Here is a 60948-nt window from a genome sequence, read left to right on the forward strand (position 1 = left end):
TCTAGTCTACGATTTAAAGAATCGGGGATGCCTGGGTGGCTCAGTCGGTTGAACGTCAGCCTTCAGCTCAGGTCAGGGTCCCAGGGTCCTGGGATCGAGCCCCGCATCGGGCTCCTTGCTCACCGGGGAACCTACTTCTCCCTCTGCTTGTGCTCTCTGTCGTGAGCACACTCTCTCTCTCTCTCTCTGAAAAATAAATAAATAAAATCATAAAAAAAAAAAAAAGACTTCACAGCCACTCAACAAAGGGGGCTGGTTGGTGCTTTACCACAGCACCGCATCCTTCCCATTATTCCTTGTGAAATTTGCCGCTGACTTGGTCTGTCCTCCTAGACTGACACAGAGCAGGGCGTGTTTTTACTTTGTCAGTTCCAGCCAATTTATTATTTTCTCAAGTTCAAAGCCAGCAGAAACAGTGATGCTCTTTCTAGCACTGTTCAGGAGAGAAAAAAAATAATAAGATTGAGATATTATAAGTCACTTCTTCCTGGCTTGATACACTGAAGGCATATAGACTGGCATATAGATGATCTTGATAAACTTTTCCATGAAGATCCAAGCTAGGACAAGCACCTCTGCAGTGTCGCCCGTGTGAAAGGGTACAGGTTTCTACACATTCGTGTTCGAGATCCTTCCTATGATGGAATGAGGCACTGGGCGAATTAGTTGTCCTTGCTGAAATGTGGGTCAGCTCGCACTGAGCACGTTACTTTGCACGACCTAAGCCGCATTTCTCTCATTCGGGTTAGTGCGAGACTTAAAGGCATTAACAGGTACCTATATTTACCATTGTTCCTGTCCCCCAAAATATGTTGCCCAAGAGCTTTGAAAAGCAAAAGAAAGTCTGGGGGAGGGGACCGTGGAGTCATTGATGTGTTCCTCCTCGCAGTTGGAGGACGAAGAAGTAACTGCAGTTTGCAAAGGGGAGCGGCTGCCTAAAAAGATAGTCTCTAAGAACCAGAGATACATGAGATGTTGTCTTTTCTAGCACATTATAATATTTGTAAAGTTAGGCTACAGCTTACATCTGTATGTACATTTAATATTTATTTCCTTCCTTCCTTTTAAACAGGTTCCACACCCAGCATGAAGCCCAAAGTAGCGCTTGAACTCATGACCTGAAACCAAGACGTGAGCTGAGATCAAAAGTCGGACGCTTCACTGATTGGACAATTCAGGCACCCCAATACAGTACTTCGTTTTTTTAAAAAGATTTTTGTTTATTTATTTATTTGGCAGAGCGCACAAGGAGGCAGAGAGACAGGCAGAGGCAGAGAGGGGGGAAGCAGGCGCCCCGCGGAGCAGAGAGCCCGAGGCGGGGCTCGATCCCGGGACGCTGAGACCGTGACCCGAGCCGAAGGCAGAGGCCTAACCACGGAGCCCCGGGCGCCCCTTGGATCTGTTTATGGCTGTTATTTTCTTTTCATTGCGTGGCCATCCGTGACCCGGCCTTGACTTCTGTCTTGAGTTTGCGCGTGTGTCCGTTGGCTCCCAAGCGCTCAGAGCCGGCGCGTCCTCCCGGCGTGTCCGGCCGCTGCTGTGGACGGTCCCGCGCCGCCTCCCGCGGCTCCGCCGCCCCGTCACCGGACGGTTAGCATCGTGACGCGGGACTTCCCGACGGCCGCGGCGGTGGCGTCGGGGTCTGTCCGTCCGCACCGCGCGTCCGGCCTCCGTCGCCCTGTGCCCCCCGCGCCGCCCGCCCGCGCCGGGGCCTCCGCGGTCGCGCGTCCCCAGCCCCGCGTCCGCATCTCAGATTCACCCTTGTTGCTCCCGGGGGCACCGTCCTTCCCTCCCGCCAAGGCCGGCGACTCCTGAGCTGCGGCCGCGTCACCCCTCGCCGCGCTCTCCCTTCGCGTCGTCGTGCGCGCGGCTGCGGGACGGCCCCGTCGCTCCCGAGCGGCCCGACGCGGCGGAGCGGGTGACGCGCGACCCCGGGCCCCCGGCCCCGCACGTCGGACCGCTCGGTGCGGGCCTCGCTCGCCGCAGACGCTCCCCGCCGGCTCGTGACCGCCCGTGGATCCTTCAGACGAAGCCCACGCGGGACGGGATATTTAAGAGTTTTCTCCGCCAGTAAACAAGACGGAGGCCAGAATAATTTTAGGCTAAAAAAAAAAGCGCGTCGGGGCCCTGGGCCGGCGCAGGCAGCGGAGCCCGGGCTCCACCTCCGGGTTGACGGTGCGCGCTGCGGGGTGCGCGCGGGGACCGCTCGAAAATAATATCTTCGGGGCGCCGGGCGGCTCCGTGGGTCAGAGCCGCTGCCTCGGGCTCGGGTCACGGTCCCGGGGTCCTGGGATCGAGCCCCGCCTCGCCTCTCTGCTCCGCGGGGGGCCTGCTTCCCCCTCTCCCGCGTCCCCGGCTTGTGTTCCCTCTCTCCCCGTCTCTCTCTGTCAAATAAATAAATAAATAAATAGAATCTTAAGAAAATGTATCTTAAACAAACACACACTGGGTTGTAGCATGTAGTGTTATTTTATTGGTGGGAAATTGGCCAGACAGAAGTATACATCAATGGCGTAACAAATGTGCTATGGCACAGCCTTATGATGATTTATTTATTTATCTGAGAGAGAGAAAGAGAGGCAGAGGGGGAGGGAGAGCGAGTTCCAGGCTGACTCCGAGCTGAGCGCAGAGCCTGAAGCAAGGGCTCGATCTCACCACCCCGAGACCTTGACCTGAGCCGAATCCAAGAGTCATTCGCTGAACCGCCGAAGCCACCCAGGCGCCCCTGAGATGTGCTTTTTTAAAAAATAAAATGCATATCATTAATTTGACCATATGCGGTTTTAGATGAAATATTTTTATTTTATGTCATTCATGCCAGTAATATTCATATTGACTTTGGTAAAAGACTGATAATTTGTATTCCTTCTCAGAAAACCTGTGAGACAGTTATGAACTTCTTGATCATTCGGGATTCTTCCATTCTACTGACCGTCTAATACTTGGCCAGTCTAATTTCTGCACATACGTAGGTCAGTTTCTGTCTGACACAACAACTCAACAACGGTCCGCACTATGGCTAGCACAAAGACAAAGAGCGGTGTATGAAAATACCCAGAATGTCCAAAATGACAGAGTCAAGGTGTCCTGCTTCAGTAACAAGATTATGAGGTAAATAATAAAATTTCCTCTGCAATTTAGGAACTAAATACCAAAAGCAGACTAAAAGAGCTTAAGTGTTACATCTCTCTAAAACTAGAAAAAAAAAAAAAAGTAAAGACCACTGTTGGCACACAAAACAAAATCGAATGAATTAGCACAAAAATGTTATAAATATCACTGCAGAGTATTCAGTCTTCTTGGAGAGCACAATAGGTATACAATTATATACTTTGAGAAATGTACAAGAAAGAATTACTCCAAAGGAATGAAAAATCTGGTGCGGAGCTATTTACAGCCTTCTTCACAAAAACAAAATTCTGCAAACTCCAAATGGTAACCATGACCTTCTAAAAACGGTGGAATGTTTACAAGAACATATACTTTTTATGAAGATTTATTTTTTCACAGTCAGCATTCATTTACATTTCCCCACATTTACACTTTCTTTCACTCCTTTTTGTAACATGGGTTTTTTCTCCGGGATCACTTATTTTTACATTTAGTTTAAGCTTTAAAATTTCCTTTAGTGAAAACTTCCTCATGTGTTAGTTCTTTCTTCAGAAACTATCTTAATTTCATCTCAATCTTGAAAAATTTTTGGCTGACAGAATTCTTGGGCACAGTTATTCCCATTTGACATATTGAACGTATCCTCTACTGTTGACTGGCCGCCATTTTTTCCCACTATGAAGTCATCTCTATGCCTCACTGTCGCTCCTGTGGAAACAGTACTCTCTCCCCCGTTGCTTGTTATTTTACTCTCTCATTCATTATTTTTCATATTTTTAAAGGGAAATTTCAAAACATACACTAGACTAGAAATTATCATAAAATGGACTCATGTACCCATCACCCACTTAAAAAAATTATCAGTGTTATTCCTATCTTGTTTTTTTCTGTAGTTTTCTTTTTGTGATAATACCATATACCATATCACTTTAGCATAAATATTTTTTGTATGTATCTCTAACAGGTAAAAACTTTCTTAAAAGGTAACTACATACTATTGTGATGTCCATATTTTAATTTTCCTTAATGTGTGTGTGTGTGTTGTGGTGGTGGTGGTTGTTGTTCCTTTTGTTTTAGGGACGGGAGGGACAGAGGGAGAGGGAAAGAGAACATCTCAAGAACATCTCAGGCTCCATGCCCAGTGTGTGAGCACAAAGTGGGGCTCCCTCTCACAACCCCCAGATCATGACCTGAGCCAAAATTAGGAGTCAGACGCTTAACCGACTGAGCCACCCAGACTCCCCCTTAAGGTGTTTTAAAACTGTCTTGTCATAGTGATAGTTCAAGTCTGTTTCAAATAGAGCTATATCATTTGTATTGGATGGATTTGTCTTTTTTTAGTAACAACTTTAGAGAGATAAAATTCGTATAGTTTATCATTCATATAGTTTAAAAACTCATCTCTTAAAATGTATAATTTAATAGTTTGTAATCTGTTCACAGAGTTGTGCAATCATCACCACTTTAGAACTTTTTCTTCACTCAAAAAAGGAGTCCCGTGCACGATAGCGGGCATTCCCTACATCTTCTCCTGGCCCCTGAACAACTATTAACCTATTTTTGGTCTCCATGGATTTGCATCTTTTGGACATTTCATATAAATGGAATCATATAATATGTGACCTTGTGTGTCTAGCGACTTTCACTTATCATGATGTTGTCAAGTTTCATCATGTTCAAGTTTCATCATACATCCTACGTGTCAGTGCCTCATTACGTTTTATGGCCAAATAATATTCCATCATAGAGATATGCCACATTTTGTTCATCCATTCATCATTTGATGAACATTGGGATTGTTTCCACTTTTGGGCTCTTATGAATAATGTTACTATGAATATTTAAGTACAAGTTTTTATACTTACAAATTTGGGTATAAATACAATTTGGGGTATAAATTTAAGAATGAAATTGGTGGTGGGGCACCTGGGTAGCGCAGTCGGGTAAGCATCCGACTCTTGGTTTAAGCTCAGGTCGTGATCTCGGGGCTGTGACGTTGAGGCCTGGGTCGGGCTCCACGCTCAGCCTGGAGTCTGTTGGAGATTCTCTTTCTCCCTCTGCCTCTGCCCCTCCCCCTGCTTGGTCATTCTCTCTCTCTCTCTCAATGAATAAATGAAATCTTTTAAAAAATAAAGAAATTGCTGGGTCATGTAGTAACTCTACATTTAACTTTTTGAGGAAATGACACATTGTTTTCCAAAGTTGCTGCTGTTTTTATTCCAACCAAGAATATATAAGGTTCTAATTTCTCCATATTCTCATGGAAACTTGTTACTGTCTTTTTGATTTGGTTATCCCAGTGTGTGTGAAGCAGTATCTCATTGTGGTTTTGATATTTGCATTTCCTTGATGACTGATGATGTTCAGTATCTTTTCATGTCTTTTTTGACCATTTGTACATCTTCTCTGGAGAAATGTCTGTTTGGATTTTTTGCACATTTAAGAACTGAGTTATTTGTCTTTATTCTGAGTTGCAAATGTTCTTTATATATTCTAGATATGTGTTTTATCACCTATATGTTTTGTAATATTTCTTTCCTTTCTGTGGGTTGCCTTCTCACTTAGGTGGTATTGTCCTTTGAAGCACAGAAGTTTTTAATTTAATATAAAAAGAACTATACACTATAACTAAATAAAATTCATCCTGGAAATATAAGCTTTATGTTAATTTTGTACCCTTCAACCTTGCTGAGCTCCTTTATTACCCAATATTTTGTGGAATATTTAAGATTTTGTATATACAAGATTATCTCATCTGCAAATAGAGATCATTTTACTTCTTTTTCAATCTGGATTGCTTTTGTTTTTCAATCTTGCCTAACTGGCTTGGCTCGAACCTTCAGTACAATGTTGAATGGAAGCAACAGAGTTGACATCCTTGTGTAGTTCCTCATTTTAGGGAGGAAACATTCAGTCCTTTTTTTTTAAAGACTTTATTTATTTATTTGACAGAGAGAGAGATCACAAGTAGGCAGAGAGGCAGGCAGAGAGAGAGTGGGAAGCAGGCTCCCCACCAAGCAGAGAGCCCCATGCAGGGCTCGATCTCAGGACCCCGAGATCATGACCCAAACTGAAGGCAAAGGCCCAACTCACTGAGCCACCCAGGAGTCCCACATTCAGTCCTTCTTAAGTGTGATGTTAGCTGTGGGGTTTTCTAGACAGTATCAGGTGGAGGAAGTTCCTTTCTACATGTCTGCTCAGGCTGCTGTGACAAAATACTGCCAACGTAGGTTTCAACTATGGGCATTTGTTATCTCACAGTTGTGGAGGCTAGAAGTCCAAAATCAAGGTGTCAGTAGAGTGGATTATGGTGAGGCTTTTTTTTTTTTTTAAAGATGTTATTTATTTATTTAACAGAGAGAGACACAGTGAGAGAGGGAACACAAGCAGGGAGAGTGGGAGAGGGAGAAGCAGGCTTCCTGCCGAGCCGGGAGCCGAAGGGAGACACTTAAGAACTGAGCCACCCAGGCACCCCAGGCATCTTTTTAAAAAGATTTATTTATTTATTAGAGAGAGAGAAAGAGAGAGCATGCAAATGGGGAGAGGGGTGGAGGGAAGGAGAGAGAGAGAAAGAATCCTCAAACAGACTCCCTGAGTTCAGAGTCTGATGTGGGGCCCCATTCCAGGGCCCTGAGATCATGACCTGAGCCAAAATCAAGAGCCAGCCACCCAACCGACTGAGCCACCCACGTGCCCCACGGCGAGGCATTTTTTTCCTGGCTTACAGATGTGTTCCTTTCTGCTATGTTCTGGCGTAGCCTTTTCTGTGTGTGTGTTTGTGTGTGTATAGGAAGAGATTGACCTCAGGTGTCTCTTCCTTTTCTTTCTTTTTTAAGATTTTATTTATCTATTTATTTGAGACAGAGACAGAGACAGAGAGAGAGAACACAAGCAGGGATGAGAGAAGGGCAGAGTGAAAAGCAGAAGTGTAGTCCCCACTGAGCAGGGAGCCTGATGCGGGACTCGATTCCAGGGCCCTGGGGTCCTGACCGGAGCCAAAGGCAGACGCTCAACCAACGGAGCCACCCGGGGGCCCTGTCTCTTCCTTTTCTCATAGGAAGCAGGTCTACCAGATTAAGGCCCTATCCTTATGACTTCATTTAACCCTAATTGCCTCCTTAAAGGTCCTGTTTCCAAATACAGTTAGGGGTTAGGGCCTCAATATACGAATTTTGGTGAGGGAATGCAATTTAGTCCCTAGCACCTTGTCTTCCTAGTTTGTTGAGTATTTTGGTATTGTTGTTGTTGTTTGCAGGTTTTTTTTTTTTTAATCATGGAAGGGCATTGGATTTCGTCAGTTGCTTTACTGCAACTATTGAAGTTATCATGTAGTTTTTGTTCTTTAGTATATTAAAAAACAGTATGTTTTAAAAAATGGTACGTTATACTGACATTGGTTTTTAGATGTTAAACCAACCTTGCATTCCTGGGGAAAATTCCACTTGGCCATAGTGTATAATCCTTTTTTACATTGCTAGATTCTCTTTCCTAGAATTTTTTTTTTTTTGAGAGTTTGTGTGTGCCTATCCATAAGGGATATTGATCTATAGTGTTTTTGTTATATCTTTTTCAAGTTTTGATATCAGGGTAATACTGGCCTCAGAATAAGTCAGAAAGTGTTCTTTCCTCTTTTGTTTCTTGGAAGAGTTTATGAAGGATTGGTGTTAATTCATTTTGGGGGGGTTGTTAATTCTTTAAACATTTTTATAAAATACATCAATGAAGTATGTGGTCCTGGGTTTTTCTTCATAGAAAGTTTTTTTTTTTTTAAGATTTTATTTATTTATTTGACACAGAAAGAGAGATCACAAGGAGGCAGAGAGGGAGGCAGAGAGTGAGAGGGAAGCAGGCTCCCTGCTGAGCAGAGAGCCTGATGCAGGGCTCGATCCTAGGACCCTGAGATCATGACCTAAGCCGAAGGCTGAGGCTTTAACCCACTGAGCCCTTCAGGTGCCCCCAATTTTTTTTTAATTTAAAATTTTTATTTTAAAGTAATCTCTACCCCCAATATGGGGTTTGAACTCATGACCCCAAGATCAAGAGTTGCATGCTCCAGCAACGGAGCCAGCCAAGCTCCCCTCTTCATAGAAAGTTTTAAAAAATTATTAATTCAATCCATTGTTCAATTTGTGTATTTCTTCTTCTGTAGTTTCAGTAGTTCTTATCTTTCTAGGAATTTGTTCATCTCACCTAGATATCTAATTTGTTGGCATACAATTGTCCTTTGTATCCCCTTAAAGGGAAGTTACAACATCATAAAGCCCTCTTTTCTGAGATTCAGTCACTTAAAAAAAATACACCTTGTTTGTTGCAAAACATTATTTTCAGAGTTCTAGAAAAGTGGACTTTGATGGGTTTTTGTCACTGTTCTCATTGTTTTAACGGTGAAGTGAAATTTTGGATGCCCTCCCTCCGCTGTTCTGGAAGTGCTTCTGACGAATGAGTCTGTTGAATATCTACTCATATATGTGTTTAGCTAAAAGTGAATTTAATAATGTCTATTTTAGTACCTTACACCTTCCAGGAGAGCTGGAAAGCCACATTTGGGAACTCTCATCCAGCAGTGATTTCCAAATCACACCCCAGAACTGGCTCCAGAAAGATGCTTCCGTTTCTGCTGCTGCCCCTGCTGTACACCGACGCTGCTGCCTCCAACATGGCCTTACCCATGCTAGAAACTGGACGGTGCTGCTAGAACCTTAGTAGCTCCATTAAGGAAGCAGCTGCCACCATGGCTGCGGCCGGTCTTGACAGCGACTCCACTAAATCAATTTGATGCACTAGTTCCTGTCTCCGACTCTAGGGTAGGAGAATTCTGATGGACAGGTCACATGTCGATGCTCTGGCTCCAACAGAGCCCGGGATGAGTGTTAGCGCTTGCTTCTCACCAAGACTCACAGGAGAATTCTCCAGACGCGGGAGGGCTGTCTCCATTCGCCATAGAACACATACAGTGTCATAATTAAGGCAAAATGATTTCCACCTTAAATGCTTGCTTGCCATGATAAATCTTGCTTTCCGTAAGTCCTCTTTACTCTTAGAACCACCTCACGCCACACTTTTTTTCATGTCATTTATTTGTTGAAGAAATGGAACATTCTAACTGTCGAGTTCCCCATAGTCTAGATTTGAATGGTTGCAATATTTTTTTAAAGATTTATTTATTTATTTGAGAGAGAGAGAGAGAGAGCACGAATTGGGGAAGGGACACAGGGAGAGGCAGAGAATCTCAAGTAGACGCCTCAATGAGCACAGAGCCTGACGTGGGGCTCGATCCCGTGACCCCGAGATCATGACCTGAGCCAAAATCAAGAGTCGGCGCTCAGCCACCCGAGCCACCCAGGCGCCCCTGGACGGTTGCCTTCTCCTGGTAGTTTAACATGTGCCTCTGCTTCTTGTATTTCCTGCTTCCTGGAAGTTGGATCTAGATTCAGCTACTTTGAAGGTTTTCCCTTTTTTTAAGATCGATGCATTTTATTGTATGTGGATGACATCTAAAACGCACCTCCGTTTAAAAGAGCAAAAACAAGACAAAGAAACAAAAAAGCCAAGGGAAAAGGAGAACAAAACAGGCAGATGGCGGGTCCGGTCCATAGAAAACTAGGTTGAGCCTCGTGCCGGTGACGGCTGGAAGAGAAACGCTCCCAGGGCTGCCTCGGCGCAGGCTTTCCATCCGGACTCGCGTCCCTAAGGTGCCGTCGGGGGGGGGGGGGGGGGCGCCCTGGGGTCGGCTCCGCCGCGTGCCCGGTAACGCGCCGCCGAAGACCGTCCGGACCGCACAGCCCGCCGTGGGCCCTGCGGAGCGCCGGGGCGGGCCGGGCCGGGCCGGGGCAGGTCAAGCGAGCGGCCCGGAGGCTCCGAGGAGGTGCGGACGGAGCTCGGGAAACCGCGAACCCTTAGGCCGGGGTTGCGGCCTGGACGGCCCCGTGCGACTCCGCGGGCGGAACCCACAAGCGGCCCGGCCCGGCCCCGGCCCCGGCCCCGGCCCGGCCCCGGCCCGCCCCGCCCGCGGGGTCAGGTGGCCACAGGCGCGCCCTGCAGAGAGCCCGGGGGGGGGGGGGGGGGCTCCCGGGCACGTCCGTGCGGCCCCGCGGCGCAGAGGCTCCCGACCGGGCCCCGCAGCCTCTTCCTCCGTCGTCTTTTCGCTGCAGAGGCCTCCGGGTTCCGCCTGGGCGCGGCCGCGGGGAAGAGGCCCCGCGACCCCGCTCGTCCCCGCGTCCCTGTCCGCGGTGCGGCCGCTCCGACCCGACGGGCTCCAGGTCGTGTCCTTTGAAAAGAAACCGCTTTGGTTGCTTTCCCCGCTGTCTTGGAGACCCGGAGCTGACCTTGTGGGCAAGGTCAACGCCCCAGGGTTGGCCGGACGACAGGATAGAAGGGAGCCGAGGTCCTGGTGACCCTGAACAGGTAAACCTGCCCCAGCGCGTGCGACCCCCGGACGCAGTCGCGGCGGGGCCCGGAGGACGGAAGCGCCCGCGTCGAAGGGTCCCGGCGCCTGAGGCCGTCTCCGTGTTGGCAAAGAGCCTCGCTCCCGGCCGAGCGGGAAGACGCGGGAGGCAGGCTCCGCAGGACCCCGCAGCCCGTCCACAGGTCAGCGCACGGGTCACTTGGGCGAGGAGGTCGGGAGACGGCGGGCATCACGCCCGGTCAGGCCGCCGGCTCCTCCCCCGGGAGAGGCCCGGCTGCGTTCCCGGGGCGGAGGAAGGGGCCGTGGGCACAGCCCAGCGCGGGGCCTCCGCGCGGACCTCGGCCGGGTCCGCGGGAACTGGACACGCAGACGGCTCCCCGCAGCGCTAGGCCGGCGCGGGCCTGTCCTGCCTCCTCCCCCAGGAAGGCTCCGCGCTTCGCACGCGTCGTCGTTGCCTCCGAGGACGGGCCGGGCCGGCAGGCGCGGGGTGGGGCAGCTGCGGGGGGCCGTGCGCGGGCCGGCGGAGGGCGGTTCGCAGCCCCGGAACGAAGGCCACAGCCGGGAAGACGGACAGGAAGCCTCCACGCCCGTCGCGCTTCTCTGGGGTCCGGAGGCCTCAGCGCGCGGCCCCTGCTGCTCCTGTGCCGCCCCCGTGGCCGAGCTCGGGCGGGCAGCGGCCGCCGCCCAGGAATCCCAGCCACCGGCCCGGCCGCGGCTTGCGGACCGCGTCGAGGGGCCCCCAGGGCCGGGCCGTGGTGTCCGCTGCGCCGCAGTTGGCCCCGCTGGGCCGGACACCGTTCCCCGGCGCGGCTTCGAGAACTCGGTGGGACCCGGAGCAGCCGATCAAGGCCGCCACGGACCGCGCGAGGGCCGGGCTCCGCCGCTGCGGAGACGCCCTGGGCCCCACGGGGACGGTCCTCCTCCACTAGAAGGTCACAGGGCTGGTGACGGGTGCTCTGGCCGTCCATCGTGCTGGCCTTGGCGGTCTGGAAAAAGCCCTTGAGCTCCGCCATGAGCCCCTCGAAGCTGGTGCTGGCGGTGGGGCAAGGGCCCTTCTCAGAGGGCTCCCTGGGTCGTGCGACGCGAGCTCGGCTTCCTGGCGCGACCTTGGGTGCCGAGAGGAGAGGCAGCCGCGTGGCGGGTCTCACAATCCACAAAAGATGTTCCCGCTTTGCTGCCGCAAGCATCACCTCCCAGTTTCCGGCGAGGAGCTCCACGGGCTGCTGGACACGCCTGCCCTCAGCCACAGGTGTCTGGGACACACAGGTCACTCCCTGGTCTGAGCCGGAGGGTGGCAGGTGGGAGCGCTGAATCACGGGGTTCTCCGGCTGCCCACCCTAAGCGAAGCCCCCGAATGCAAGGTTCTGTCGAGAAGGTTTTTCTTTGTTGTGAAACATTTTAGTTTCACCAAGATGTATCTCTGTACAGATTTCTCGATATTCTTCAAACTCACAGTTTGTTGGTATATCGAATCTGTAGATTGCGTTTCATCACTTCGAGAAAAATTCCAGCCATTTTCTCTTCATGTATTGCCTCATTCTGTTTCTTTTACTTTTTGGGGGGGTGCCCAAAAGGAAGGGCCGAAGGCGTCTCTGCCATCCCTCCCCGGCGTGCGGTACTCACCTTCCCAGTGGGCTCTGCTCCGGGAAACTCGTGATTCTTCATCTAAAACTCCATTCGAACCATGTACTGGAATTTTTATGTCACTGGTTCTCCATGACAGTTCTCATGTTTTTGTCTTTCCATGCTGAATTTTGGAAAGTATCTTCTCATCTATCCTTCCGTTTACTAATTCTTAACCAGCTATCTACTTTGTTCTTAGACCCATCCATCTTTAGTTTTTAATTTCATTTATTGTTTTATTTGTATAAGTTTTGTCTGATTCTTTATCAGATCTATTGTGTTGCTTTAAGTTTCCTCTTCCCTGAGACATTTTCAAGCTTGTATTTTATTTCAACGCAGTAAGCGAGGAGACCTGATATCTTCTGGATTCGTTCATTGCGTTCTCACTCAGGGTGGATTTTATTATGTATTGGTCATTATGTTTGAAAAAACCTTCGTGGAAACCATCAGAAGTCTAGGACGAAGAAATGATTTTCATTTCCTTTTCCCAGGCATTTGAGGCCCCTTACCTTACTAGAACTATCTTAATCTAAACTCTGGGATTAAGGTCCTCTTAACTACGCGGGTGAGGGAACTGGGTTCTCAGGTCTTTTGGAAGCTCTTAGTTTAATGGAGTAATTGGGATATCAGAGTCGACACTTGGGGGTGGTCTACGCTTTTGACGTTTTTTCCTTTGTCTGGTAAGGCCATCAAACCCAACTTTAAATGCAGGCGTACTTCTCTAGGTTTTGACTTTCTCTAGATTTTAGCCAGGTGAATTTTTCATTATATTTTTAGCTTGTTTAGTGCTTTCAAGAAGACTTAAAAATCTTTTTCATCCTGCTTATGTTCAGAAGCATTAATTTGAATTACTTAGGCCATAGTTGCTGAAAACGGAAGTATTACTTTTTGAACAAATGTCTAATGAAAATTTTATCTCATGTAGATGTGTACCTGAGTACATGTTCTTACCCTATTATGAAGAATGTGCTAATGCATGGAAATGTGAATTATGTACTGCTAAATAAAAAAACAGTATCATCTTAGCATGTTATGGATAATTTAAGAACTGACATCTTTACCTAAGACATTCTCTTTTCTCATGGCAACAAATGGAGTTAATAAACTGTGACCATTGTTCTTAACCAAGTTATACTAAGAATTTGCATACCTTTCCCAGAATTATCAAGAGAACAGTAATTAATGCCTGTGTATTTCCTGGCTAAGTGTCTGCTTGATTGTTTCTGCTAAAGGCAGAGGAGTGAAATTTGCCCCCCTGGTGTCCTTAACAAAGTAAGAGGATGATTTCATCAAGGGGCAAATATTTATAAGCAGGAGAATTGAAAAACATTCAGATTAAACAACACTTGCCTGGTAGTACTGTGGATCTTGGTTACGGGTCAGTGGCAAATCTCTGTACCTGCCATTAATACCAAGACCCTCCTCTCTTGGGGGGTCAAGATGAAAGAAAAGAAAGAAAACAAAGGAAGAAAGAAAGAGAGAGGGGGGAGGGAGGGAGGGAGGGAGGAAGGAAGAAAAAGACAAAAAAGGATGGAGGAAGGAAGGGAGGGAGGGAGGGAAAGACAGATGGAGGAAGTAAGTAAGAAAAAGGAAAGAGAGAGGAAGGATGGAAGGATGGATGGATGGGTGGATGGATGGGTGGATCCCACTGTCAGCAGAGAACTGGCAGTGAGATGATGATCCTGAATTTGTCATTGTGTTAGATGGGGAATGGAAGAAAATTAAAAATCCTTCCGATGTCTACATCTTAGCGTCCTAAAACATCATGCTAATAGCAATTAAAATAACTTTAAAAGAATAAGGGAAGACCTAGGCCAGGGTGAAGTTTTTCTTAGTTTTGACAGTCTCTAAGTCCTGGTTTATTTACATGGAATGTAACTAAAGAACAAATGTATGAAAAACAGAAGTATATGTTTAAAATGAGATCAAAGGTATAATTTGGAGGCCTTTTTGTTCTGAAGTCATTCAAAGCATGATTTTTAAAACTTTGAACTGGGGTGCCTGGGGGCTCAGTCATTCAAGTGTCTGTCTGCCTTCAGCTCAGGGGCCAGGATTGAGCCCCATATTGAACCACTTCGGACTCCCTGCTCACTCGGGGAGCCTGCTTCTCCCTCCCTCTGCCACTCTTCCCGCTTGTGCTCTCTTGCTGTCAAATAAGTAAATCTTTAAAAAATTTAAAAAAACGTGAATTGTATCCATACTACATTTTAAGTAGTATGGATAACTAATTTACACTTATAATTTAGTACGGGTAACTGTCACTATGGTTACAGTTATTTAAAGTATTTTAAAATAACTTTTCCCCAGAATATGAAATGTACTTAAAAATGCATTTTGTTTCTCCTTATTTTCAATAATGTAGTCGGTATAGTGCTAAAGTCCTAGAAAGTAGTAATGAAAAAAAAATTCTTTTTAAGATTTTATTTATTTGAGAAAGAATGAGAGAGAATGAGAGGGGAGAAGTTCAGAGGGAGAAGCAGACTCCCCATGGAGCTGGGAGCCCGACGTGGGACTCGATCCTGGGACTCCAGGATCATGACCTGAGCCCAAGGCAGTTGCCTAACCAACTGAGCCACTCAGGCACCCCAGTAATGAAAATTCTTAAGACCTATTTTCAATATTTTAAGTCTGATAGAAATATTTTTAAAAACCTGGACAAGCTAATGAAGATTCTTTGGTTTTAGCTGGCATTGTAGTTGGTGATATGATGCCAATTATCATACTGTGGGAAATTCTGATTGACAGCTGTTATGGTTTTTTTTTTTTTTAAAGATTTTAAATAATCTCTACACCCAACGTGGGGCTCAAACTTAGAATCCTGAGATCAAGGGTTGCATGTTCTACCGACCAAGCCAGCCAGATGCCCTATGTGGATTTTTAATAGAAGCATCATTACATAGTGAGCAATGTAGTTGATGCATATACAGCCATTCAAAACACATTCCGGGGGAGCCTGCGTGGCGCCATCAGTTAGGCATCCAACTCTTGATTTTGGCTCAGGTCATGATCTCAGGATTGTGAGATTGAGTCCCGCACTGGGCTCTGGGCTGGGCGTGGTGCCTGCTTGAGATTCTATCTCCCCAACCTTCCCCTGTGCTCTCTCAACAAAACAAACCCCAATAATAAACAAAATGAAAACAACAAAAAAACCCCGAGTCTGTGAAGGAATGTATTTAAAGGGTGTCCTGGTAATGGAAAGTTGGAACTACCCTAAAATACCATTTAGCCCCCCACTGTCACCTTTGTGCAACCTCATCAAGGGTAGCAAATTCAATAAACTTTAGTTCATTACCATTAAAGCCAACAACCTCAAGAGCCTTTTAAACTAGAAGGCTTTCAAAGATAATTTCTCTGAAAACTATACTTAAAATACATATAGACATGCATCTTTTTGGGGGTATAAATTCATTTTTTGTTAGATTCTCAAGGTATAACCACTAGAGTAGCATAAGGAAACTTGTCTACAGTGTTTCTCATGTATTTCTCATTTGTATTGGTCTTTGATAAACTCAGACCCTAAAACATTGTTATTTGAAATTTCTACATTTTAAATAAATCAGAGTATACCGAATATCCTTTTTCAAACTACAACTCAGTCCCAACACCCTCTGATGGATGGATATACCTCCCCCAAAATGGGGGTACTTTTTAAAAAGATTTTTCAGAAGTAATCTCTATACCCAATATGGGGCTCAAACGTAAAACACACCAAGATCAAAGACACATGCTCCACTAAGCCAACCAGGTGCCTGAGGGGTAAACCTTTTGAATATTTGAGTACTCAAATAAAACCAGATTAAGCTACCACTTAAACATAGATCGAATTTTCAGAATGTACCTTACGTGTAATCCCAGGAAAGCACTATGCTCTACCCTAGTTTATAAAAAGCAGTGGTTGAGAAGTCAAAGGTGAATTTTTATTTCTTGCCATTCAACCAAAATTCATTGAAATTCCACATCAAATTAAACTATTTCAAGACAAAAATACAAAATCCCAACTAACCCTAAAACAACCCATATTTTTATGACAGTACTTTTGAATGACTTCATAGAAAAGGTAACAGAAAAATTGCACTACACCTGCAGTGTCCTTGAATCACTTTTAATCACTGAAACTTAGCATCCTGTGGTTGATATCCTATCAGAAAGTCTTCATAAAGGGTAGTGATGAAATTTTCAGATACTAAAAATTAAGTACTAAAATTTACAATTAGCAAGAAACCAGTCCCTGTCACCATTCTGAAAGCTGCATCAGGGAATGGAATAAAAGCTCTGCTTATCCATGTTAGTATCCCAACAGACATCTTAATAATCTTATATAAACATAACTATGAGACCATAGAATACTGGTGAAATTAATAAAAAGTTTCTATTAGGATGAGGACCACCACACAGAACTTGGTCAAAACCATTCAGGAAGCACATTTAACAAGAACACAGGCTACTTACGTTTGTGTCTTAAGGACCTCAGAATTTCCACCCTCACGCCTTTGTTAAATTACTTAGTTTTAAATACTTGGATGACATCCTGATAACTTTATTGTTCAACCAAATGAAGTCCTACGGCTTAGCCTTGCTATATTTAAAATTTACATCAGTTGGCATCCATTGAGCCTAAAATCTGAATTTAGAGTCCAAAGCCCCTTGGGGGAAAAAAACCCAAACGCATTCTTACTTTCAGTTCTTTGTAATTCTCAATCATCTATAGATGTAGTGTATTTCTTCAGTCATATATATATATATATATATATATATCAAGACTTGATTGAAAAGTTTGGATTTTGTTTAAAAAGCCTTTATTCATTTTTGATCAGGGAAAGGACAATCTCAATGTCAACTTCTCACCTAACCATAAATTTGAACTTAACAGGATTCACTGCCCTAGAGACACTGCACCCACAGACTTTGACAACATAACTTAAAATCAAAATCTTCCTCCTTCCCTAAGGCTGCATGTCAATATAATGAACAGTCCCTTGCAATAACCAACATTGGTACTTGGCCTAGGTTTAAGGTCAAATAGCAAAACAGGATGCAAAAGGAGGCCAAGTGCATTGTAACTTGATAGCCAGCAAGTACAAACATCATTGAACAGAGAAAAGTTGCAGGCACCAAATGAAACAAAAGGCAGGTTCATCAGCATAAAAAAATTAACATTTGGTTGAAGGTGAGGTCAACTACTACGCATTTGAATATGTATGCCAATCCTAGAGCTTAATGTGGAACCACAGAAAACAGAACTTAAAAAAACCTTAAATCCAACTACACTGAATGTTGAAGTTCAAAACTTGGGTTTACCCAGGAAATTATCCCAAATCTAGGGCTAAAACTGCTTTTTGATGCACCAGGAAGATGTTTTAATGACTCAGTCACTTAGATTTGCTTTGACATACATAAAACTTAAAGTGTACTTTCCCCTATTACGCCTTCCTATGTCTGAATTTGGGTATGCTTAACTACTCGGCTCATGCACTAATGCATTAAAAATGATGAGATCTACTACCATGACTTTTTCTAAGAACTCACACCACATTAACAGTTAACACCCAACATAGCTTCCTAAAAATGCCCCAATAGAAAACATTTTGTTCAGTTTGGTGCTTGCTGTGACAATACCACAATACAACTAGATTTCCTCAGCCACTACTACTTCAAATACCTCAATCTAACTTTTGCTCAAATTTTAACCACCTATCTGCCAAAATGCTTGTTAAAATTTGTTTTTGATACTCTTAAACTGTAGCTTCTACATAGAGTTTAACAGGGCCTTTTGCCTGGGCACATCTGGACATTTTAATAGAGAAAACAATTAAAGTCAGGGTATTATGATTAGCCAAAGCTCTAACAGACCACACTGATCCTGATTTAGCATATCTCTAATGGCTTCCCAGAGACAGGAACAAAGCACAACCTTTTCTATTCGTGAAAGGAGCTACCAACATCCTTTGTGCCAAAAACGTGCACTTTACCAAGACACAGTCCAGAAAGATTCATGGTCTGCTAGAAAACCTCCACTACTGACAACCTTATGACAAGGCCTCCAGATACACAAAGAACATTAAAGGTGTGGTAGAAATCTCTTTTAGCAGGGAACTGAAGCCTTAGAGGATAGCATACATCTAACAAAAATGGGGAACGGGGGGACACTGTAGCTGGCTATTCATAAAGGACCACAGTTTCTCCCTATGGACCAATACTCCCTACAAAATAAACTGTGCCTTAATTATTGCTTATTTTAAATTACACTTTTACATAGCTATTTAGTACCTGACGCAGAAAAACAATCACATAAGGAAGCATTTATTTGAGGTTTAACATGAAATCATACAAATAAAATTTGTATAAACACAAATCCACATCGAGTCATAACACAGATAGCAAAAGACAAAGTAAAAACAAAGAAAACTAATTGGCGGCTATATACAGTTGGACACAGTTGTGTCTTGTACACTAGAAAGTCTTTTACAAAATAATCATCTTAGATCAACAGAAGACCAATCTTCAATGTCGTCCTGCAAGATGGGTTAACTTTAGCAATTTCCTCCTAAAAACAAAAACAAAATAGCAATTAGATTTGTGCAACTCTGAAAGCTTTCAAAGGTCCACTTTCATGAATTGTTTTAAGTCCTCAATTTATTCTTTTCTTCAATAATTAAAGATCACATGCATATTCAATGGAAAAATGTAATTTGGATCATTAATAAATTCACCCTGGAGTTCCCAAATGTTAGTTAACTTAGTTAAGGAATTGGGGAATGCAATCTTCCCATTTCACAGGTTACACTGTGCTAGATGATTAAGGTCTACTAGAAGTATCTCTAGTAAGCCAAAAAACACTTACAAAAGTGAATTTCGAATAGGCTTTTATATTTTAAAAAAACAAATTGCTTTGTGCATATGATCTTTAATTTATATCCCAGATTTTAAAGTTCTTGTTTTGGTTTGTAGATTTCACTATTAGCTATAAAAAGAAAAAGCAAGCATTAAATCTTAAAGAATGAACACTTAAAATGAGGCTCCACAATTGAAATACAACACTAAACAGAAGACCAAAATGATTAAGCTGTAAAAAGGCATTTATGTACTTTAACTCCTGTAAAAAACCATTTAAGTTAAGTTTAGACACTTAATCTTCAAAAAGATTAAAAAAGAAGCCAAAGTCTGAAGTTTTCCACTTTAATCTTTACGCTGGTACATGAAGTTGGAAGAGACCATACCACAGGACAGCGTTTTCTGGTGTATGCCTTGCGCTCTGCCCGCAACGTGCGACCCCCAGAGATAGACGTGGTCAGGGTGACACACGGCCTGCAATGAAGTTCCCGCTGGCGGGTACAAACAAGGTATAATGTCAGAGTTAGAAGACAACATTCTTGTTTTCCTTAAGTTGTACCCATTTCAGTACTTTACCTGTTAATAGTTCTAAAAAAGTTTAATTATTCCTCTAGACCACCTGGTACACAAAGCAAACAGAAAAACTCTTAAGTTTTTCTGTAATACTAAAGAAAGTGAGATAAGACTTTAAAGTTAAAGATCTATAGACACTTTAGGCAAAACAGGCTCATAAAGCAATTAAAAAGTTAACAATTTAGTAAAAACAGACTACATAATATTTTGTTTTTACTTATTTTTCATTTGTCTATTGATCTTTAAATTAAATTAGACATTTCTACTGGTTTCTTGTACTCTTACACACACCTGTTTTCTCCAACGTCCTCCTTTAGTATGGCTGGTAATTGTTTTGGTGATTGCCACCCCCTCGAGATGCCTTGCCGTAAGTGCTCTGTTGGCCTATTTTGAAAACACAAAAAAATTCTATTAAGATACAGTTTCCTACAAAATGGTTTTGTTATAAATACTTTAGAAACATGTACAACTCTGCATGCCAAACGTTAAAATACCAGGTATCTTAAATAGCCATTATAAGTTAGTCATATATCATATATTGTACATTTACAACCAAAGTTTTTACATTAATATAATTACCCGGTGACTATCAAATGCCTAAAAACTTAACTCCAAACACTTCAAGAATGGAAAACTCACACATAAACAATTTCAGAACAAGACTGTACTTTAACATGGAATTTTAATACCACTGGTTTATGAAATTAAGTTAAATATTCTTACCACTGTAGTCTGCATATCCCTGTCCATATCCATAGTTCCCATAGTTATACCCAGTATAATCATAGCCGCCATAGCCACTATAGTTTTGATCACCACCATAGGCACTATTGTAATTTCCATATCCTTGATCATAATAGTTATTAAATCCTTGGTTCCAGTTTTGGCCCTGACCTGAAACAATGCACAATGATTGTTAGATAACAACTTCTGACCCCCAATCCTACCACAAAATGTTGTATTCCTGTCCCTCACTCTGAAAATCTGAAACAGGTGAACGGACATCTATATAATTATCTGACTGAGAAAATTACTCCAGTTGTCATAAAAGGGGACAGAAGGTCCAACTGTGCCAATTACCAAGCATTCCTAAATGTAACGGAAAAATCAGAACAAACGTGAAGACAGGTAGGCTGTTTAGTTTTAAAACAAGGACTCCCGCCCCCAAAACCTAGCATGCCATGGTGTTATCACGTAATCCTAACTACATTAAATCGGTATTATTTTCCCATTAAAAGTGGCCATTCTTGGAAGTCGCGAAACCAGAGAACTAACAAAAACCCACTCACTAACTTGAGCATTTTATGTTGAAAATCTGCTTTATTTTCTCCTGGGCTTATTCCTATTGAGCAGTTTACAGCTTAAACCTCGGAATCATCTTCAAAGAATTAAGCCTCACCTCGTCCACGACCCCTCGTGCCACCTCGCCCACCAGCTGCAGCACCTCTTCCTCCTTTTTGTTGCTGCTGTTGCTGCCTGTATACCTCTTTGGGTTGTGCAACTTTGATTTCACACTGTAAACACATGAGAAATTTCTTTTACTGTAATGTCAAGCCATTTTATTCTTCTCAAAACAAATTAAGAAATCTCACCAAACAAAACAAGAAACCACCTTCACAATTGTCATTAATTTTCATTTCGGGTGCCTGGGTGGCTCAGTGGGTTAAGCCTCAGCCTTCGGGGCTGAGGTCATGATCTCAGGGTCCTGGGATTGAGCCCCACATTCACGGAGCCCGCCTCCCTCTCTGCCTACTTGTGATCTAATAAATTAAATAAAATCTTAAAAAAAAAACAAAACCCAAAAACCTCATTTAATTGAAGCAAAATGGTTTTACCTTCCCAGAACCGATTTGATGATATCTGCTTTCTAACAATTTCTTTACTGGCTCTTCATCTGTATATGTGATAAAACAAAATCCTCTTCTTTCATTTGTTTTTGTATCCATGGGAAGTTCAATATTTTCAATCTGAAATCCAGAAGCACACTCCAGATCATCCACCAATGATAAAAGCTACCGAAAGGTATTACAACGTCAAAGGTCTTCACGCTTCAACAGAACAAGCTGCAAGTTACTCTGGTCAGGATACTTCTGTATAGAAACTTGTATTTTATTACCAACATCACACCACAAAAATTCATCTGTGAAGCGTTCAGAAGAGAGCAAAACTTATTCAGGATCATTTTGTACCCAACAGATGCCACTGGTTAGTAAGTCCAAACACTGACCACCCCAAAGCACCTCTCTTTTGACCAAAATAAATTAAGATGCTTGTTTCCATCCCAGCACAGAAAAAACAGCGATTAAGGTACAGTGACCAGAAGGGACCTGAGCAGTTAATTTAACCTCTTCCCCACCTGACCAATCAGTTTGTTCTGTAAAAAGCTGGGGATTCCCATTACACGAACACACCGAGTAGGAAACATACAGACTGTAATCACACTGCGCACCTCTCCAAAGGCTCCAAAATATTCTTTAATTTGTTCTTCAGAAGTATCTGGGCTCAATCCACCCACAAAAACCTTTTTGGGCGGTTCTTTCCCTTTTAAAGCTTTGGCCCTTTTGGGGTCTATCAATTTGCCGTCCAGTTTGTGTTCTTTCAGTTCCAAAACCTAGAAGACAAGTGTTTTTAATCCACAATATACAGCCGAACGCCCGAAGATATGCAAGAAAGCACACGGACGCCGCACAGCGCAGAGCACCCGCTCCTACCTTGTCAACACTAGCAGCGTCTTTGAAAAGCACAAATCCAAATCCTCTCGATCTTCCGGTCACCGGGTCTGTTTTAATTGTACAGTCCACCACTTCCCCAAATCGAGACAAGTACTCAGTCAGATCTTTCTTGCTTGTATCCCAGCTCAAACCTCCAATAAACATTTTACTGGAAATAAAATTAAAAAAGAGAAACATCAGCAGCGCCCCAAGGGTTGCTTCCGTTCGCACGACAGAGCGGGGGTCGTTTAACCGTGTGCTCAACTCAGTCCGTGCCTACAGCCCACGGACCCCCCGCCCCACCACGGTCAGGAACCGGACACCGCGCGGCCCGCTCATCGGCTGCAGGACACGAAATTCAAACGAGGCGAACGGCTACGTGCCGCTCGCGTTTTAAGCAGCCTCTGACCGGTCCCTCACCACGCGGCCCACCCCCTTCCACGGCTGTCACGGCACCGTTCCAACCCGAAGAACCCGCACCGCGTTCCGCGGGCCCGGGTACCCGCCACACACCGACTCCCGGACGCGGAATCCCCCAAACCCTCCCCACGCAGAGCGCGCGGGGGCCCCGGCACAGACACAATGAGAAGGCGGCGGCAGCTGCAGCGTGCGGCGCCGCCGGGCGGCCCCTCCCCCTCGGGCCCCACGCGGCGCCTGCGCACTCGGGACACAGACGCCGCCGCCGCCGCCGCCGCCCTCCTTCACCAGTTCCCCCGCCCTTCCCCCACCTTCCGCGGGTCTCTCGAGTCACCCCCTCCGTTTCCTACTTTCCTCTTCCCTTCAGGCCAGCGGGGCTCGGCGGGCACGCGGGGAATCGACTCGGGGCAAGAGCCGGGGCAGCGCGCGGCTCTCGAGGGACGGAGGGCGCGTGCGGCGCGCTGGGGGAGGGGGACGAGAGGAGAAGCGTGTGGTACCCGTCATCCTGCTGGTTCTTGCTCGCGTTGATCTTGGATCCCTCTGCGAACTCCTCTATGTTGCTGTACTCGTTCATGTCCTCCATGGCGGCGGAGCTGTCGGCCGGGGGGTGCTGGCGCGCAGTCCGGGTCGCGGCGGCAGCGGCGGCGGAGCGTTGTATGGAGCTGGATTTAAAATGGCGGCGGAAGAGATCCGGGCGCCGCCTGCGCCCTCCCTTTATAGCCGCCCCGCCCGCCAATCGCGAGGGCTGCTGCGCGGTGACGTGGCGCTGGGCCCGGCGCGCCCCCTGCCGGGCGGAGCTGGGAGCGAGCGAAGGGAGGAGCGGGGCGAGCTGCCGCGGCGCCCGCGGCCGCCAATGGGAAAGGCTGCGGGAGGCTAAAGTAGCGGGAGCGGAGGGGAACAATGGCGGCGGCACATGGGAGAGCCGGGGCGGGACCTCCATCGCGGCCCTCCCGCTGAGGAGCGAGGTCGTGGGTGAGGGCACGCGGGCTTAAGGCGAGAGAAGCGTCGGCAGAGGAACAGACGGCGGGGCGACGAGTCCTGGGGCCGAGAGTCCGAGCGGCGCCGTCGCAGGGCCACAGTCCGCTGGTCCGGGGAGCCTTTGTCTCCGGCGTCCGGTCCGGCCGCTCCCGCAAACAGCCGTCCGCCCCGCCTTTTTCCAGAGCCCTCGGCGCCCGCGTGCGGACTGCTGCGGGGCGGCCGCCGCTGTCGGTTAGCACCGCGGCCGGGAAGCTCCCGGAAAAAGGCGGACTGCGCCCGGCGCCGGCGGCCGAGACCGCGAGCGCGCCCCCCGCCCCCCGCCCGCCGCGCGCACGCGTGTTTTGTCCTCGAGCCGGCTGGAACCGGCCCGGCGGGAGCGGGCGCGCGGGGCCCCTCCGGACCGCGGCGCGGCGGCCTCTTCCGCTACCGCCGCAGGCGCGCGGGCCGGGGAGGCGCGGCGGGGCCCCCTCCGAGCGGCCGGAGCCGGGGCCGACGCAGTCCGGCGGGCCGGTCCCCGCACGGCCTCCGCTGCGGGCGCGGCCGGGGGGAGGGGCGCGGCCCGCCCGGGCTACTGTGAAGCTGCGAAAGCGGAGGCAGTGGGCGGGGAGGGGACCAGCTGCCGCAGAGGGCAAGGGGCACTCACATCCCCGGCGCGCCACTCGCGGGGCTCCCGTCTGCACGTGCCCCGGGCCGCTCCCGCTCGCTCAACCAGTCTGCGGCGGGCGCGCGCAGTCGCGCGCCCGGCTCCCGCGCTCGCTTCTTTGTTCCCGCCCACGCGGGGCCCATGTTGACGGATCGCGTTCGCGGTTCCCCGGTGGCCAATCGGCGTTGACGCCCCCGCCCCGCCCCCCCCGCTCTCCGCGAGGACCGCCCCCTCCGGGCCCACGTGGTCTCGGCCTCGGCCGCGGCGGCTGGGCGGTGCGGGCGCCTGGGCTGCGGGCTGTGCCACCGGCGCGGGGGCGGCCGTGTTCCTGGGCCTCGGCCGCACGCGGCTGCGGGTGGACGTTCTCGCGGGGCCGTGGGAAGCCCGGGACGCTGCCGGGGGCGCAGTCGGCGCCGCCCTCCGCGCTCCCTCGCGGCGGGCCGAGGCGGGAGGGCGCGTGCGGGGGGGAGATGGTGGTGCTGCCCGTGCCCGCCGAGGTCAGCGTGATCCTGCTGGACGTCGAAGGTACCACAACCCCGATTGCTTTCGTGAAGGTGAGGGGCGGAAGGGAGCGCGGACGTGCTTCGCCTGGAAGCCAACGAAGGCGTCTCTGAGTCTCGCAGACCTCGGGCCGGAGGCGGGAGGCGGGAGGCGGGAGGCGCGGTGCGGCCGGGCCCCGCGGCGCGGGCGGCAGGAGGGCGGCGGCGGGGTGCGGGGACGCTCCGTTGCCGCCCCCGGTGCGTCCTCCCGCGCCCCTCCCCGGCTTCGTGCGAGGGGTGGGGAGGGGCGGAGGCGAACCGGCGCGCGTGCGGAGAGGGGACGCGGGGGGCCCCGCCGGTGGCGCCTGGTGGATCCGCGTTGGGCCCGGCCCGGCGGGCGCCGCGACCGAGCCGTCCTGGGGGCTTCCGGTCCCGCAGAACGTGGACCGGACTGTCACGACGGCTTTTCAGGCAGCGCCGGCGTCTCGGGTCGTGGTGGCTCCTCCCGCCGCTTCCCGCCGCCGCTGTTCGTGGCCGAGCCGCGCTTCCCGTGTCGCCGGCCGCGGCGCCGCGTTCATCGCTCCGCCACCGAGCGAACATGCCTGGACTCGGTCCGGTTTCCCTGAAAACCGTGGACGCTTGACCCTCTTTCTGATCCAAAGCCGGCACCCTAGGACGTCGCTGCTGACCAGACAGTTGTCTGCTCCTCATTCGTGAGCTTAGAGCTCTGCATTGCAGCAGGGCCTCAAAAAACCCTGTGTTTTGTTTGTCAATAAATACTAAATATAACTTTTAAAGGAATTTCTTGGGCCTAGTCTACGCTTTATTCGACTTCTAGAGGTTGAAGATGAAAGCATTAACTAGAAGGGTTTGCGTACAATAATAGAGATAATTGTCTACAAGGTAGGAAAAACCCATCTTCGAACAAATTGAGCAGTCTGAGTTTTTAATTTTTTAAGATTGTATTTATTTATTTGACGGAGCAATAGAGCACAAGCAGGCAGAGCAGGAGAGGGAGAGGGAGAAGCAGGCTCCCCACCGAGCAGGGAGCCCGATGTGGGGCTCGATCCCAGGACCTTGGGATCATGACCTGAGCCGAAGGCAGTCACTTAACCAACTGAGCCACCCAGGCACCCCTAAAAGTTTTATTTATTTATTTGACAGAGATCACAAGTAGGTAGAGAAGCAGGCAGAGAGAGAGGAGAAAGCAGGCTCTCCACGGAGCGGAGAGCCCGATGCGGGGCTCGATCCCAGGACCCTGGGATCACGACCTGAGCCGAAGGCAGAGGCTTTAACCCTCTGAGCCACCCAGGTGCCCTGCAAATCAGTTCTGTGACAAAACATGGGTGCCGTACCCACCACCTCTCCACTCCCCACTCCCCACCCAATCCTGTCTTTTGCCAGATGACATGAGCTACTTCTTGAAATCTTTGTTTATGGGAGACTTATTTTGACATCTCTCTGAAAGTTAAAATGCCTTCATGGCCTAAATAGACTTTTTTTTTTTTTAAAGTTTGACACTGGGTAAAGTCAAGGCAGGCTGCAAAAAATGATTTCAGGGGGGTTTGTTTATTTTTAAAAATTTATTATTTTTTTAAATTTAAATTCAAGTTAGTGTATTGTTACTTTCAGGGTAGAGTTTAGTGATTCATCAGTTGCCTATAACACCCAGTGCTCATTTCAGGGATTTCGTTTAAAGGATATTTTCTTATGCTTTGTCCTCTAATCTATTGTTACTTTATTCACATTACTTTTCAGTCTGTTATAATCTAGTAAGTTATAATTTATTTGATACACATTAGTATATCAAAACTTGTATTTCCAAAAGTATATTCAGAAGAATGTTAAGTCTGGTGGATATTTATAGTAATTCTGCAAAAAGGATTCCATTATTAAATGCACTTTTGGAAAATATTAGGCTATACATATTTACCTGGTTTCTTTATTACACAATTCTCAGAGCCTTTATATCATACACATAGACACACTCACATATGTGCTTAATGAGTCTTCAAGAGAGTGACATTTCACACATTTTACTTGAACAAAACACTTTGTAGCAGAGTATGTCAAGGACTGATCTTTTAAACTTTTTAAAAGAGATGCTAAATCATACCCTTCTTAAATCTCTGAGCATGGAGGTGGAAATTGGACATGTTTGTTCTACTTTGACTTTATTAGCTACATTAGGTGTGTGGAACATACAGCTCTACTTCCTGTGGAAACAGACATCAAGTACCACACACGTGCCACTTGTATACTTGACTCATCCTCAAAACCTCTGTGAGGTGTGTGCACTGTCCACCTTTTACTCATAGGAAACTAAGATTCTTAAAAATTGAATGGTACATCTGGATTTGAACCCAAATTTTCTGGCTCCAAAACTCCTATTCTTTACATTATTGCACTTGACCTCTAAGGTGGTAACCACAGTGCTTGTTCCGTGTCTTTGCTTGGCTTCTGTGTATGTTAAATGAGAGTTGATATGAGAGCACTTTAATCAACACGAAGTACCTTAAAAGTATATGGTAACAAATTTCAGTTTATACCACCTCTTGGTGATAGTTTTAGGAGTGAACCCTTGAACCACAATAACCATAGTTGAGTCTTTATTTGGAGATTTGGTTCTGTAGTCAGCATATACTGTGAAAATTGAAATTGTGAAATTTGTCAAAAATTGTCCTTGAAAGACCCTTAGGAAGTCATTCTTTGGAGACTGATTTCCGTTTTTCAGTGAGTCGTGCATTCATTTTTCCTTTAGGGTGGAAACATGATCCCTGCTTCTTCCCTGGAGCATCAGAGGAAGTAGTTGGCTTGGAATTTGGTGATACAGATGAAAAATATGTTGTGTCAGGCATTAGCCTCATCCTGAGCCGCTCACAATGTAAGAGACACTGGAGAACAGAGACTGTTCCACTGGGGAACAGAATGCCCATTGAGTGGAATAACACACAGATTGCCAGCACTGACTATGGTTATTTCTTTCCTTTCCTCCTTTTTTTTTTGGTCCGATCACTTACAGTTAAATGTGTGTATGATGCACCTTAACTATATAACACGAACAGTCTGGGATGTCTCGTGGGACTCCCTAGAATCCTCTCAGTCTGGGAAGTGGTGTTCTCTGGACAGTCTGCAGCTCTGTTGCGGCATGTCTCAGCCCTTCTGTGTCAGACAAGAACAACAACAACAAAAAACAATGGTTTTTATTACCGGCTGTTATATCTTATTTTCTTTGAGTCAAAGAATTGCCAAATTTCTGGAACAGGAGGGCCTCCTAGCTAGGATCGTGCAGTGAGTGTTGCAACCAGCTAATTAATTTCTCATGAATTGATGCCTGGGGGGAGGTCCTGTGTGAGGCCATCACAACTGTTGGGAGCAGAGCCGTCCAGCTTTCCTTAGATGTTCCCCCTGCATCTGAATCCTCAGCCTCCAGCCCTGCCCCTCACTGCAGGGCACATGCTTCTGGTGTTGATTTTCTTTTCAGGCACTGAGTCTGATCCTTCACGGTGCTGGTCTCCCAACATTTTTTGGTTGTGTACACCACCAGCAGAATTGGAGCCGGCACTGCCAATAGAATTTATAAATTGTGGGGCCGCCTGGGTGGTTCAGTCAGTTCTGTGTGACTCTTGATTTTGACTCAGGTCATGATCTCAGGGTTGTGGGATCAATCCCCGTGTAAGGCTCTGAGCTCAGGAGGAAGCTGGCTTGGGATTCCCTCCCTCTGCCCCTCCTCTCTCTCTCTCTTCCCCTCCTCTCTCTCTCTCTCTTTTTCTCTTGTAAATAAATAAATCTTTTTAAAATAAGAATTTATGGGGTACCTGGTTGGCTCAGTCATTAAGTGTGTCTTCCACTCAGGTCATGATCCAGAGTCCTGGCATCAGCGGGAAGCCTGCTTCTCCCTCTTCCACTCCCCTGCTTGTATTCCCTCTCTTGCTGTCACTCTCTCTCTGTCAAATAAATAAATAAAGTCTTTAAAAAATAAAAAAATATATAAGTTGTGTATATATACTATTATTATTGTTATGTTAAAATTTGCAGATGAAATTAAAATAATAAATGTGAACAAATGTTTTATTTGTTTTATTCTTTTTTTTAAGATTTTATTTATTTATTTGACAGAGATCACAAGTAGGCAGAGAGGCAGGCAGAGAGATGGAGGAAGCAGGCTCCCTGCTGAGCAGAGAGACCGATGCGGGGCTTGATCTCAGGACCCTGAGATCATGACCCAAGCCAGCCGAAGGCAGAGGCCTAACCCACTGAGCCACCCAGGTGCCCCGAACAAATGTTTTATGCTCTCTTGCCTTACCCATTGAATCCTCTTGCATGCCCCCATGGGGCCACCACTTGAATTTTTTCTTTTTTTTTTAAAGATTTTATTTATTTACTTGAGAGAGAGAGAGAATGAGAGGGGGGAGAAGTTCAGGGGGAGAAGCAGACTCCCTGTGGAGCTGGGAGCCTGATGCGGGACTCGATCCTGGGACTCCAGGATCATGACCTGAGCCGAAGGCAGTCGCTTAACCAACTGAGCCACCCAGGTGCCCCCCACCACTTGAATTTTATCTGTGGTGTTGTAGTATTTATTTTCTGACTTTGTACATTGTATTATTGCGGTGTTTTTAGTCTGTTAGCCTTTGTAATAACACCGTCACTGGTCTCTGCGGTTATCTTGTCAGGAACCTTCAGCTACTGTTTCTGTGTTTGGAGAAAATTGTCCTCTTGCTTCTGAAAATACTCTTTAATTTCGTGGCTTTCCTGTTATGTGTTGACACGTACATGTAACGTACATGCGACGACAGTTGAGGTAGTTCTGTCCCACCTTCACTGAGAACCCTGTATCAGCAAGTAATGATTCATTGCCACTGAAGAAAATACAGGGCTAAGTTCCTGTGAGCCTCTGGTCACAACATTTCTGGGAACTGATCAGTATGTAACCTTGTCTTGTATGTGTTCCTGTTTCCCTTATTTAATGTCTATTATTGATTGATTAACATTGATCTCTCAGCCGTGGTACTGGGACTCCGGCTTTAATGAGGCCTGTGTAAACACACGTATTTTCTCTGGCCCATCACAGTTTCTTGAGCCAGGAACACTAGGCAGAGCTTCAGCATCTTGCCTGGGGGCCATTTTGAACTGCAAAATCAGCAACAGAGGCACAAAATGCTAAAAATACGGCACTAAATAGACTTTGAAAAGGCTGCTTGTTTAAACCACGAGAGGGAAAATAAGGCGCATGGTCACGTTGTGCTGGGAAGGGTACAGCGAAGTGTTTGCGATGCTTGCCACCATGCACATGTCCTTATTTTTAAATGATCAGGAAAGTGCAGCACATATTGATTTTGGGGTTACAAATAAATTTGAGTGAGTAGGAGAATTTGCAAGTATGGAATCCACAGGTAACGAGGATGTGTAGTGTAGAGTAGTAGTCACCCCATGGGCTTGGACACTGTACAGGTCAGGATGAGCATTCTGGCTCCTCTCTGTGTGTTTTATGGCAAGTTAGTTAATGTATCTGAATGAAGTACATATTTCCTCAGCTGTAGTGTGGGGATATTTACCTCATAAGGCTGCTGAGGACATCTGATGGGTGCTTAGCCCTTAAAAAAAACTTCGTAAAATGAATGAATATGTTTGCATCGATAGTTCATCTACCATCCCAATAAATCTTGTTAGAGGAGGTGGGCAGGAGACGTGTTTCTCATTTATGCCTTAGGAATACTTTATGCTTGAGAATAAAATCTTGGTAATAACTGAGAAGATCCCATTAACTGAAAATATGGATCTGATTGGGATTTTTGCTCCTAAAATATATTAAGTGGGGCATGGTGGGTCCCCTAGCCGAAGGTTCTTTGTATCTGTGCTGCTCAGACTTGAATGTATATACAGATCATTTCGGGTTCTTGCTAAAACAAAGTTTCTGAGTCAGAAGGCCTGGCATGGGACGGGATGTGGAATTTGTCACAGGTGCCCAGTCATGCTCCATGTTCCACACTCTAAGTGTTTAGTCTTCGTGCAGATTTGTAAGTTGCACCTGTGTGAGGGCCTGTTAGTGCTGCTGTTCTCTCAGAGTTCATCTGGCACCATAAAGTAGACCGAGCAAGAGAGTATAGATGCACTAAGGAGGTCTGTCAACGTTAATAGAGCCCCAGCCTCTCAGAGGTTAAGTGAACTGTTACGGGTCAGTAAGGCCCTGTACGAGAGAACCACATGATGCCTAAGCCTGGTCGATAGACAACAGAGCGTTACGCCAGTGGCCATTTCCCAGCTTTAGCAAATCACCGGCCAGAACTGAACTGTAAAGTGAAAGCACCGTTCGTTCTTTTTTATTTTTATTTTTTCAATTTTATTTATTTATTTGACAGACAGATCACAAGTAGGCTGAGAGGCAGGCAGAGAGGTGGGGGGAAGCAGGCTCCCTGCTGAGCAGAGAGCCCCATGCGGGGCTCCATCCCAGGACCCTGAGATCATGACCTGAGCCAAAGGCAGAGGCTTAACCCACTGAGCCACCCAGGTGCCCCTGCACCGTTGTCCTTAAAGGACGAATAGAACATTAGCAAGGAGTTACGTGTACTTACAGGACCACCTAGATAGTTGGTTTAAATGTGTATTTAATTGAATGTGTATGTATAGTAGGCACCTGTGTGATAAGCCTTTGGAATGGTCTCCTGGCAGATGGGCGAGTGAATAGTGCTTTGCTAAACCTGTTGTGTTCGTGTCTCATGGTTGCCGTAACAAAATTACCACAAACTTAGTAGTTTAAGACAATACAGAATTTATCATGTTACACACTTCTGGAGGGACCACTCTGAAATGGATCTCACTGAGTTAAAATCAGGGTGTTGACAGGGTTGCAGAAAAATTGCCCTGCCTTTCCTACTTTCTAGAGGCTGCCCACATTTTCTGGTTCGTGGGCCTTTCCTCTGTCTTCAGAGCCAGCCGCATAGCATCTTCAGACCAGTCTCTCACTCTTTGAGTTTCCTACTTCCTTTGACCTCTAAGGACCCTTGTGATTGTATCAGATGCAACCACATAATCCAAGGATAATCTTCCTATCTTGGTCCTTAATTTAATCATGCCTACAGTACCTTTGCCATATAAAGTAACATTCACAGGTTTTGGGGTTTAGGATATGGATATCTGAGAGTGGGGAAATTTTCCCCTTTACCATACTTGACGAGTACAGATATTTCTAGCAGATCCCTTTATAGTTCTAGGCTACATAGGAATTAGAATTTATAATGGCTCTACTTTTGTTTTGAAATTTATCATTAATGGTGTTAGATGCAATCTTAAGATGTGGCACATTTTTTTTAAGATTGTGTTGGTATGGGGGTTGGTAAAGGCAGTGTTTAGGGGCTGGACTTTTAGTGAATGAGATATTTGGCAAGGTTTTGATTTAGACTGAAGGGAAGAAAAGATCTCAAACTAAACTTTCTAGGTTAGAAAATATGAATTAAACAGACAAATCCTTGATCTTGTAAATAATATTTATTTGAAGTAGCAGATACCCATTTAATTGAAAATCAAAATGATAAAGATTTTAATTTCTATTTATTTGTTTATTTTGTTTATTTTATTAACATATAATGTATTATTTATTTCAGGGGTACAGGTCTGTGAATCGCCGGGTTTACACACTTAACAGCACTCACCATAGCACATACCTTCCCCAGTGTCCATCACCCCACCACCCTCTCCCTCCCCTCCCACAGCAACCCTCAGTTTGTTTCCTGAGATTAAGTCTCTTAGGATTTATCTCCCTCCTGAGCCCATCTTGTTTCATTTTTCCCTCCCTTCCCCCCACAACCCCCCATCCTGCCTCTCAAATTCCTCATATCAGAGAGATCATATGATAATTGTCTTTCTCTGACTGACTTATTTTGCCTAACATAATACCCTCTAGTTCCATTCGTTGCTGCAAATAGCAAGATTGGGGGGGGGTAGGTTGATGGCTGCATAGTATTCCATTGTGTAATACCATATCTTATTTATTTATTTTTAAAGATTTTATTTTTTCACTCATTTCTTTCTTTTTTTCTTTCATTTATTTAAAAAAAATTTTAAGTAGGCTCCATGCTGGGCCTCCAACGCAGGGCTTGATCTCACAACCCATGAGAGCATGACCTGAGTTGAAATCAAGAGTCAGATGCTTAACCAACTGAGCCTCCTAGGCCCAGGTGCCTGTCTTTGAAGATTTTATTTTTAAGCAATCTCTGCACCTAATGCAGGGCTCGAGATCAAGATCTGCACATTCATGGACTGAGCCAGCCAGACGCCCTTGGATTCCCTTTAAAAACATAATCCTGCTTATATACTTTCCTGGTGTTTAATAATCTTTTGAGATATATTTTATGTTAAAACACTTTTAGAAATGGATAATGTATTCTTAATTGTTTAATGACGGTTGTAATTTACTCTTATGGTCTTTCATAGTTTAGCAGCATATTTTAGGGGATAATAATTGAGAACTGTTGAAGTTGACATTTCTTTTTTTTTTTTTCAATATTTTTATTTATTTGACAGACAGAGATCACAAGTAGGCAGAGAGGCAGGCAGAGAGAGGAGGAAGCAGGCTCCCTACTGAGCAAAGAGCCCGACTCGGGGCTCGATCCCAGGACCCTGAGGCCATGACCCGAGCCGAAGGCAGAAGCTTTAACCCACTGAGCCAGCCAGGCACCCCGAAATTGACATTTCTTTCTTATGAAAACTTGCTGTGTTAATTTTATGGTCTTTCTTGGAAGAGAGCTTGTGTTGTCTGATAGTGTATCCCAACTTCAGTTAAACATCCGTTTGATAAGTATTGCTTCTAATGTTTTCAGCACTGCGAGGTATGTGATGCCCATTCTGCCCTCAGTAGGAAACTGCTAGAGGACAACTGTCAAGGTACAGCGAACTAGAATTTTCCTTCTACCTGTGCTGCTTATTTTTGACCCCAGTAACTGCAGCTGAGTCATGTTTCCGGTCTTTGTTCACTCTATGAACTTACTAGGCTTTTTCACCTGCAAGAATGAGGTTATAGGATCTGCTGTGCTTATATGGCAGTGATGAAGGTTAAATGAAGTGGAATGCAGAAGCCTTTGAAGATGGCAAAGCTCCATTGAAACACTGATTATAACGCGGAAGAACCAGACTGATACCGACAGTGCTTGTGAAGAGTCAGGAAGGGGGACCTGACCTTTAGTGAAAGCCACCTGCTCTGCGGTTTCCCACCATGGTTATTTCCACCTCTGCTCTTGTGGCCCTCGGCAAAAACCTGGTAAAAATGAGACGCACAACGCGTCTAATCTCAATCCGTGGCAGCTTTGGAAGGGCAAGACCGTCTTGATAAGTAGCTGTGGGTTTGCGTCCCGTTCCCCCAGACCTCCCCATTGCTTAGTACTGTTTCCCAAGGGGAGACAGACTCAGCGCGCTGTGTGACGGGGCTTTGTTGATTCAGGGAGAAACGAAGGGAGGAGCCTTTGGAGAGTCACTGTGTTGGGTCTGAGTATACCAGGTGGATGGAAAGCCCCACTGGCCTGAACTTCGGGTCTCTTACTCTGGAACCTTCTGTGGCATAGCACTTGCAGGATCTTTCCTTCCTTCTGTCACATTTATTTGAATACCTGTCGTGTTCTGCTAGGGATCCACGGTGCTTAAGACCTAGACATCACTCTCACGGAGCCTTGTAAGGAGGACGATGTCTGCACCGTGGCACTCCTGTGTGTTTTCCTGTGGTTTACGAAGATTCAGCTCCTGAACTTGAGTGAGCAGGGATTTCCAGTTCCCCGTCCCTCTCTTCCGTTGCCCTCCGTGCAGCTGAACGGGCCCGTCCCGGCCAGGCTCTTTCATGCTGCCCTGTTCCTCCAGCTTGGAAGGTAATCCTTTTTGTCCGTCCCAGTGCAGGTTGGTTCCATGCACTCATTATGTGTAAACAATATTTATTGGGCTAGGCTGTGGCCATGCAGAGCTAAGACTTGCTTCTGCTCTCAGCGGACTGTGTTTGAGCAGGAATTTTCGAGTCCTCTCCCCTTTCTGCAGGGCCTTGCATTTGCCACTGCGGCACCTGCTGCCTTTGGGGTTGTAATTGTGTCCTGTCTTCCAGCAATGCTGAGAGCTCCTAGTGGACAGAAACAAGCCTTTTTATTTTTTTAATTTATTTAATTTATTTTTTAAAGACTTTACTTGCGAGGGAGAGCACGACTGGGGAGAGGGCAGAGGGAGAAGCAGGCTTCCTGCTGAGCAGGGAGCCTGACACGGGTCTCCATCCCAGGACTCTGAGATCATGACCTGAGCTGAAGGCAGGTGCTTAACCAACTGCACCTCTCAGGTGCCCCATTTTAAAATTTTAATAGCAACTGTTTAATTTCCATACAAGATGGGAAGCCTGGTAGGTTATTAGGGTAATGGCCTATAAGTATGTAGTTTAACTTTGTACATACGAGTTAATTGGGACCCAGTACGATCTAAAACATAGGAATTCAGGACCAAGGCATTCAGCCAGTGCTTGGTGATGGTGCTGTGGTGCCTTCCAGAACGGGCACAGGCCGGGCTGAGGTTCAGGATGGCCTCTGCTATCTGTGCTATTCCAGATTTTCTCAAGGTGCTACTTTATTGTATCTGAACAACATGCACTTTAGCCGAAGTGTTTCCAGAGTGACGTTAGGATTTTCATTGATGCAACATTTCTAAACCTAGAAGTCCAAAGGAAGAAATCAACTAAAAATGGACATTAAAAGCTACGAAAAAGGGGTGCCATGGCTGGCTTAGTTGGAGGAGCGTGCAACTCTTGATCGTGGGGTTTGTGAGTTTGAGCCCCATGTTGGTGGTAGAGTTTACTTTAAAAAAAAATCATGAAACATAGAAATTTTATTCACAATTAAAATTAAGTTAAAACACTAAATATATCTTTATGGAAACTTGTATCTGTTATTTTGTGGATAGATTTTTCCTCAAAATAATTCATGCTTGTTATAAATTACAAACATTATAGAAGAATATAATAGTGAATGTCTCCTTTTGTTTCTGTCACCCAGAGATGACCATTAAGAATTTGGTGAACATTCCTTTTGATTTTTTCCTGTGCATACAGTGATTGAGATTATTGGAAAAAATGTCCAATCTACTCCCCAAAAGGCATCAGTTATATAACCTTCACTTTTTAAGTATATGTAGGTAGGCGTCTATCTTGCTCGGATAAGCTTGTTTTCTTTGTTGTTGTTTTGTTTTGCTCAGATGAACTTTTTAAGGACATCCTGTATTTAGCTCTGAGAAGTCCTTCCTTGTCTGATGATTCTTAAAATTTTCCATTCTTACAGCTTACCCCCATGCTTCACTAAAGGAAAAAAAGGCTTTTTTTCTAATAGTAAAAGCTTATTTTTGTGTAATACTTTTGATTTTCGTATTTATTAACTCTTAATTTTCAAAATTGGTTTTGTAGGAGTCAGAGACAGGGAAAGCCAACGCCCTGGCAGCCTGTTGTACCTAGTTCTCCATCACCCCTCTTTGGAAAGAAATCCGTGTTTCTGAAATGGAATCCCCCTCGAAGAGGTTCCGGGAGGCCCCACGAGGGCCTATCCTCAGAGGCCCTCATGGGGCCTCCCGGGACCTCTTCACGGGGGATTCCATTTCAGAAACACGGATTTCTTTCCAAAGAAGTCTTTAATGCCGAAAAGGGTTCTTTGTCCTCTGGGCTGTGCATGAGGGTTTCATTAACTTGATTTTCTTTTCAGTGATTCATTATGTGATCTTCTTGCAAGTTCCTTTTCTGAAGTCTAGAAAGTGTGGGGTTGACACCCTTCCCTGAGTAAAGAGAGACTAAGACATGTCGGTTGGATACTAGTGGTCATCACTACAGTGGGACCTGGGTGAGACTTTGGAAAGGACCCGGGGTCAGGCCGCTGTTTGGCAGTTCGCGTGCTGTGGTCCAAGAGGCTGACTGAGTCCCCTGCCGGGCCTTGTGTGGGTCTAAGTCATTGTAGGTTCGTTTAAGCTCATTAGATCCCTGCAGCGGGATGATGAAGCTCTGGAATCTGGCATTTCGAACTAAAAAAAAAGATCTGATTAATAAACTGTTACCATAGTCTGTTAATATGTACTTAACCTTTATGTGCTTCTGTAAAATGGAATAATAGCCCTTGTTTCATAAGGTTTTTATGCAAATTGAAATGATTTCATTAAGACCATTCATTCATCAATTCATTGAATAAATGTGGAGCGCTTGGTAAGGTCAGGGAGAAAGTCCGTGCTAGAGCTGTGGATTCGGGGGTCATCAGCAATAGATGGTACTTAAAATCCTGAGATTAGGGGCGCCTGGGTGGCTCAGTTGTTAAGCGTCTGCATTCGACTCAGGTCAGGATCCCAGGGTCCTGGGATCCGGCCCGCGTTGGGCTCCCTGCTCTGCGGGAAGCCTGTTTCTCCCTCTCCCACTCCCCCTGCTAGTGTTCCCTCTCTCGCTGTATGTCTCTGTCAAATAAATAAATAAAATCTTGTGATTAGATGAAGTCACGGAAGATCAACTATGGGCAGAGATGTGCCGGGAATGGTAGAGGCTCAGTGAATGTTGGCCGTCACGCCCACTATTACTACACTGCTTGTGTTATTACTACGATTTATTAGAAATGTTACAGACTTGTCAGGTGAACTGAAATGTCTCATTTTTCTTAGTACAAATGTATTTGAGAGCTTTATTAGAAGTTTCTGTGAGGCTGTCGGGGTCCCGGAAGGTTGGGCGATCGCAGTGAGTGCTGCTCCCCGGTCGTCCGTCTGCGGAGCTCGATAGGCTCAGGCGTTGGGATTTGATAGGCCTGGATTTGGGTCCTGCCTTTACTTTGTATCAGCAACGAAACCTTTAGAACCTCAGCTTCTTCGTGTGTTCAGAGGGGTCACCCTGCAGGGACGGCAGGTGGATTCAGAAAGGGGATGTCAGGGTGCCTGGGTGGCTCGGTCGGTCAAGCTTCTTTCAGCTCAAGGCATGATCTCAGGGTTATGAGCGCTCTGAGCCGGGCATGAAGCCTGCTTAAGAGTCTTCCTTTCTGTGCCCCTTCTTCCGTGCTCGCTCTCGCGCTCTCTCTCTAAAAAAATAAATTATCAATTCCTTCCCTTTCCCTTCCACTGCTAAGGGCTACGACTTCAGGCCCATCAGGTTTCCTTCTCTGAAACTCCAACGATAAGGGTTACTGTCTCCCTGTGCCTGTTTTTTAAATCTTATCCCAGCTATTAGCCCCTTGTAATGATAACCTTTCCTTGTGTGATATGATTCATTGCAATTAATTAGATTATAGTTTATCTTTTTTTAAGTAGTTTAATCTCCTTATTGGGATTTAGAAGACTCTTTTTTCTTATCTGGCAATGCATTTATTCATTCATTTGAATGTACATGATGAAATCTCAGACTTCTGCTTTCAGAGAGGAATGGTTACATCCCTGCTTACGGCGTTGAAAATGGGGACACCAGAATTACAGTCTCTGAGCCCCTGTGGCCCTATGTAGAAGTGAGAGCACCAGACTTTTGGTAGTTCCTAGTATGGTCTTCAGGAACGATATTTAAGGAGCAGTTTTAATCCCACAGCTGCTGAAGCTGTCTAACAGATGACAGGAACCACTCCCGTGAAGTTGTTAATTCCCATCTTTGGAAGTGTTCAGGCAAGTACAAACTTCCAGTTATAAAGTAAGTAAGTTCTGGTATGTAATGTACAGTATGGTGACTTTGGTTAATGCTACTGTTACTGAATATATGAAAGTTGCTAAGAAAGTGTATCTTAACAGTTCTCATCACAAGAAAAATTCTGTGTGGTGATGGATGGTAATTGGGCTTATGATGATGATCATTCTGCAGTATTGTATGTACCTGTCCAATCACTATGTTGTGCACCTGAAACTGATAGATGTCAATTATATCTCAATTAAAAAAGAGATTATACACTGTCACTGCAGAAAATGTGTAAGCAAAAACAAAACAAAACCTTTGTTTTGAGAACCTTTGCAAATCGCCATGTTCCCCTTGATTTTGTTCTGCCGACTAGATAGTCCCCAGAAGGGGATTATGCTGTATATTTGAAACCTGTTTAATTTCTTACTTGAGAATGTAATTTGTTTCTAAGACCCATCAAGCCACTTAATTTTCCTTTCCTTTTATCTTCTGAGATTAGTAGAAAAATAGTAGTCCAAAGAAAAAATTATAGTCTACTAATACTGCCTTTGTGTTGTTTAATTTTCTGGCTAAAAAAGTTTTATTTATTTATTTTTATTTTAAAAATATTTTATTTTATTTTAAAAGATTTTGTTTACTTATTTGCCAGAGAGAGAGAGTGCGTGCACACAAGCAGGGAGAGCAGCAGAGACAGAAGCAGAGTCCCCACTGAGCAGGGAGCCCAGGTGCTTCTTATTTTATTTTCAAGTAGGCTCCACGCCCAATAGGGGCTTGAGTTCACAGCCCTGAGATTAAGTCTCATGCTCTACCCACTGAGCCAGCCAGACACCCCTGGCTGAAAAAGTTTTAAGTTCTCAAATACTTTAAATCATTTGTTGTACTGTGTGGTTCGTTGGAAGGCTTTTATTTATTTTATGTTATTTTACTTTTAAGATTTTATTTGTTTATTTGAGAGAGAGGAAGCATGAGAGGAGAGAGGTCAGCGGGAGAAGCAGACTCCCCGCCACCAAGCAGAGAGGCTGTGTGTGACTCCATCCTGGGACTCCAGGATCACGACCGGAGCCGAAGGCAGTCACTCAACTACCTGAGCCACCCAGATGCCCCATTGGAAGGCTTTTAAAATAGTTTCTTTAAATAGCTATACTCTAAGTATTTCTCATTACCTTTTTATTATCCATTTTCCTCAAAGGAGACTTGAGTAAACAATATAGCGACTGTTTTATTCTTATTGATTCTGTGACCTTTTTATTAAAACAACCTCTTGACCATAAAGCAAATCCAAGTGGACTCCTAAACATTAACGAGGCAGCTTCCTTAATTAGATGTTCAGAAATGTTGTGGCCCTTACAGAGCCTTGATGGTGCTCTTTCAGAAAGCCACCAACTGGGCTTCGTGGGGCCGTGTAAAGTGCTGCTTGCATAGTGTCCCCTCCAGCATTCGGTGGAAATACTCTTACTTGGTTCTGTGGCCTTTTGTTATGTGTACTACTAAGCCGTACCAGTCCTTTAGGTGCCTGGGGGACTAAAAATATTTCGCGTGTTTATAGAACCCTAGGTTTATTGCAGCATGTTTTTCATACTGTAGTATTCTGAAATTACCCATAAATGGATTATGACTGAAGTTAAAACATCTGTCATCACAGTTATTTCTGGAATTACTTTTAAAGCCTGAAAATGTTGAGTGGGCAGCGTTGGGCAGTAAGCTCTAGCTTTACTGAATCTATTTTTAGAGCATTCTCGTATGTTGTCACAGCACATGTAATTCATATAGTTATGGCTTTTTGAAAAGCAAGCGATGTGAAGGCATTTTATTTATTTTATAAAATAGGTTACTCAAAAAGTATGCTGAAAGAATAGGATGAACTCTTAATAAGTTAGTTATCGGCTGCATATACCTTTATATGATGCAATAACGCTTACTCCACTGAGGTCCAAGTCAGCTGACACGTCTCCCCCAGTGAGTCCTGACGTTCTGTGTGTTGTGTATGAAGTTCTGCCCCCGTTGCTTGTGTGTGTGTGCACTCAGAGCAGTGGGCACTTTCATGTCTAGAGGGAGGAGGCAAATTAGATGATCAGGACTGTGAACCTTTTCCTAAAAGTTCAAAATTGTTTGAAACCTTGCACCCTGTATTTCTCTGAGTCCCCTGAGGACAGAGGCTGTGGTTCATAACTCTGTTACCAGAAGTCTCTGGCGCTCAGTGGGTCCTCAGTAAAAGTTGAACGTATGAGTTCATCGTACTTGTGATTTATCCTCTGGGAACTTTGCTGCCATCCTTTGTCACTCAGTTTGGGTCTAAGGTGATCCTTGCCCGGTTTAAATGTTTGTGCTGGAGAATGTAAGTGGCAAGGTCTAGGTTCTGTCTACCGTGTACCTGTCTGTCTACTTCTCTCTCTCTCCCATCACTGCAGTGACCTTGCTTGGGATTACCGTTTCCATTCAGCCGATGAGGAGACCGAGGCTCAGAGAGGACGGGTAGAACACAGCAGTACAAGGCAGGGGCGGACCCCCGGCCTGGCGTCTCTACTGCCCCTCTCTTCTTCCATAGACATGGAGGACTTGGGCTCCGGCCTTCAAAGGCTCTTCGGAAACTGTTCTTGGGACCTGTCAAGCTGGATTAGGAAATGGGGCGTTGTGACGCACAGAGGAGTGTAGCTCTGCATGCATTTTTAGAGCTTTTGCATACTTCAGCTTTTCAGATTCTGGGAGGCCCTGAATCTAACCAACAGTCCCCAGGAAAGCTTTCAGGTGTTGGAGAATGGGGGGACAGTGGGAAACAGGATGTCAGAGGAGGATGACCAAGCGGGAAGGAAGCAGGTAGAGGGTGAGGGGTCAAAGCTGACTTGTTTTTTAACTGCAAAACATTTTAAATAAGGAAATAGACAGATTAATGACCGCACACCTCCCACGAAGCTTATTAGGTTTTATACTGTTTTGTTTCAGATCGTAAGGAATGAAACATTACAGCTGTAGCTGAGACTCTTGAGTACGTCTCGGGTGGTGGGAGAGGGCTGTTTGTACGCCAGCGTTTCTGTTCGTGTGTATAATTTAAGCGCGCTGATTCTTAACTGCTGTATACTGCTCTCGAGTAGGAGTGAATACACCCGAGTTTATCTTCTCTCTCGCTGGGGAAGATTTCGGTTGCTCCCGTCGATTTTGTTACACCCAGGACTGCAATAAACATTTTTTTACTTTCCTCTTTGTGCACGTGTGTTAGAGTCTGTCTGTGGTGCGTGTCCAGGAGAGGCCTGGGTGCGCGTGCACAGAACCTTCAGGATCTTCCTCTCTTCTCCGACAGCGCTCTGAGCGGGGCGCCGCCTGCCTTCCGGCCCGAAGGAGGGGATGAGGGGCACAGTGTAGGACACGATGGGGAAACCAAATCTTGAAAGAAAACCTGGGCTCTGTCAGTATCGGAAAGGGAATCTCTTGCAGAAAAAGCAAGTGCCAGTCTCAGCTCTTCGTTTTCCTTCTTTGAGATCAGGAATGAGTTTTTATTGAGCTTAAACAAGGTGGTTCTGCCAGGTCCGCCGGGCTCCGCTGGGTGCGCTCGGGTCTGCTGGACGATCGTGGCGAGCTAGGAGCCGCGCGACAGCCAGCGGACTGGGGGGGCTTCTGTGTCCCTGCTAGCGCAGGCGAGATTGCATTGTGAGGAGTTGTGAGGAGAGGTAGATGCTTCGGCCCTGCTCTTTATTTATCTTTTCTGTTGGAATGCAGCTGACACCCAGTATCCTCTTGGTTCCGGTGTGCAGCATAGTAGCGGGACGTTTTACACACGTTAGGCAACGATCGCCACACCAAGCTGCATCGCCGTCCCTAATCACAGTTCTTCCCTGTGTTCCCTACGCTGTACTTCGTATCCCCGTGACTTATTTATTTTAGAACTGGAAATTATAAAGGGCGTTCAGTGAATACTTGAATAAATAAGGGAGTGGATGAGTTTAAGTAAACAGACTTCTTGAGTTCAACTTGATCATAGAATTCTCCTTAAACTGGCAGGCCTCCTCTGAGGTGTACACTTGGGGTCTACACTCCTGGCGTACGTTCCCGTGCTGGGTTTTTAGACGGTTCTTGCTAAGACTGTTACAGTCGCCATCCTCTGGATTCGTACAGCGTTCCGCTCCTGCTCGGCTTGTCACTCCTGTCGCACCACGCCGCAAGGGTGGTTTCGCGGGCCATGCTCCTGTCCCCCACTAGATTCGTAACCTCACTGATGTATTGTGTCTTTCCAGTTCCCTTTTGCATGCCTCACTAGTAGACACTAAAAAAATTATTGAATGTGCCATATTTGATTTGAAAGGATCCACATGCTGAATTGTAAGTAAATAAAAATTTTGACGTTAGAGAGCTCACCTTGCCAACGTATGGATTACCGACAGGGTATTTAACTTTGAATTATCCTGCCCACCACTGTCTTGTAGGTAGTGTGACCACCAAGAAAGAATCGTGGTGATCACATTTTTTTTTAAGCATTTGCCCTGCGTGGACACCATTCTTCCAGCCGAAATTTGAGCTGTGCACAAGTGCTGGCTTGTGTGTATCAACACTACAGCTCTGAGCAAGGTGTACTTGAGTCAGCAGACTCTCTGTAAAGGGCTGAACAGTAAATGCTTGGACCTTGCGGACCGTGCGATCTTGGTTACAGATACTCCACTGTGCCGTTTGTGGCCCCAGGGTAGCTGCCGATGCTGTAAGCAAGTGAGTGTGGCCGTTTCCAGTAATACTTCATTTACGGGGGCGCCTGGCCGGCTCGGTCGGTGGAGCATGGGACTCTTGATCTCCAGGTTGTGAGTTCAAGTCCCACACTGGGCATAGAGCTTCCTTAAGACACAAAAACAAAACAAAAATCTCCATCTACAGAAGCAGGAGGTAGACTGGCTTTGGCCCATGGGCCATGGTCGGCTGACTCTTGACCTAGTTCATTTGTTTCTCTAGCCACAGCAGAAATTTTTGTATTTGCCATGTAGGTTTCAGGGGCTTACTTGGCACAGTTAGCAGAGACGAGATTGTTGAAGAACATGATCTTGTGCAGATGACTAAAGCTAACTCTTGTTTTTTAACTTGTTTATCCAGGACATTTTATTTCCTTACATCAAAGAAAATGTTAAAGAGTATCTGCAGACACACTGGGAAGAAGAGGAGTGCCAGCAGGACGTCAGTCTTCTGAGGAAACAGGTTGGGACATCGCTCTCCCATTGCTTCCACATTCCCAAGTGTCTGAGACTTTGAGGATGCTGGGAGACTCAGATGTGCTCCGAACACACTGGAAACGAGCGCCACGGCTTCCTGGGGCGTGGGCGGTGTGGCGGCTTGCCTGCTTAGGGACTCACAGCACGTCATTAAACGGCCAGATCGTGGCAGTTACTGTCTCCACAGTTGCCGCTCTTTGGAGCCATTTTGATTGCATAAAGCTGTCATTTTAAAAAAATTAATTAATTGGTTATTTAAAATGTCATGTATTTTTAAAACTAAGCTTTTTCTGGTCGTGTGCAAGAGGTTTTGTGCCGACTCACCACGTTTTTCAGTACCGTCTCCCAGTGATCCTCTAGTCTGTCCTGTCTCCTGCACAGCCCTCCCAGGGCCTCGCCTCCACACAGCCCTGCACACCTCGCATCCCGCTCCCACCAGGTGCAGCCTTCGTCTCCTGTGCCGTTCTGCTCTGTCCTCTGGCCAGCTTACAGTTGGTCTTCCCTTCTGCATTCCACGCTGTAGAGCTCCGGCTTGCTTTCTCCTTCAAACTACTTCAGTGGCAAAGATCTTACACGCTGTGCCGGGTGAACTCTGACAGTTATTTTCTAGTCGTGTTCTACGTTGAACAATGTGGAATGTTCTGGAAATGTTTTAATGGTTGGGAGTTGGGATTGGAAATATACCCTTGGGGCCATTGGGTATTTGGGTTTGTTAAATGTTCTAGGTGACTCGGGGTTCATCGGAAACACTCCCCTCCCTTAAGCTTTCTGTTGTCTCAGTTCTTGTTACTGAAATTACATATTCCCCCGTTATAGTATACATACCGTTGGTCTTTAGAACCTGGACATATGCTTTGTCAAAGCGTCATTGTTCTAAGCAGCTGGTAGGTATTTTGGGCAAGAGGAGGAAAACTGCAAGATACTAAAAAAGAACCAACCCCAGACATTGCTTCCCTAGCTTCTTTTCATTGAATCCCAGGCATAAGTGAATTTCGCTGACATTTTCTTTGTTTCTTCCTCGATTCGTTATCGTGCAGAGAAAATGATCGGGTTTAACCGAAGTCCTGGTTTGTTGATCCCCGTAAGTGAATCAACATGCCAAGTCTCACTATATCATTGTACCATTATATGCTGTCTCTCTCCCGTACAATGTGGATGCGAATTTATTCATTCTAATCCACTTTCCTTTAGGATCATTCCTATCAGCCCCCAAAGTGTAAGATACTTTAATTTGTAGCAGTGTAGGTGCCAGTGATAGCTGGAGAAAGCGGGTCCGCTAGGTTTTCAGGCCTCATTTTAAGTGATCTTTTTTACAGTAAGTAAGAAACAAACTTCATGTTGTTTATGACTTCAAGGCCGAAGAGGATTCGCACCTGGATGGGGCTGTTCCCATTCCGGCCTCGTCTGGCAGCGGAGGAGATGACCCCCAGCAGACGATCCAGGCCGTGGTGGACAACGTGTGCTGGCAGATGGCCCTGGACCGCAAGACCACGGCGCTGAAGCAGCTGCAGGGCCACATGTGGAGGGCGGCGTTCGCGGCCGGGCGCGTGAAGGCCGAGTAGGTGCTGCGCGCGGCTCCGCGCACTTGGCCGGCCCGGAAGCCCGAGACGTTGTACCTGGTCCTCTCTGCCCAGTGTTAGTTGTGTGATTAGTCAGATAGATAAAGTCAACCTTCTTTTTATTTTTTTAAGACTTTATTTATTAGAGAGAACGAGGGGGTGGGCAGAGGGAGAGGGGGAAGCGGGCTCCCCACTGAGCAGGGGAGACGCTTAACCGATGGAGCTGTCCAGGCGCCTAAGCCCCGGCGCCTATCGCTCTTTTTATTTGAACAAGCAAGTGTTTGTTTTGTTTTTTCCAAGGCGGGGATAAAGCATTCCAACCAGCTAAGCTCCCCATGGCGGCATGCCTGGCTTTGTGGGATGGTGGTTGAGGACTTGGATCCCAGTTTATATATATATTTATTTATTTATTTTTAAAGATTTTATTTATTTACTTGACAGAGATCACAGGCAGGCAGAGAGAGAGAGAGGAGGAAGCAGGCTCCCCGCAGAGCAGAGAGCCCAACTCGGGGCTCGATCCCAGGACCCTGGGATCACGACCTGAGCCGAAAGCAGAGGCTTAACCCACTGAGCCACCCAGGCGCCCTTGGATCCCAGTTTAAAACAGCTCCCAGGAAAGGGTGACTGAGCTCGGTCACATTGGTCTTCAGCAGGCAGCGCTGTCAGGCTGCTTCTCAGGGCTGTCGGTTTTCCTGCTTTCTGCGCTGCTGGAGAAGGAACGATGCTGTCAAGGATTTATATGTCATCTTGGGGTCATTCAAAAGTGTCAGCAGTGCCACTCTGTCCTGTGCTGGGGAGCAGCCTCCACACACCCCTGAGTCTGGGCTGTGGTGTTCCCCAAAGCCATCCTGCCCAAGGAGACTCGGAGTCCTGTATTGCTGAGGAATTCTTTCTTTCTTTTTCTTTTTTTTAAGATTTTATTTTTAAGTTAAAAAAAAAAAAAGAGATTTTATTTTTAAGTAATCTGTACGCCCAACATTGGGCTCAAATTTACAACCCTGAGATCAAGAGCCCCTGCTCTGTTGACTGAACCAGACAGCGCCTGCCAAGAAACTCTTACCACAAAAAAACTAATGTTGTACTGTGTGGTGATTAACATAATTTAAAAATGCTTTTTTTTTTTTAAGATTTTTTTATTTTATTTATTTGACAGATCACAAGTAGGCAGAGAGGCAGGCAGAGAGAGAGGAGGAAGCAGGCCCCCCGCTGAGCAGAGAGCCCGATGCGGGGCTTGATCCCAGGACACTGGGATCATGACCTGAGCCGAAGGCAGCGGCTTTAACCCACTGAGCCACCCAGGCGCCCCTACATAATTTAAAAGAAAGAAAGAAATCCCCCTTTTAAAAAAGATTTATTTATTTATTTGTTTGTTTGACAGAGGGCACACAAGCAGGGCAAGTGGGAGAGGGAGAAGCAGGCTCCCTGCTGAGCAGCGAGCCTGTTGTGGGTCTCCATCCCAGGACCCTGCAATCATGACCTGAGCCAAAGGCAGATGCTTAATGACTGAGCCACACAGGTGCCCAAAAAGAAATTAATTTTTTTTTTAAAGATTTTATTTATTTATTTGACAGACCGAGAGAGCACAAGTAGGCAGAGAGGCAGGCGGGAGAGAGAGGAGGGAGCAGGCTTCCCGCTGAGCAGAGAGCCGGATGCGGGGCTCGATCCCAGGACCCCAGGGTCATGACCTGAGCCTAAGGCAGAGGCTTTAACCCACTGAGCCATCCAGGTGCCTGAAAGAAATTCTTGATGAGACACTGCCACTAAGGATTTTAGGCCATTGCCTGATGCACAGCGCGAGACCCAAGACTACTTCGAGTTGCTGCTGTATTTTTGTTTTTCTGTCAAACGAATCACACTTCCTCTATGTACTTCACAAGGGGCTTCCACTTTTTAATATATTTTTTTGAAGATTTTATTTATTTCTTTGAGAGAGAGAGCACATGCAGGGCAAAGGGAGAGAGAAGCAGACGCCCCGCTGAGTGAGGATCCTGACCCCGGTGCTCAATCCCGGGACCCCGAGATCATGACCCAAACTGCAGTCAGATGCTTGACTCTGACCGACTGAGCCAGCCAGGCGCCCCGGGGGGCTCCCACTCTTTAAAGGACACGTTAGGATTTCAGGATAGGCCAGTCGTCTGGGAATATCCGCTGGTTCAGTGTGTAAGACACTAAAGGCTGGAGTTGAGGGAGGATGCTTGAGCTAGTCAGTCCTTCCTTCTCTCGGACGGTTTCTTTAATTATGAAACCAAGGACTGGAAATAAGTTACCTTTGACCTCTAAGCCCTGAATTGGAGGAATAACAATCTGCAGATTCAGCATGGAAGACGCCCGTCTCTGTGATCGCCACGTAACGCACAGAATAACCCACGGTCACGCGTGCTGGTTTCAAAGTAGTCGACCTCCTCCCTTCAGTCCGTGTCCTCTAGTAAGCCGTTCGATCCAGTAGGAGACTTCCCTGACATTTTCCAGTTAATCTGTTAAAGATGACTGGTTGCATGTTCCAAGTTCTTGTGCTTCTCTTTTCACTTTATTTCTGCGATAATTCTACCACCGAGTATGGAAGAAGTTGTAGAACCGGGAAGCAGGGCTCGTGTCAGGAATCAGAAAAGCTAGACACCGTTTGCCAATTAGCTAATGTGAGATGGTGCGGGTCTCGTCACTGATTTGTTATGTCCTTTTTTTCTGTATTTTAGAAGTTTAGGTTTTCTTAGTTCTCAAGAAAAGAATTCCATTTTCTAGCTGGTTACATATGAATAGCTTTGAACTCTCAAATGTTTTTCTTGTAATTGTTTGGGAGCAGATCTTTTTAAAGGCATTTCCTTGCTTTCTGAAGGCACACTGGACATAACAGCCTCTTGTCATGAATTTCATCGAAGATTACATAATTGTTACATACTTTTTTGAGTTCTTTGGGAATTTAAAGAAGCACTTTATTTCATCCCTTATTTGTAATCATTTTTACAGTTGTTAGTGTGGCGGCCTGTCAAAGACTATTCTGTGCACCTGTATTGTTGCTTCTAATCTGCTGTGGTCTTGGAACGCCAGGGACAAACTTGGTAGGTCGGCAGGAGTTTGCAGTGTCCTGGAGGTGCTTCTCATAGCGACCCTTTGGGCTCAAATAAAAGAAACTTGGTATGGCTATTTTGACTGGCTTTCATCAGGCTAGGTACCGTGTTCCTGCACTTGAACTTGATGGTCTTTCCTCTAGGTTCTTCGAAGATGTAGTTCCAGCAGTCCGGAAATGGAGAGAGGCTGGAATGAAGGTGTATATCTATTCCTCAGGGAGTGTAGAGGCCCAGAAGCTACTATTTGGGCATTCTACAGAGGGAGATATTCTTGAGGTAGGTTACCTGATTACTGTTTTTCTGACACTACCAAAGCATGAAATAGTGAATCTTAAAGGAATATCCTACGGTTATAAGCCAAGTCAACATTCAGATCATTGCGTGGATATATGCCAAGCAGGTGGTGAAGAGAAGTGGGACAACTGGGGAGCGGATTCGAGGGAAGGGTGGGATGTTTCTGTTGTGCCAGTCTTGGCATCGGAGCTTCTTCTTTTTTTTTTTTTTTAAATTTTATTTATTTATTTGACAGAGACCACAAGCAGGCAGAGAGGCAGGCAGAGAGAGAGAGGAAGGGAAGCAGGCTCCCCGCCGAGAAGAGAGCCCGAATGCGGGGCTCGATCTCAGGACCCTGGGATCATGACCCGAGCCGAAGGCAGAGGCTTTAACCCACTGAGCCCCCCAGGCGCCCCGGCATCGGAGCTTCTTAAGCTGCTGTGAATAACGAGCACCAGGGGAGTTTGTTAAAAGTGTAGATCCCTGGGCCGTGCTTTCTAGCAAATCTGCATTGGCAGGTCTGGCAAGAGGGGGTCAGGAATATATATATGTGTATGTAATACAGCTAGTGAGACATGAGCTGGCTTGTAAATCAGCTGTCTTGCCGACATTAGAAAATTGTCAACTCGGATAAAACTAATGGGCCATTCTTTTGGTTGTTCCAAAGAGCCGGTGAGCGGTACGGTCGTGGTACGTACCCCATCCAGACACGTGCATGTACTTCTTTAACGAAGCGGTGTGCAGGGTCGTTCATTTGTTCCTGGCACTTTGGAGAGAGAACAGGTTTTATTTTAGCAGAAACCTCATTCTCCTGTGAGGGAACTGGGTGTGGAATGTTGAGGCCACCTGTTACCTTTCTTGTAGATGAGAAAATGCCTGCTGGCTCCTCTGTCCCACCATCCCCGCGCCCTCTGGAGGACAGGGCGGGCACTGGGAAAAGGGAAGCCATTTAGGACTTGAAGAAATGCCGACTGACCGAATACAGGCTGAACGTAGTGATGTGCACTAGGTCACCCAGCAGCTGTCTTTTAAATAAATGTTTACTGAGCCTCTGCTGGGCACAGAGAACACTTTGGCTTCGGAGGTGTCCTGTTCTCATTTTAGTACTTACGTGTGTTTTATCTTAGTTTAGGTCAAATATTAAATCAGGAATACAACCCTTTAAAACCCTGTATTGGTATACAGATACGCGTATCTCCTGAAAGAGATGTAAATGACTCTTGTTCTCTCCGGTAGAAGGACAGTAAGGTGATAGTAGATAATACACAATAGTTACTGAATTCATTGATAAAAATGTACTTGCAGGGCCCCTGGAGGGCTCAGTGGGTTAAGTGTCTGCCTTTGGCTCAGGTCATGATCTCAAGGTCTTGGGATCGCGCCCCGCATCAGGCTCCCTGCTCAGCAGGGAGTCTGCTTCTCCCTCTCCTTTTATTCCTCCTCTGCTCGTGCTCTCTCTCTCAAATAATAAATAACTTTTTTTAAAAAAAAAAGATTTTATTTATTTATTTGACAAGATCACAAGCAGGCAGAGAGTCAGGCAGAGAGAGAGAGAGAGGAGGAAGCAGGCTCCCCCGCTGAGCAGGGAGCCCGATGGGGGGCTCGATCCCAGGACCCTGAGATCATGACCTGAGCCAAAGGCAGAGGCTCAACCCACTGAGCCACCCGGGCACCCCTCAAATGATAAATAATCCTAAAAAAATTTACTTATATACCTCTAACTCTTGCCTGACAAAATAGACCAAAATCTCAAAGGTCAGCAGCAGAGAAAGAAAGTTAAGTAGCAGTTTACTAATGAGGCAGGTTAGAGAAATCTGTTCTTCCTAGGGTCAAGAGGACAATGTTCGGGACCTATAATCAGGAGTGACACCTAGTCCAGTAAGTAATTTGAGTGCAAATAGGGTTTTAAGGATACAAAGTCAAGCATGTATATTTTAAAAGATTTTGAAGATAAAATTAACGCTAATCAAAGAAAACCAAGTAAATTGTAGCATGATTTTATATACGTTGAATTGGTAGTTTTCTTCCAAATGTTTATTTCTGTAAAATCTTCCTTTATTTTCTATAGATAGCCTGCGTCGTAAAGTTCTCTTTTAAGCAGACATTCAGGGATTATTTATTGAGGGGATGAAGTCACTGTGATTGTTGCGTATTTCAGAGCAGGCGAGGAGAGACAAAGGGTCAGGTCGCAAGTGCATTTGTAACGTCGATCTTTCCTTGCCCTGTGTACAGCTTGTTGACGGGCACTTTGATACCAAGATCGGACACAAAGTGGAGAGTGAGAGTTACCGAAAGATTGCAAGCAGCATCGGGTGCTCCACCAACAACATCCTGTTTCTGACAGACGTCACCCTGGGTGAGTAATCCCACCCCTTCTGTTGTATACTCCAGGGTAGGCGCTGAGCCTTGCCCTGCACACACGCGGCCTCGGTGAAGGAGGTTTGTGGGGAGCCTTGAAAAATGGAACAGGTTTATAAAAAGAAGCCGTGGACCAGCCGGTCCATGTTTCTCTCCATTTCCCCATCCTGGGGGGTTGTGTGTGGGCATGTGGCGCTGGAAAGACTAGATCTTCTCGCTGGAGCTCTGTCCACGGCCCCCCACCCATCCTCTGTACACACGTACACACAGACGAGATGGCAGAATAACGAAGGACAGTTTCAGGGGTGTCACTGGAAGGAGCTTGCAGGCGAGGGTGTGAGGGTAGGTGGTGGTTAGCAACCTCAGGTGGACCTGAGCATGTGTATCTAACAGCAGCGATGGGAGCTAAAAGCCAAAAAAGAAGCAAAAAGCTACAGGAAGGGAGAATTCCCTTTTCCTCTTTGTTGTTCTGGTCGATGAGCACAGCCCCTCAGTGAGCGGGAGCCTCTTCTCTACCTTCCCTCAGGTGATCTCAGTCCCCAGACACCCCCGTGCTCAGAGCCTCTGGCCTTGTTGCGCTTGATTCACTGCTGAAAGGCGGACCTGTTGCCCCCGCGGGGCCCTCTTTGTCACTCACGGTGCGGTGGCTCACGCACTGTTGCTGTAAGGACTGAATGCGGGCGGCGGCCTGTACTCGACTATATTGGTGATTTAAGTGAGTTCAAGAGCACTTTAGACCAGATGTAAAACGGCCACTCCAGCTCTCGTGTGAGATGTAGACACTCTAGAGGATTCCAGCAGAAAACCAGTGACTGAGGAAGCCGGCAGCAGCAGGTGAAGAGGTAGCGGGTGCTGGTGGAGGACCGGGCGCTGCTTCTCCTCGGAAGGCGTCTGCCGGGTGAGGCTTTCCCGCACCCCCACCGGGCTCCGGCCGCGGACGGCTCGCTCATGGTCCGTTCATGCAGCTCCCGGGGCCCTGTTTTTGGTGCGTTCATAATCACGCTGGTATTTGAGGGCACTGCTTTACGTTTGTGTTCCTCCTGCTTGTGTGGGATTGTGAGTTGCAGCTTCCGTGTACCCCAGAGCAGGACTTGGTGGACCGCGCAGCTGCCGTGACACAGGACGTCTGGGCCTGCCGGCTGGGGAACGACACTTAGGCAAAGAGACTGAGGCCTCGGTGCGCTCCCGCCCGGTTGGCTCCGTGTGACTCCTGGGCCGGCCGGAGCCTGTAGGCCATCTCCCTCTCCCTGGTCCTTCCTGTCGTGTGGAACTAGAGTCGCCCCTGCCCACCGGGACTTTCAGAGCCCAAAGGCAAATCCAAGCTGCTGACAGAGGTGCCTTACCAGAGGTGGTGTGTCCGAACTGGGATCTTGCTGTGCCGCTGTCCTTTGAGCTTTTGGTTTGTTGTGTGGGGCAAGAGTTAGAGGTGTATAAGCAAGTACTGAGTTGCTAAGTGGTTTTAAAAAAAAAAAATCTTAACCAGCGCAGAGATCATGTAATGCCTTCAAAAAGTGATAATAATGTTTTCTGGAGAAAGAAAGTCTGAATTTTACCTGGCATACAGTAGACATTCAGTAAGTGTTAAAGTTCAGGCCTTGGTCAGTGTAGACTGAAAGCTTTGATCCAGGTAGATGGTACCAGATCACGCCACTTGTTATCTTGAGTTTTGAAAACTCAGCAGATTGTGTGTCTTACATGTTTTGGCTTGGGTCCAGAGCCCAAGGGTTCCTACGAGACTGTTGTCTCAGTTTTCTGCCTCCTGGGGAACTTAACATTTCCTTTCAGGCCGCACTGAAGGAGAGGAGCAGACAGAAGGACGCACGGACACGCGGCTTCAGGGTTCCCTGTGTAACCAGGTAGCCGGGCCACGTAGATGTACCATGGCCGAGCATCAGCCTGGGCAAAGCCATTTCACTGGGCCCCTGCCCTGCACTGTAAATATTTGCCTGTCTTATTCCTCTACAGAAACTTTTGCCAATTCAAAGCTATGATATACCCTCCCTTGCGAATGGCTTTTGGGGACTTAGAGAGGTGGGGTGAGGGGATTGCTTTAGAGAGGCTCAGGGTGTGAAACACAGCAGTCCCTGTGACGAAGGGTAATTAGAAGACCTTTTACTGTGTTTTCTTCTTAGGGAAAGAGCTAGGCCTTGCCCTGCCGAGGCTAGCTGCTTTAATCTGTGAATTGCTTTTCTATCATCATTCATATGGAAGGGGCTGTTGGAGATGCAGATGCGTGGTTTGCCGTCTGTTGAATTTCCTAGCACTTTGGAAGACAAGTTTCTGCAGGCTTAGAGTTAGAGAACTGCTTTGTGGCTGGAGCTCGTGGCGTGTCAGCCTGTCCCGAGGGTTCTGGCGCTGACCGTGCTGTGGTCCCCAGGTCTCCCCAGTCCTCACTTTTTGGCTACCATTAATAATTACAGTCCCTCCTCATTAATAATTACAATGTACAGGTTCTTCATATTCTTGTCTTTAGCCACATTTTTTTCCTAGTTGTTATGGTACATCTATAATTTTGTATCTTTCTCTTTTCACTTAAGCTGTTCCCTTGGGCTGCAGTCCCAGAAATTATTCTTAACTGTAGCAAATAGAGATAATCCCCAAATTGGCCTTGAAACAAAATTGGCTTTCTCCAAGGTCTCTGCACGGAGGTTTTGTTCTTGTCCCTCCCCCTCTGCCAGCTCCACACCCATCCAAGGCAGTAGGGCCAGAGCGGGGCTCGAGTGTAGCTGGGATGGGGCCAGGCAGCTGGCTGCCTCCCTTGTTCTTTTCTGTCACTTCTGATCCTCTGTTGGGTACCACATGCCCAGGCTCCATTGCCAAGGCAGAATGGAAGACTGACTTGATACCCCAAATAACATCCAAGTATGAAAGAGAGACCCGAAAGACATTTTCCTCTCGGAGGAAAGAGGGAGGCCCAGGGTTTTAGATCAATATCATGCCAGTAGGGCAGATAGGTGCTCGGGGACAGCAGTTGCCCAGTGATGGTCTCGGTAAGAGGCTGAATGTGCTGCGGCCACTAGCTAGTGTCGGGTCCCTGGGGACCGCGATGGCTCGACGCAGTTGGGATCATGGGTTGCTAGTCAAGGGAAAGCTGTGTTTGCTGCGGTCGGCTGGGGACTAGGGATGAGAGAATAGCGCCTGCACAGTTTGCTCGGAGGAAGGGATTTCCTCATGAAGAGGGTTTGGTTTACCACTTTGTTTGCTCTGGGAAGGTGACAGCCTTTCGCAGGACGGGAAGCTAGACACTCGAGGTTGGTAGGTGGTAGAGACAGCTCTGCCCCACTTACTTTCTCTGGGAACTTCTAATCTCTCTTGGCACTGCTGCCCATTACCCCGTGTGGATGGTGCGACTTTCCCAAAGGTCAGGAAGCCACTGAGGTTTCTTACTACCCCAGACCTAAACTCCATACAACGTGGTTCAGGTTCGTTGCCAGTTTCGCTCTGTTCAGATATGTCCCATTCGACCCACGTCCTGTCTCCCACACTCACTCACTCCATTCTTCCAATATTTATATGTGTATTTTGTCTGCCCAGAATGCCTCCTCTCTTGGCAGTTTTGTTTCCTCGAACCTTCTGATCAAGACTTACCTTCTGTGCTGAGAAGTCATGTGTTAAATTGCAGATCCTAATTCAGTGTTCCATATTGGGGAGTTGAGATTCTGCTTTTTTTTTTTTTAATTTTTTTTAAGATAATTTATTTGACAGAGAGATCACAAGCAGGCAGAGAGGCAGGCAGAGAGAGAGAGAGGGGGAAGCAGACTCCCCGCTGAGCAGAGAGCCGGATGCGGGGCTCGATCCCAGGACCCTGAGATCATGACCTGAGCTGAAGGCAGAGGCTTAATCCACTGAGCCACCCAGGTGTCCCTTTTTAAAAAATTTTTTAAAAGATTTTCTTTATTCAGAGAGGGAGTGAGCGAGTGGGGGAGGGGCAGAGGGAGCGCGAGAGAGAATCTCCAGCCACCCCCCTGCTGAATGCGGAGCCTGATGCCTGGCTCGATGCCATGACCCTGAGATCATGACCCGAACCGAAATCAAGAGTTGGATGCTTACCCAACTGAGCCCCCCGTCCCCAGGAGCCCCAGAGATGCTGTTTCTAACAAGCTTGCAGGCGATTCCCGCACCTCAGGTCCGTAGGTCACATTTGGAATAGTATTGATGTGGAGCAGGAGTTGCCAAGTTGTTCTGTGAAGGGCCAGATGGTGTCTTTCAGGCTTTGCAGGCCCTCCCGTCTCTGTCACAGTTCGTAAACCCTGACCTCGTAGTGGAAAAGCAGCCATACACAATACACAAATGAATGGCCCTGACTGTTCTAATAAAACTATGAAAGCTCGTGGCAGGTCCTCATTTGCTCACCTGTGTTCTAGAGCACGGACTTTCAGACCTCAGCTCTGCCGCTCACTGGCTGGCCGCTAGCACGGGGCTAGAAATACTAACGACCTCAGGGTTGTTGTGAAGATTTAAATGAGAATGGGAGCTCCCTGAGGGCAGGAGCTTTGTTCCGTTCATACATATCTGTTTTGAGAAGGGTACCTGGCCCATAGTAGGTGCCAAACAATACCAGGTGTTAGCTGTTATCTTCCACACGGACGCAGAATGGAGAGAGGAGTGTAACCCGAGGTGTCTTAGAGAGCTCCCCTGCTGTACCTAGCTTACCTAGTCCCATTTGACTGGTCCTGTTTTTCCTTTACCCACCGTGCAGTCACTGATCATAAGGTGCTCGTAGTCTAATGCGGAGAGAGACAACAGGTAATAACGTGTCAATTCGTACAGTGTTGGTAGAGCCAAACACGAAGTGTTAGAGGAGCACGTGGGATGTTCTAAGACACGTGGCGGTGGTTCTGGAGGGTAAGATCGTTGAGCTGAATTTTCGAGAGTAGAAATTTGCCAGGCAAAAAAGATGAGCAGCGGGCCAGGGGGTAGGACATATTTGGCTCCTGATGTGGCAGCAGGAATTTTGGCCTGATTGGATCACGGACTTCCATTTGTTACTACCCACAGTCTGACCTTTGGGAAACACTCAGTTTTCTGTAGGACTGAGGAGAGTGAGTGGAGGAACGTCGTGGACGGAACATAGCTCTTTCCTTCCGCATTCATAACCACTTAAAGCTCAGAAATCTGGGATACACAATACACTATACACAAGGACACGGAAGTCTAGACCACTCTAGTCTGTCAGGCACAGTCATGTATTTTTAAACATTTTTTATTGTGGAAGCATCACATTTACATGGAGGAGTGATGTGCTCAGTCCCCCGTGTGCCCATCTTCTAGCTTCAGCAGTGATCAGATCAGGGCCCAGCTGGGGGCGTCCTCCCCCACGCGCCCCTGGTTCCTTTGAAGCAAACCTCAGACATCACTTGTCGTGTTTCTGACACGTGCTTTGACTTTCCTAGAGGCCAGCGCTGCCGAGGAAGCAGATGTGCACGTGGCTGTGGTGGTGAGACCCGGCAACGCGGGGCTGACGGACGACGAGAAGACTTACTACAGCCTCATCACGTCCTTCAGCGAACTGTACCTGCCCTCCTCAGCCTAGAGCGGGAGCCGGAGGGAACACCAGCCTGTCCTCACAGACTTCTCCCTGTAGTCTAGTTTTATTCTAATGGTCAAAGTAACTAACTTAAAAAACCATATATATACACACATAGGTATGCAAGTGTATATATGCGTATGTTTAAATTGCCTTCCACAGGCAAATAAGTGAAAAAAAAAATCTCCGTTCAGTGAAAAGGAAACTTATTTAAAGATGCTTTCTGTGTAGAAATTGTTTGAAACCACAAATCTAACCCTTACTGAGGGCAAAATGTAGCTGATAGGAGAATTACCGCAGTGCAGATCACATGTGTCATGTTTATCGAGTCCTGTACCAATGTGGAAAGGTAGGTTCGAGAAGTTATTCAGAAGCCTTGTTATTTTAAAAAACTAGAAGTATTTCACCTACTTCTTCCCAATAATAATAATTCTCCTTTTAAATTATGAGTTAGAAGATTGTGACAGCTGAATTTCAAAATATTAGCCTCCCTCTGTACAGCATAAAAAGCCATTTATTTCTGTTCTAAAAGACCAAATTGGGAGAGGAAACTCATTTGAATCTCGATGTTGCATGCAAGCATCTATTACTGAAGAAACTTGAGCTGATCATTTGTGGCGTCCCCAGCAGCAGTTGCCTTATCAATGAAAAAGGTGCATTGATAACAGCTAAAATAGGAATGTGACTCCTAATGTTTAACAGAATAGTCCTAATCCTGCCAATTGTCATCATCATAGATCTTATAGTTGCCTTTCTAACTACTTCTTAGCACAGTTTGAGAATATATGTTGCAGTTTACTATTGAAAAGCAAAAGGTTTACTGAAATCATTCCTCAAGACCTTTCTAGAAGAGCCCTAATAATGAAATATTTTCCTCTGAAATGGATGCGAAGAGTGTAAATTTTATAACAGCGTTATTTATCCTGGTTCAATCCTAGTGGGATGTCATGTCAATTTCATGTTGTGATTAATAAAAACATTTTCTTCACTCAGTTTTATGTAGGTTCCTGAACCATACCACCTATTGCCATAAACAAAAGACAAACTGAAGAGAGATTGAGAAAATAAGAGCTTTATTTTAGTTTTTGCCTTAATCTTGTGTGTGTGTGTGAGAGAGAGAGAGAATGCAATGCCAGTGAAAAATCATTGACTTAATTGAGTTATGTATACACATATGATCTCATTGGTTATTATTTCATTTGGATAGTAAGCATTCATGTTATGAGTGGGGTTTCTTAGATTTTTGAAAATCTTACGTTTGAGATATATAAAATAATGCTTGAAGAAGATGTTTTCTTAATCAAGAAAAGCTATAATGAATTCTGGAGGAATAATTTGGGGGATGCTTTGAATATGAAAAAGTATTACAGATTTGAGAGGACAGGGAATATAAAAGGCTTTATTTGATAGTTTTTGTCTCCTAGTAACTAAGAAGTCTGAGGACTATGAAAATGTAGAAGGGTAATAAAAGGCAAATGAGTAAGTAAATCTTGGAAGTGGCAGTGATTTATGAATGGTAAAGCCACAAATGGCAATAAAGAGATGCACTTCTTATAGTTTTCAAAAAAGCTCATGAGAAGATGATAGAAAAGGTGTCTCTTAATGCCAATAAAGGAATAATTGGAAATGTAAGGAAGAAATGAGAGATTACGCACCAGAGTCTAGATTAGAAAGGAATTGGGGTGCCTGGGTGGCTCAGTCAGTTAAGCATTCGACTCTTGGTTTCAGCTCAGGTCATGATCTCAAGGTTGTGAGATTGAGCCCCGCATTGGGCTCCATGCTGGAGCCTACTTGAAAAGAAAAAAGGAAGGAAGGAATTAAAGGAAAGGGAGAGTGCTCCGTATGTAAGCCAAAAGAAAATTGAGGTGGAGGTGTTGCAGTCTGTTTGGGCTGCTCTGACAAAATCCCAGAGACCTGGGTGGTTTATAATTAACAAAATTGTATTTCTTATGGTTCTGGAGGCTGGGAAGTCTGAGATCATGGTGCTGGCAAGTTCACTGTCTGGTGAGAGCCCATTTCCTCACAGACCACAGTCTTCTTTCTGTAACCTCACATAGTGGAAGGGGCAAAGGAGCATTCTTTGGGCTACTTTTACAAGGACGCTACTCTGGGGCGCTTGACTGGCTCAGTTGGTAGAGCATGCGATGCTTGCTCTTGGGGTCCTGAGTTCGAGCCCCAATGTTGGCCTATAGAGATCACTTAAAAAATAAATTGTGTGCGTGTGTGTGTGTGTGTTGCTAATTCCATTTATGAGGGTTCCACCAAAGGCCCCACCTCCGAATACCATTGCCTTGGGGGTTAGATTTCAACAAACGGATTTTGAGGGGGACACAGACATTCAGTTTACAGCAAGGGACATTTCCTATCCGTGATGAAAGGGGCAGCAGAAAAACTTATTAGGGGGCAGGGGAAAAGGGAGAGGGGGACCCCTATAAGGGCTCGATCTCACAATCCCAAGATCATGACCTGAGCCAAAAATCGAGATGGACCCTTAATCTGCTAATACCTAGGCGCCCCAAGACTAATGTATTTTAGGTAATTGAGAATAGATTCAGGAATAAAGAGAATGTTCCAACATCAGATTTAGTTTGTCAAAGTGGGAGGTGAAAGAAGGGAAAAAGAAGTTGAGTGGAATATTTCTTAGACCCTAATAACTCATTCACAATTAAATGTTATGGAAAAAGATCTTGGGAAGAAGTTGAGGTATGAAGTAGATTGGTCATGAGGAAGGAAAAAAGCCTAGAAAGCAAGTAGTGAGCTAGGTGGTGAATCCAGAGAAATTCATGGTCCTTAGTAAGGGAAGGAGGAAAAATCTCACCTCTGGAATTTCCAAAAGAGATCAAAGTTATCAAATTATCTCAGCATTTTGTTTGCAGAGAATTCTAGGGGAGAAAGTCCTTAAAACTGTGGCCCTTTTTATTCCTGTTTGTTAACGCACATCTTCTACCTCCGTTTTGCTCTTTCTCACCACGGCACTGATTTGGATCAAAACCCAAATTGATTTATTTTTATTTTTATTTATTTGACAGACAGATCACAAGTAGGGCGATGGGGGGGGGGGGGCGGCGCGGGGAAGCAGGCTCCCCGCTGAGCAGATCCCAGGACCCTGGGACCATGACCTGAGCCGAAGGCAGAGGCTTTAACCCACTGAGCCACCCGGGAGCCCCGAAGGGTTTTATTAAGCAACCTCCGCAGTCAGTGTGGGGCTCAAAGTCGCAACCCCGGAGAGCGAGTCGGAGCCCCACCGACTGGAAGAGCCGAGCGCCCCCAGACCGCAGACTGGTTCCTTCGAAGCGAAGCGTCAAACAGAGGCCTTCTCTGGTGTCACCAGCGTTTCTGGGGTACCGGGGCTTCCTGCTTGGCCTCCTGGGAGACCGGCCTTAGCTGCGACCCCGAACTGACCCCCGAACTTGGAGCCGCACGAGGGACGGTCGAGGGCCGCCGGCGGACCGCGGAGACGGGCGCGCAGCCGGCCACGCCCAGCAGATGGCGCTGCTCCTCCAGGGACCTTCCCCGCAGCGAGGCGGCCGCGCCCAGCAGGTGGCGCCGGGCGGCGGCCTGAGGAGAGAAGCGAGGCGGTCCGCGGCCTGCGGCAGGTGCGGCCGGGTCCCCGCGGTCGGCCGGACGCCAGGGACCGCCCACCCCGACTCCTCTTCGCGTTTATTCCTTAAGTCAAACGGCACTCGAGACCGTCCTTTTCGGTCGCCGGCTTCCCGCGGCCTCGTGAAAAAGGATCTTCAGGGTCTTGAAATTCCCGCCAGAGCGCGAAGCCCGAACAATTCGTCATCGCACCCCGTAAGCCCGGAGGGCACCGTGTCCCCCTTTCACCCGCCATTTATGAAGAATGTCCGTTCGCGCGGACGCGCCCGAGCCGCGCACAGGGGCCGCGCTCCCCTCCCTCGCCCAGGCCGTTCCCTCGCGCGTGCACGCGGAGCGCGCGTCGGGTGCGCGTGCACGGGGAGCGCGCGTCGGCTGCGCGTGCGGGAACCAAGCACGTGGCGCGCGCGCGTGCGAGAGGCGGGGGCGCGAGGACACCCGGGGAAAAGGCGCGAACCGTCGGCGTCTGTTCTATTTGGGGTTCTATTTGGGGGCGGGTGGGATGGGCCCGGTTTGCTGTAAGGGGTCACCGGCCTGTCCTGCGGCCCCGGTGCCTGCGACCTTGAGGGGGGAGCCAGGGAACAACAGCAAAGCCACGAAACGCGGCCAAATAAGACGAGGCCGTTGCGGGAGAGCGGCGGGAGCTCCTGTCTCCGACGGCGGCGACCGGGCAGCGACCGGGCGGCGGGCGGGGCCCGGCGGAGGAGCCGGCGGCGGTCTGGGCCTCGCGGGCCGGAACCAGGAGGGGCGGGGGAGCCTGGTGAGCAGAGCCTGACGCCGCTCCGGGTTCCGGGGAGTCGCGACGGGCGGCCCTGGGGGGGGCCGAGGGCGGCCTCTGGCTCTGGCGTGCGGCGAGCACAGGCCGAGGGGAGCCGAGGCTCACGTTCCGCCCGTCCCGCGCGCGGCCGTTTTCTCTTCAGAGAAGCGACTCGGCAGTTCCCGGGTTCTCCGTGGGACGCGTCTCCGCTCCCGCCTCTTCCTTCCCCCTGCGCGT

General features: G+C 46.8%; 2 protein-coding genes across 6 annotated transcripts; one reads left to right on the top strand and one right to left on the bottom strand.

Moving 5' to 3' along the window:
* Positions 1 to 18418: 18418 nt before the first annotated feature.
* HNRNPDL (heterogeneous nuclear ribonucleoprotein D like) lies at positions 18419 to 24412 on the bottom strand. Of its 5 annotated transcripts, XR_013966447.1 has the most exons (10): positions 24293 to 24412; positions 23169 to 23333; positions 22255 to 22423; positions 21993 to 22154; positions 21379 to 21510; positions 20943 to 21057; positions 20267 to 20437; positions 19835 to 19927; positions 19357 to 19461; positions 18419 to 18683 (listed from the first exon to the last, which is right to left on the bottom strand). XR_013966447.1 is itself a non-coding variant. In XM_080797222.1 (9 exons), exons 2-8 carry the CDS (start codon positions 23252 to 23254, stop codon positions 19857 to 19859), a joined length of 906 nt encoding a protein of 301 aa, XP_080653348.1. In that variant the 5' UTR covers positions 23255 to 23333; positions 24293 to 24412; the 3' UTR covers positions 18419 to 18683; positions 19835 to 19856. The 5 variants fall into 5 exon arrangements, 3 of the variants coding, with proteins under 3 accessions (XP_080653348.1, XP_080653347.1, XP_080653346.1); XR_013966448.1 differs by lacking the exon at positions 24293 to 24412 and having other exon boundaries at positions 23169 to 23806; XM_080797222.1 differs by lacking the exon at positions 19357 to 19461.
* A 125-nt stretch (positions 24413 to 24537) lies between these two features.
* Positions 24538 to 57349, top strand: ENOPH1 (enolase-phosphatase 1). The gene is made up of 6 exons (XM_080797223.1): positions 24538 to 24846; positions 43463 to 43564; positions 44934 to 45136; positions 48346 to 48478; positions 50705 to 50828; positions 56224 to 57349. Exons 1-6 carry the CDS (start codon positions 24763 to 24765, stop codon positions 56361 to 56363), a joined length of 786 nt encoding a protein of 261 aa, XP_080653349.1. The 5' UTR covers positions 24538 to 24762; the 3' UTR covers positions 56364 to 57349.
* Positions 57350 to 60948: the final 3599 nt, after the last annotated feature.

This window comes from Martes martes (genome assembly GCF_963455335.1).
Source record: "Martes martes genome assembly, chromosome: 2".
NCBI lineage: Eukaryota > Metazoa > Chordata > Mammalia > Carnivora > Mustelidae > Martes > Martes martes.

Excerpts from the sequence above, each read along its gene's own strand:
- HNRNPDL (XM_080797221.1), bottom strand. The coding sequence starts at position 23,611 with ATGGAGGTCCCGCCCCGGCTCTCCCATGTGCCGCCGCCATTGTTCCCC. Across the intron at positions 21,511-21,992 it reads ATTTTGGAGCCTTTGGAGAG|ATTGAAAATATTGAACTTCC; the intron begins GTGCGCAGTGTG and ends TCTGGATTTCAG. Across the intron at positions 21,058-21,378 it reads ATCAAATCGGTTCTGGGAAG|TGTGAAATCAAAGTTGCACA; the intron begins GTAAAACCATTT and ends ATGTGTTTACAG.
- ENOPH1 (XM_080797223.1), top strand. The coding sequence starts at position 24,763 with ATGGTGGTGCTGCCCGTGCCCGCCGAGGTCAGCGTGATCCTGCTGGAC. Across the intron at positions 43,565-44,933 it reads TCAGTCTTCTGAGGAAACAG|GCCGAAGAGGATTCGCACCT; the intron begins GTTGGGACATCG and ends TATGACTTCAAG. Across the intron at positions 50,829-56,223 it reads TCTGACAGACGTCACCCTGG|AGGCCAGCGCTGCCGAGGAA; the intron begins GTGAGTAATCCC and ends TGACTTTCCTAG.